Below are 52,128 nucleotides of genomic sequence, written 5' to 3' on the forward strand. Positions count from 1 at the left end.
CCATTCTTTTCTTAGTGATGGGCTTGAGGTCATGCCTTCTCAGTTGAACCGGCTTCCCTCTTGAATTTCTCTTCCATTGGGCATCCTCTTCACAGATATCTATGAGGACTTGGTCCAACCTTTTGATCAAAGTTGACCCTTCTTCATGGCCACAACTTCATAGAAGTGGTCTTGATGCACCCTTGAGATGAATCTCTCCATCTCCCATGACTTGGAGGTGGAAGCTTTTGCCTTCCCTTTCCTCTTTCTAGAGGTTTCTCCGGCCTTGGATGCCATAAATGGTTATGGAAAAACAAAAGCAATGCTTTTACCACACCAACTTAAAAGGTTTGCTCGTCCTCGAGCAAAAGAAGAAAGAGAGTAGAAGAGAAGAATGAGGAAGAAGGGAATGGCTTTGTGTTCGGCCATGTATGGGTGGGCTTGGGAGGGAAAGTGGTTTGAATTTGAATGGTGAGGTAGGTGGGGTTTTATGAAGGATGGATGTGGGTGGTGAAGAGAAAGATGGGTGGTGGGGTTGGTGGGGATCCTGTGGGGTCCACAGATCCTGAGGTGTCAAGGAAAAGTCATCCCTGCACCAAATGGCAATCAAAATCACGTTTTGTGCCAAATCTGGCGTTAAACGCCGGGCTGGTGCCCCTTTCTGGCGTTTAACGCCAGGTTCTTGCCCTTTCCTGGCGTTTAACGCCAGTCTGGTGCCCCTTTCTGGCGTTAAACGCCCAGAATGGTGCCAGACTGGGCGTTAAACGCCCAACTGCTAGCCTCACTGGCGTTTAAACGCCAGTGGGTTCTTCCTCTAGGGTGTGCTATTTTTCTTCCTGTTTTTCATTCTGTTTTTGCTTTTTCAATGGATTTTGTGACTTCTCATGATCATCAACCTACCAAAAACATAAAATAACAAAAGAAAATAGATAAAATATAACATTGGGTTGCCTCCCAACAAGCGCTTCTTTAATGTCAGTAGCTTGACAGACAGAGGGCTCTCATGGAGCCTCACAGATACTCAGAGCAATGTTGGAACCTCCCAACACCAAACTTAGAGTTTGAATGTGGGGGTTCAACACCAAACTTAGAGTTTGGTTGTGGCCTCCCAACACCAAACTTAGAGTTTGACTGTGGGGGCTCTGTTTGACTCTGATTTGAGAGAAGCTCTTCATGCTTCTTCTCCATGGTGACAGAGGGATATCCTTGAGCCTTAAACACAAAGGATTCTTCATTCACTTGAATGATCAGTTCACCTCCATCAACATCAATCACAGCCTTTGCTGTGGCTAGGAAGGGTCTGCCAAGGATGATGGATTCATCCATGCACTTCCCAGTCTCTAGGACTATGAAATCAGTAGGGATGTAATGGTCCTCAATCTTCACCAAAACATCCTCTACAAGTCCATGAGCTTGTTTTCTTGAGTTGTCTGCCATCTCTAGTGAGATTCTTGCAGCTTGTACCTCAAAGATCCCTAGTTTCTTCATTACAGAGAGAGGCATGAGGTTTACACTTGACCCTAAGTCACACAGAGCCTTCTTGAAGGTCATGGTGCCTATGGTACAAGGTATTGAAAACTTCCTAGGATCTTGTCTCTTTTGAGGTAATTTCTGCCTAGACAAGTCATCCAGTTCTTTGGTGAGCAAAGGAGGTTCATCCTCCCAAGTCTCATTTCCAAATAACTTGTCATTTAGCTTCATGATTGCTCCAAGGTATTTAGCAACTTTCTCTTCAGTGACATACTCATCCTCTTCAGAGGAAGAATACTCATCAGAGCTCATGAATGGCAGAAGTAATTCCAATGGAATCTCTATGGTCTCATTTTGAGCCTCAGATTCCCATGGTTCCTCATTGGGGAACTCAGAGGAGGTCAGTGCACGCCCATTGAGGTCTTCCTCAGTGGCGTTCACTTCCTCTCCCTCCTCTCCAAATTCGGCCATGTTGATGGCCTTGCACTCTCCTTTTGGATTTTCTTCTGTATTACTTGGGAGAGTACTAGGAGGGAGTTCAGTAACTTTCTTGCTCAGCTGTCCCACTTGTGCCTCCAAATTCCTAATGGAGGATCTTGTTTCAGTCATGAAACTTTGAGTGGTTTTGATTAGATCAGAGACCATGGTTGCTAAGTCAGAGGGGTTCTGCTTAGAATTCTCTGTTTGTTGCTGAGAAGATGATGGAAAAGGCTTGCCATTGCTAAACCTGTTTCTTCCACCATTGTTGTTATTGAAACCTTGTTGAGGTCTCTCTTGATTCTTCCATGAGAAATTTGGGTGATTTCTCCATGAAGAATTATAGGTGTTTCCATAGGGTTCTCCTAGGTAATTCACCTCTTCCATTAAAGGGTTCTCAGGATCATAAGCTTCTTCTTCAGATGAAGCATCCTTAGTACTGCTTGGTGCATTTTGCATTCCAGACAGACTTTGAGAAATCAAATTGACTTGTTGAGTCAATATCTTGTTCTGAGCCAATATGGCATTCAGAGTATCAATCTCAAGAACTCCTTTCTTCTGATTAGTCCCATTGTTCACAGGATTCCTTTCAGAAGTGTACATGAATTGGTTATTTGCAACCATTTCAATTAGCTCTTGAGCTTCTGTAAGCGTCTTCTTCAGATGAAGAGATCCTCCAGCAGAGCTATCCAAAGACATCTTGGATAGTTCAGAGAGACCATCATAGAAAATACCTATGATGCTCCATTCAGAAAGCATGTCTGAGGGACACTTTCTGATTAATTGTTTGTATCTTTCCCAAGCTTCATAGAGGGATTCTCCATCCTTCTGTCTGAAGGTTTGGACTTCCACTCTAAGCTTACTCCATTTCTGAGGTGGAAAGAATTTTGCCAAGAAGGCATTGACTAGCTTTTCCCAAGAGTCCAGGCTTTCTTTAGGTTGTGAGTCCAACCATATTCTAGCTCTGTCTCTTACAGCAAAAGGGAATAGCATCAGTCTGTAGACCTCAGGGTCAACCCCATTAGTCTTGACTGTGTCACAGATTTGCAAGAACTCAGCTAAAAATTGATGAGGATCTTCCATTGGAAGTCCATGGAACTTGCAATTCTGTTGCATTAGAGAAACTAATTGAGGTTTAAGCTCAAAGTTGTTTGCTCCAATGACAGGGATAGAGATGCTTCTCCCATAGAAGTCGGGAGTAGGTGCAGTAAAGTCACCCAGCACCTTCCTTGCATTGTTTGCATTGTTGTTGTTTTCGGCTGCCATGTCTTCTTCTTCTTTGAAGAATTCGGTTAGGTCCTCTACAGAGAGTTGTGCCTTAGCTTCTCTTAGCTTTCGCTTCAAGGTCCTTTCAGGTTCAGGGTCAGCTTCAACAAGAATGCCTTTGTCTCTGCTCCTGCTCATATGAAAGAGAAGAGAAAATGTGGAGTCCTCTATGTCACAGTATAGAGATTCCTTGAGGTGTCAGAAGAAAAGAAAAATGGAAGACGGAGGTAGAAAATTCGAACTTATCAAAGAAGATGGAGTTCGAATTTTGCATTAAGGGATAGTGTTAGTCCATGAATAGAAGGATGTGAGAAGAAGGGAAGTAATTTTCGAAAATTAAGTAAAAGATTTTAAAAATATTTTGAAAAACACTAATTGATTTTCGAAAAATAAAAGTGGGAAAGAAATCAAGTGATTTTTGAAAAAGATTTTGAAATTAGAAATCAAAAAGATTTGATTGAAAACTATTTTGAAAAAGATGTGGTTAAGAAGATATGATTGGTTTTTTAAAAAGATATGGTTGAGAAGATATGATTTGAAAACAATTTTTAAAAAGATTTTATTTGAAAACAATTTTAAAAAGATTTGATTTTAAAAATTAATGACTTGCCTAACAAGAAAAGATATGATTCAAACATTAAACCTTTCTCAACAGAAAAGGCAACATACTTGAAATGTTCAATCAAATCATTAATTGTTAGCAAGTATCTTTGAAAAAGGAAAGAAATTGATTTTGAAAACATATGATTGAAAAGATAAGATTTGAAAAAGATTTGATTTTGAAAAACTTTGAAAACTTGAAAAAAAAATTGATTTGAAAAACAAAATCTTCCCCCTTGTGCCATCCTGGCGTTAAACGCTCAGAATGGTGCACATTCTGGCGTTTAACGCCCAAACTACTACCCTTTTGGGCGTTAAACGCCCAGCCAGGTACCCTGGCTGGCGTTTAAACGCCAGTCTGTCTTCTTCACTGGGCATTTTTGAATGCCCAGCTTTTTCTGTGTGATTCCTCTGCAGTATGTTCTGAATCTTCAATTCTCTGTATTATTGACTTGAAAAGACACAAATTAAAAATATTTTTGGATTTTTTAATAATCAAAATGCAACTAAAATCAAATAACAATGCATGCAAGACACCAAACTTAGCAGTTTGTATCCTACTGACACTAATGAGAATGCATATGAGATACACAAAACACTCAAGTAAATGGAATTCAAAGATCAAAACAAGAAAATCATCAAGAACAACTTGAAAATTAATGAAGACACATGCATAAATTCGAAAAATGCAAGAAGAACAGAAACATGCAATTGACACCAAACTTAAAATGAGACACTAGACTTAAACAAGAAATATTTTTGGTTTTTATGATTTTGTAATTTTTTTTTTGGATTTTTCGAAAATTAAGAAGAAAATAAAGGTATCAAAATTCTTAATGAGAATTCCAGGAATCATGCAATGTTAGTCTAAAGCTTTAGTCTAAAGGAATTAGACATAGCTAGCCAAGCTTCAGCAGGACATTGCATTCAAGAGCTAAATTGATGATGATCAATCAGCTTTGGTGATGATAAGAACATCACCTTGAAACACTAGAATTCATTCTTAAGAACTCTGAAAAAAAAATACCTAATCTAAGCAACAAGATGAACCGTCAGTTGTCCATACACAAACAATCCCCGGCAACGGCGCCAAAAACTTGGTGCACGAAATTGTGATCACTACAACTTCGCACAACTAACCAGCAAGTGCACTGGGTCGTCCAAGTAATACCTTACGTGAGTAAGGGTCGATCCCACGGAGATTGTTGGTATGAAGCAAGCTATGGTCACCTTGTAAATCTCAGTCAGGCAGACTCAAATGGGTATAGTGATAAACGAATAAAGCATAAAGATAAAGATAGAGATACTTATGTATATCATTGGTGAGAGCTTCAGACAAGCGAATGAAGATGCCTTCCCTTCCGTCTCTCTGCTTTCCTACAGTCTTCATCCAATCCTTCTTACTCCTTTCTATGGCAAGCTTATGCAAGGGTTTCACCGTTGTCAGTGGCTACCTCCCATCCTCTCATTGGAAATGTTCAACGCACCCTGTCACGGCACGGCTATCCATCTGTCGGTTCTCAATCAGGCCGGAATAGAATCCAGTGATTCTTTTGCGTCTGTCACTAACGCCCCGCCCTCAGGAGTTTGAAGCACGTCACAGTCATTCAATCATTGAATCCTACTCAGAATACCACAGACAAGGTTAGACCTTCCGGATTCTCTTGAATGCCGCCATCAGTTCTCGCCTATACCACGAAGATTCCGGTTAAAGAATCCAAGAGATAAACACTAGAGCCTTGTTGCTTTGTAGAACAGAGTGGTTGTCAGTCACTTTGTTCATAGGGGAGAATGATGATGAGTGTCACGGATCATCACATTCATCAAGTTGAAGAACAAGTGATATCTTGGACAAAGAACAAGCGGAATTGAATAGAAGAACAATAGTAATTGCATTAATACTCGAGGTACAGCAGAGCTCCACACCTTAATCTATGGTGTGTAGAAACTCCACCGTTGAAAATACATAAGAACAAGGTCTAGGCATGGCCGTGAGGCCAGCCCCCAATGATCTAAGAACTAGATGTCCGAAGATGAAAAATACAATAGTAAAAGGTCCTACTTATAGAAAACTAGTAGCCTAGGGTGTACAGAGATGAGTAAATGACATAAAAATCCACTTCCGGGCCCACTTGGTGTGTGCTTGGGCTGAGCAATGAAGCATTTTCTTGTAGAGACTCTTCTTGGAGTTAAACGCCAGCTTTTATGCCAGTTTGGGCGTTTAACTCCCATTTAGGTGCCAGTTCCGGCGTTTAACGCTGGAATTTCTGTAGGTGACTTTGAACGCCGGTTTGGGCCATTAAATCTTGGGCAAAGTATGGACTATCATATATTGCTGGAAAGCCCAGGATGTCTACTTTCCAACACCGTTGAGAGCGCGCCAATTGGGCTTCTGTAGCTCCAGAAAATCCACTTCAAGTGCAGGGAGGTCAGAATCCAACAGCATCTGCAGTCCTTTTGAGTCTCTGAATCAGATTTTTGCTCAGGTCCCTCAATTTCAGCCAGAAAATACCTGAAATCACAGAAAAACACACAAACTCATAGTAAAGTCCAGAAAAGTGAATTTTAACTAAAAACTAATAAAAATATACTAAGAACTCAACTAAAACTACTAAAAACATACTAAAAACAATGCCAAAAAGCGTACAAATTATCCGCTCATCACAAACCATGGCAAGTTAAGGATTATTTCAAAGCATTCAAAATCACCCATCCAACAATGGGATTTTATATCAAAAGTTTCTCGGCAGAGTCCCAAGTCTTTAGGGAAGGTCAACCTATATCAATTCCTTAAAATTCATTGAAACTCTTAAAATCATAGATTTCTCGGTTCAAGTAAATAAAACTGAATCTACTATAAAACCGGCCATACAAAATCACAAGTTCCAACCCAGTCCAAAAATCAACTCATTTGAAACGGAACCGGTTCATTTAAATCAAACCACTTTCAGGTTTCTTTTTTGAACCCATTTTTCTAACTCTTCCAAAATGCCTCAACCTTGATTAATCAATCAAAAGTCTACATTCCTTTAAAATCACTAAAAGCTCCTTTTTATATTGAAATCAATATTAGGGCGTCATTCTTTCCTTCAGTGATTCAAACTGTATAAATAGTTCATTTCTAAATAAGCCGAACTCAACGCATAAAGTTCAGTAAATAAATTAAGCTTGAAAACATAAATATTCTCTTAATAAATCAAATAATACAATTTCTAAAATCCAACCCTTTTTAAATAACTTTACAAACAAGTGTAGGAGTTTTGTAGAAATTTCGGCAGCACCTCCCCTAAAACTTGGACTTTTGCCACCCGGTTCGGGTCGCAACTAAACCATTTCTCATTCCTTTTCAACAGCTCAAAATCAGAAATCAATTTAAAGCAAGCTAAATCCAACAATCGCCTCAGTGGCGTACCTCAAGGATACCATTTCAAAATCAACTTAATATCAATCGATATAACTCATTTTCAAAGCTTTAAAGAAATGGTTCAATAACAAATCATTTGTCCAAAACCAAATCAATTAAAATAAACCAGGCTGAATCCAAAAGTGTATTCGACTTTTCGAATCATCAAAACAATTAACTCAAATCAAATCAATCCTCAACGGATTAAACTCAGATTCAAATCTTTAAAGAATCAACTTCAAACATTACATTTCACAAAGCCGCACAACAATTCAGCCCAATCAACATCCATAATCATTCGAGTCAATCAAATAATACATAAGGCAGATACAATCACTAAATACACAATATCTCACATCAGTATCCATATGTAATAATTCCAATACATAAAACATAGTTTTGGAAAGCGCCCCTACCTCAAAACGCAAACTATAACCCCAAACGCGTTAACTGACTCCTTTTTGCTCAGCCCAAAATCACCGGTCAACCAAAATCCTGGCTTTGCTTGCTCTCTCAAAAGCAGAAACAGCTACAAACGGCACAAGGAAACCGGATTCTAACTCCTAAAACCATTAACAGTACAATTACTTTGTTACACGGAAAAGAACACTAATGCAGGGCTTTCGAAACAGAAACACTCACTGTATTAACGAAATAAAGCAGCCGCAACATCAAATCGGCCTGGCAGCAGCTCCATCAATAACTTTTGGGCGACTGCAGCAACATTTAGTAACTACAGCATTCTAAGAATTCAAAAAGGACCAAAGCCAAAAACAAAATCCTTACCACAACCAAGGAGTGACTGACCCCCAGTGACGGCATCTCTAGCGGTGTTTCTGGCGGCAACAAGACTGCTCCCGGCGGCCAGGACAGCGGCAGGGCTTCTCTCTCCTTCGGCAGCAACAACAATTGTGTCTTTCAACAACCACCGACCTCCGTCATTAGCTACAGAATCTCAAGCTAGGCAACGCGGAGCAATAGATCAGCAGCACCGTCGGCCAAGGTGCGGTGGTGGAGACGCCCTCAACCGCGGTTAAACGCGGCGGCTGTGGAAGCTCGACGGTGGCTGGCTCTGTGACGAGGATGACGGCGCAGTGACGGCGCGACAGCGGTGACACGACAAGTGATGCCAAGGCATCTTAGGCTAGTTTCACTAGCATTTTTCTGTTAGTTTTAGTTGTTTTATGCATTTTCTTGAGCTTAAAGTAACCAAGAATGGTTAAATGAATAACAAAGCAATGAACCATCCAAACAGTATGATTTTGATGCAAATTCCATGAGTTTTTAGTTATATTACTTGAATGCTATGAATGGAAGATTTCTCATGAAATTTTGCAAGACTTTGATGCAGTTGTTTGGATGACTTCAGGGAAGAAGAGGCTAGGCAAGGAAGCAACAAAATCAATAAAGGAAGCTTGAATATCACATGTGGAGTTTAAGTTCCAGTTTAAGCTTAAACTGGAACTTAAACTGCCAAGCCATATAATGCTGGGAACTATCAGTGGCGTTTAAGCTCCAGTTTAAGCTTAAACTGGAGCTTAAACGCCAAAATCATGAAAGCTGAGGAAAAGCTGAAAGTGGCGTTTAACCTCCAGTTTAACCTTAAACTGGAAGTTAAACGCCAGAAATGAGAAATGCACCAGGGAGCCATTTCCACGTTTAAGCTCCAGTTTAACCTTAAACTGGAGCTTAAACGTGTTCGACCAAAATTCTCCTCCAGGGTTGCTTTCTTCATTTCCACGTTTAAGCTCCAGTTTAAGCTTAAACTGGAGCTTAAACGTGTTCGACCATTCCACACTCCAGGGTTACTTTCTTCCATTTCCACGTTTAAGCTTCAGTTTAACCTTAAACTGAAGCTTAAACGTGTTCGACTACTTTACCCTCCAGGGTTGCTTTCTTCCATTTCCACGTTTAAGCTTCAGTTTAACCTTAAACTGAAGCTTAAACGTGCTTGAGTTATACCACCTCCAGGAGTGTCCAACGTTTAAGTTCCAGTTTAAGCATAAACTGGAACTTAAACGTGCTTCCACAAAAGGCATCACTGGAAGTGTCTGGCGTTTAAGTTGCAGTTTAAGCTTAAACTGCAACTTAAACACCACTATTTGAAAAGGTTTCTGGGCCAAAGATATTGCAGTTTTAAGTTAGCATTTGAGCACAAACATTAACTTAAACGTACTCTGGTATGAAACCCAATTGAATATCATGGTTTATGGGATTGGGCCTGAAGAATTGATGAGTCTGGAATTTCAATTTGTTGAGTCATGTGTCATTACTTGATTATCACTAAGTTGGCTCAATGAATGTTACAGAATTGGATCAGCAGCCTCATCAGGATTATGGATCATAAACCCAAAGCAAAAGGAAATCAGGGAAAGGCCTCAAAGCCCAAGAAACACAACAGAAGCTCAATTTAGAAAGTGTATAAATAGGATAGAATTTAAGTTAGTTAGAGGACTTTGGATCATTTTTCTAGTTTTCATACTTTTTGTAATTGAATTCAGAGCTATGACTCACTAAACCCCCTTTCATTGGGTTAGGGAGCTCTATTGTAATTCAATGAATCAATAATAGTTTTTATCTTCTTCTTCAATCTTTTCTCTTGAATTTTTGTTAGAAAGCTTCTCGATCTAATTCCATTGGTTAGTTGTCTTGGGAAAGAAACTATCCATAATTGGAATCCTTCGGAACCTTGGGAAAGGAATGGAGGATTCATGCTAGAGAAGCTTTCTCACAGTGAATTGGATTGGGGTTTGGATGGATATTGTGACATGTAATCCTACCAAATTGTGGTTCATGAAACTGTGTGGTATAATCAGTGATCGAGCATCATCTCTTCTTATGAACATTTAAACCAAGGGATTGGGAATTTGTTTGTTTTTAGAGAGAATTGGTGAGCCAAGGGATTGGGATCCAATCATATAAGATTGCCAAGAAAAATTCAATGAACGCATTGGTTGAGGAAGGGATAAAATGTTTTGATTCGGAGATCTCAATATCTCCTGAAACCCAATGAATTCCCCATTTCTGATCTACCACTTTCTCTTTACATTCTGCAATTAAATTCATGCAATCACCCCGATCCCTTTTTAATTTCAGCAATTTAGCTTCTCGCTCTTTAATTCATGCAATTTAAGATTCCGCAATTTCAATTTCTTGCCATTTACGTTTCCCGCCAATTTTACATTCCGCAATTCTCATCTAAATCTTGATTCCGCTCAACTAGAACACACTTCTAATCCGAATTGCTCACTCAACCAATCCTTGTGGGATTCGACCTCACTCTATTGTGAGTTTTTACTTGACGATAACCGGTGCACTTGCCGGAAGGAATTTTTGCCGATCGTGCAATTTCCTAAAATCGTAGCATCAAGTTTATGGCGCCGTTGCCGGGGATTGGTTTTCGATTGACAATTCTCAAATTGGAAGTTAACTAGATTGAGCATTTTTCTTGTTTTGTTAATTCAGTTCAAGTTACTTGTTGAATTTTAATTTCTGCACTCTGTTACTTGCTTTTTTTCTTTATGCCTTTAAATTCAAGCAACTAACTCACTGACTCACTAACTATTTGAATTAATTCCTCAACTGCTCTAACCATACTCTTCCATTAACCAAGAGTAGTTCACTTGTTTGTTGCCTGTGCTGTGTTCTTGTATGACAGGTAGGAGAGGAGAGACATCAACTCCTCCATATCCCGAACCAGAGAGGACCCTTCATAAACTTAGAAGGGAAGCAAGAGGGAAGAGAGTACTGGGAGAAGAAGAATCTGAAGGAGAATCTGAGGACAATTTTGAGGAAGCTCTAGATCTCAACATGGATAGAGAAGTTCACAACCATGAGAGAGCTTATGGAAACAATGCCATTCCCGAGAGGAGGGTTCTTGGTTCATACATAAACCCAACCTCTGGGAATTGTGGTAGCAGCATTCAGAAACCACCCATTCAGGCCAACAATTTTGAACTCAAACCACAGCTAATATCACTGGTGGAGAATCATTGTTCATTTGGTGGGAGTGCTAATGAAGATCCAAACCAACATCTCACAAAATTTCTGAGAATTTGCGACACTGTGAAGTCTAATGGAGTCCAGGAAGATGCCTATAAACTGCTCTTGTTCCCATTTTCACTTAGGGACAAGGCAGCTAAGTGGCTGGAATCATTCCCAAGGGGGAGCCTAACAACCTGGGATGAGGTGGAAAGCAAGTTTCTGGCACGTTTCTACCCCCCACAAAAGGTCAATAGGCTTCGATCTGAGGTTCAGACTTTTAGACAACAAGATGGTGAAACTCTCTACGAGGCATGGGAGAGGTTCAAGGATTTGACAAGGAAATGCCCACCAGACATGTTCCATGACTGGGTGCAATTGCATATTTTCTATGATGGACTTTCTTATGAATCAAGGAAGGCTATAGACCATTCATCAGGAGGTTCATTGAACAGGAAAAAGACTGTGGAAGAAGCCATTGAAGTGATTGAGACAGTGGCTGAGAATGAGTACTACTATGCTTTAGAGAGACACAACACTAAGGGAGTCATGGAGCTGAACCATGTTGATACAATTCTAGCCCAAAACAAGGTGTTTGCCAAGCAACTAGCAGAGCTCACCAGGAAATTAGAAACAAATCAAGTGGCTGCAATACACACACAAGATCAAGAGGAGGTAAGCACTGAAGGAGGTGATTGGGAAGAGGCCAACTATGTGGGAAATCAACAAAGGCAACCATATGATCCACATTCCAACACTTACAACCCAGGTTGGAAAAACCACCCAAACTTTGGGTGGGGAAACCAGCAAACCCAACCACAAAACCACAAACCTTACAACCCCAACCAACATAACAATTCCACATACCAAAACTCCAACCAAAGATCATACCAAGCCACACAAAATACTTACTCCCAACCACCATATCATGGCCAAAATAATCAACCTGCCCAACCTAATCTGAACCAACAATTTCAAGATCAATTAAACAAGATAGAAGGAATGCTTACAAACATGGGTCAGGACATAAGTGAGTTGAAAAGCTTTAGGGATGATGTGAGATCTACCTTAAGGAACCATGGTGAAAAACTCAAGAGGATAGAGTCTCGAGTAGGAGAGCTATCTCAACAGGCCCCCAAGTCAACTGCAGTATTCCCTAGTGACACAGAAAAGAATCCTAAAGGGGAACTAAAGGGAGTGAGATGGGAAGAATGCAAGGCCATCACCATATTGAAGGAAGTCTCAGAAGAAGAAGGAATCAGACCCTCAGAACAGGAGCCAGAAATCTTGAAGGAAGGTGTGGAAGAAGCTAAGCAGGAAAGTGAAACTGAGCAAGCCAAGGAACTGCAAAATAAAGGCATGCTGGAAACATACCAACCAAAAGCACCATTTCCTCAGAGGTTAGGAGGAGGTGAAAAAGGGAAAACATATTCAAGGTTTTTAGAGACATTTAAGTCTCTCCATATCAATATTCCCTTTCTTGAGATTCTCCAGCAGATGCCTACACATATCAAGTATTTGAAGGAATTGCTGAGAAAGAAAAGAGTTTTGAAGGGAGGACAAACTGTAATAATGAACAAAGAATGCAGTGCCCTCATCAAGAAGGACATAGTCTCTAAGAAAACAGACCCAGGAAGTTTTCATATCCCCTGCATCATAGGGGAAACAAAAATTGACAGAGGATTCTGTGATCTAGGAGCTAGCATAAATGTGATGCCTCTGACTCTTATGAAGAGGCTACAACTGAATGAGGTGAGATCCACTGATGTAATCATACAACTGGCTGACAAAACTCAGAAGCAAGCTGAAGGGGTAGTTGAGAATGTGCTGGTGAAAGTGGGAAATTATTTCTTCCCCACAGACTTTGTCATTTTGGACATGGAGGAAAGCTACCTACACCCTATCATTCTGGGAAGGCCATTTCTAGCCACTGCTAGAGCGCTCATAGATGTAGAACAAGGAGAGCTAATTTTGAGAATACATGATGAACAGCTCATTTTCCATGTTTTCAAACCTGCATCTGAGCCTGAACCAGAACCTGAAAAGCCTAAGGATGATAGTAGCCATCTGTGTTTGGAGGAAAGCAACCCAGCAGCTGAAACTCTGAAACAGTCCTTGGAAGGCAAACAAGAATTGCAAGAGTTAAAGCCACAAGAATCAATAGAAACAGCTCAGAAGGATCCTCCTGGCATAAGGGTCAATGAAGAAATCCTCAAGAGAGAGGGAAGAATTGTAAAGAAATTGCCAAGAGGGTGGAGAAACAAGAAAATTCCCACTGAAGGTTTCTCTCCGGGAGATAAAATGATATCAAGTCATTATCTGCCAATCCCACCTGGCCTCAAAACCATTCCTTCCCAGCTCCCTCAAGTGTTCACAATCAGGAAAGTTCGTTCTATGGAACATTTAGAAATCATGAAGGAATCAAATGGGGACGTTTTCATAGTGAGAGGAGAGGACATCAAGCACTACAATCCACCCTAACAAGGGACAACCGTCAAGCTAATGACGTTAAAGAAGCGCTTGTTGGGAGGCAACCCAACCTGAGGTAATACTCCTTTGCTGTTTCTTTTATTTGTTTCAATAAAAAGGTGAAGTAGTTTATGTGCATTGCAAAGAATTAAGTTTGGTGTTTCACACCAAACAATGAATTCGTGGATCAATAATTCAAAGGGGAATGTGTGACTCTATGTTTGGTGTTCTACCATACAGATCAACTGAACACAACAACCTTTGAATTATATGAAAGGAACAACCATTCTAAGCAATCACAGAAATGCTTAAAATCCTTAGCAGCAACTTCACTCCAAGGAGAATTCAAGGATTCAAAGAGCAGAGGAGTAAGTAGGAGACTAAGTTTGGTGTTCACACACCAACTTAAGACTCAGACACTTGCCCATACATAGTTGAGCTAACCACTCAAGTGCTTGAGAAGCAAGCAACTTCATCACTCTTTGCAGGAAAGGAAACAAGGATCTTAGAAAGAACATGAAGCAACAACTAGGAGAAGAAGGAGAAATCAAATTGTTTCCTGGCAACAAAGAGAAAACAAGAAATTTCACAAGGTGGTGTTGTTCCTTGACCATTCTTTAAAAGGAAAACAAAAGCATGCTTGTTCTGGTTTAAACTGTAATTGTTGAATCTTTCTGGAATGTGAAGTTTTTAGTATGAGTGTTGGTTTACTGCTTTGAATAAAGTGAATGCCTAGATGTTTGGATATAACTTCACCTTCTTAAACAAATGCTTGCCATGCTTGTTCTATTTCCAAAAATAAAAGAAAAGTTTGAACAAAAGTAACTTGGCTCAATTAGTGACAAATCAAGTAGAATTAAGTGGTGGTATGCATGCTTGATTGTTTAGTCAGATCACTGGAAATTGAATGTAGAATTATCATTTTTGTGTAGAAGTTTAAATACTGTCTATGGATCTTGATGAATAAATGTCTTTGGCCATGAAAAAGAAAGAAAAAGAAGAAGAAAAAGCCACTGAAAAAGGGCAACCAAAAAGCAAAAAAAAATTGAGAAAATAAGCTAGGCACCAATGGTTTGAACTTCTGAGACAAATGCCTGTGGTGTTTATGTATTAAGGATATGCTTGGATGAATAGGTTCTGAGGAGTGTTTCAACACTTGGTAACTTGGGTTAACTAACCCGGGATTATCAACCAAAAGTCCATTATCAAGAGCAACCTAAATACAAAACATTTAGTCACACAAAGAGGTGCTGGGCACCAATGTCTCAAGAAGAAATGTGAACTAAAATGCCTGTAGTGGATATGTGTAGTGCACTGATAAGAAAAAGAAAATGCCAAAGGCTTGTGCAACACATGACACTGAGCAAACAAGGAGCAAAGGAGCTCTAAGAAAAAAGAAAAACAAAGAAGAGAAAAGTGCCAAGGACATAAGAATAACAAGAGGCCATAGCAGTGTTTAATGGATGCAGTGAAAAAGTGATAATCTTGCCTGATAAGAATGAAAAAGTGATGCTGCAACTTTCTGCATAAAACCCTTCTGATGAACTTCAAATGCTTGCTAATATAGCCAATGTAATTGCTTTCTGTTTCATACTTTCTTCTCAAATAACTCAGAACTTGCTTAGGGACAAGCAAGTTTTAAGTTTGGTGTTGTGTGATGCCAAGGCATCTTAGGCTAGTTTCACTAGCATTTTTCTGTTAGTTTTAGTTGTTTTATGCATTTTCTTGAGCTTAAAGTAACCAAGAATGGTTAAATGAATAACAAAGCAATGAACCATCCAAACAGTATGATTTTGATGCAAATTCCATGAGTTTTTAGTTATATTACTTGAATGCTATGAATGGAAGATTTCTCATGAAATTTTGCAAGACTTTGATGCAGTTGTTTGGATGACTTCAGGGAAGAAGAGGCTAGGCAAGGAAGCAACAAAATCAATAAAAGAAGCTTGAATATCACATGTGGAGTTTAAGTTCCAGTTTAAGCTTAAACTGGAACTTAAACTGCCAAGCCATATAATGCTGGGAACTATCAGTGGCGTTTAAGCTCCAGTTTAAGCTTAAACTGGAGCTTAAACGCCAAAATCATGAAAGCTGAGGAAAAGCTGAAAGTGGCGTTTAACCTCCAGTTTAACCTTAAACTGGAAGTTAAACGCCAGAAATGAGAAATGCGCCAGGGAGCCATTTCCACGTTTAAGCTCCAGTTTAACCTTAAACTGGAGCTTAAACGTGTTCGACCAAAATTCTCCTCCAGGGTTGCTTTCTTCATTTCCACGTTTAAGCTCCAGTTTAAGCTTAAACTGGAGCTTAAATGTGTTCGACCATTCCACACTCCAGGGTTGCTTTCTTCCATTTCCACGTTTAAGCTTCAGTTTAACCTTAAACTGAAGCTTAAACGTGTTCGACTACTTTACCCTCCAGGGTTGCTTTCTTCCATTTCCACGTTTAAGCTTCAGTTTAACCTTAAACTGAAGCTTAAACGTGCTTGAGTTATACCACCTCCAGGAGTGTCCAACGTTTAAGTTCCACTTTAAGCTTAAACTGGAACTTAAACGTGCTTCCACAAAAGGCATCACTAGAAGTGTCTGGCGTTTAAGTTGCAGTTTAAGCTTAAACTGCAACTTAAACACCACTATTTGAAAAGGTTTCTGGGCCAAAGATATTGCAGTTTTAAGTTAGCATTTGAGCACAAACATTAACTTAAACGTACTCTGGTATGAAACCCAATTGAATATCATGGTTTATGGGATTGGGCCTGAAGAATTGATGAGTCTGGAATTTCAATTTGTTGAGTCATGTGTCATTACTTGATTATCACTAAGTTGGCTCAATGAATGTTACAGAATTGGATCAGCAGCCTCATCAGGATTATGGATCATAAACCCAAAGCAAAAGAAAATTAGGGAAAGGCCTCAAAGCCCAAGAAACACAACAGAAGCTCAATTTAGTTGGGAATTTGTTTGTTTTTAGAGAGAATTGGTGAGCCAAGGGATTGGGATCCAATCATATAAGATTGCCAAGCAAAATTCAATGAACGCATTGGTTGAGGAAGGGATAAAAATGTTTTGATTCGGAGATCTCAATATCTCCTGAAACCCAATGAATTCCCCATTTCTGATCTACCACTTTCTCTTTACATTCTGCAATTAAATTCATGCAATCACCCCGATCCCTTTTTAATTTCAGCAATTTAGCTTCTCGCTCTTTAATTCATGCAATTTAAGATTCCGCAATTTCAATTTCTTGCCATTTACGTTTCCCGCCAATTTTACATTCCGCAATTCTCATCTAAATCTTGATTCCGCTCAACTAGAACACACTTCTAATCCGAATTGCTCACTCAACCAATCCTTGTGGGATTCGACCTCACTCTATTGTGAGTTTTTACTTGACGATAACCGGTGCACTTGCTGGAAGGAATTTTTTCCGATCGTGCAATTTCCTAAAATCGTAGCATCAACAAGCTGGTCGGCGACGAGGAGAACGGCGAAGGCCCCACGCTCGGCGACGGTGACAGGCGGTGATGGCTTCCCCGCGGTGGCTCCCTTTCGCGCATCTTCTTTGTCTCTGCGCGCGAGTTCGGCGGTGGCGAGGCAGTAAGGCGCGGCGGTCTTCTCCCTCGGTCAGGTGACGGCGCGATGGCGGCAGAGTGTGACGGTAGTGAGGCCTCATCTCCCTCCTTCGCGTCACTCTCTCTTCTCATTCAGACCTCCCCTCCCCTTTGTTAGCGACGGCGGCGACGGTGGCAGTGGCACCTACCGCGCCGCCTCCCTCTTCTCCCCTCTCCCCTGATTCCGCAAAACCCCTCCCCTGCTTCCCCCTTCTTTTCTTTCCTTCAATTAATTTACAGCTGCTGCTGTTGTGGCATTAGGTACCTTAGTGTGTATCGGGTCAGGGGAACCGGGTTACCGGGTAGGGTTTTTCTGGGTTAGGGTTTCATTTTAAAAAATTAGGGTTAAGGGTATTTTAGTAATTTCACTTAAAATAGGGATAATATAGTAATTGAAATCCAATTTAAATCCAACACTATTTGTATATAGAAAAATACTATTTACTCATCAATTTCACAAATTATTTTCAATAAAATGCCCAAATCTAAAAATTAGAAATGGTATACTTAATTTCTTCATTTTCCAAAATAGCAGTAATAATATTTAAAGTATTATTTATCTAATTCAAATCATATAAAATCCTTATTATTTCATAACTACTAACTTTATAAATTTGAATATAGAAAATAACCCAACAATTGTGAAATTGGATAAAAATCATAACTTATCTCAAATCCAATAAATCAAAACTTGCCTTAATTATCTTTAATAAAATAATCTCTGAAATTAAGGCTATAAATAAATGTAGGATTTGAGACTTGATCATAATAAGACTTTTCAAATATTCTGGGTCTTACAATTTTATTAATTTTTTTGGATTTTTTTTTCGAAAATTTATTTTTTTGAAAAACAAAAACAAAGAAAAAATTTTTGAAAGATTTTTGAAAACTTTTTTTTTGAAAATAAAACAAGAAGAAAATCACCTAATCTGAGCAACAAGATGAACCGTTAGTTGTCCAAACTCAAACAATCCTCGGCAACGGCGCCAAAAACTTGGTGCACGAAATTGTGATCATCAACAATGGCTCCAATGACTTGGTGCTCTCAAACGTGAATCACACTTTGTCACAACTCCGCACAACTAACCAGCAAGTGCACTGGGTCGTCCAAGTAATAAACCTTACGTGAGTAAGGGTCGATCCCACGGAGATTGTTGGTATGAAGCAAGCTATGGTAATCTTGTAAATCTCGGTTAGGCGGATTTAAATGATTATATTGGAGTTCGAAAATAATAATAAATAAAACATAAAATAAAGATAGGAATACTTATGTAAATCATTGGCGGGAATTTCAGATAAGTATATGGAGATGCTTTATCCCTGTTGAATCTCTGTAACATACTGCTTTCTTACTTTCAATCCTTCTTACTCCTTTCCATGGCAAGCTGTATGTAGGGCATCACTGTTGTCAATGGCTACATCCCATCCTCTCAGTGAAAAAGGTCCAAATGCTCTTGTCACAGCACGGCTAATCATCTGTCGGTTCTCGATCATGTCGGAATAGAATCCATTGATTCTTTTGCGTTTGTCATCACGCCCAACAATCGCGAGTTTGAAGCTCGTCACAGTCATTCAATCCCTGAATCCTACTCGGAATACCACAGACAAGGTTTAGACTTTCTGGATTCTCATGAATGCCGCCATCAATTCTAGCTTATACCACAAAGATTCTGATCAAGGAATCCAAGAGATATGCGTTCGGTCTAGGGTAGAACGGAAGCGGTTGTCAAGCACGCGCTCATAGGTGAGAATGATGATGAGTGTCACGGATCATCACATTCGTCATGTTGAAGTGCAACGAATATCTTAGAAGAGGAATAAGCTGAATTGAATAGAAAATAGTAGTAATTGCATTAAAACTCGAGGTACAGCAGAGCTCCACACCCTTAATCTATGGTGTGTAGAAACTCCACTGTTGAAAATACATAAGTGATAGTCCAGGCATGGCCGAGAGGCCAGCCTCCAAAACGTGATCAATAGTCTCCTAAGATGAACAATAGATTAAAACTGAGACCAAAGATGTCTAATACAATGGTAAAGTGTCCTATTTATACTAGACTAAATACTAGGGTTTACAGAAGTAAGTAATTGATGCAAAAATCTACTTCCGGGGCCCACTTGGTGTGTGCTTGGGATGAGCTTGAGCTTTACATGTGCAGAAGCTTCTTTTGGAGTTAAATGCCAGTTGTAACGTGTTTTTGGCATTTAACTCTGGTTTGTGACGTGTTTCTGGCATTTGACACCAGAATACAACATGAAACTAGCGTTGAATGCCAGTTTGCATCATCTAAACTTGAATAAAGTATGGACTACTATATATTGCTGGAAAGATCTGGATGTCTACTTTCCAACGCCATTCAGAGCGTACCCTTTGGAGTTCTGTAGCTCCAGAAAATTTATTTCGAGTACAGGAAGGTCAGAATCCAACAGCATCAGTAGTCCTTTGTCAGCCTTCTATCAGAGTTTTGCTCAGGTCCCTCAATTTTAACCAGAAAATACCTGAAATCATAGAAAAACACACAAACTCATAGTAAAGTCCAAAAATGTGAATTTAGCATAAAACCAATGAAAACATCCCTAAAAGTAGCTAGATCCTACTAAAAACTACCTAAAAATAATGCCAAAAAGCGTATAAATTATCCGCTCATCAGCTTCCACCCACTTCGAGACATATTCTACTGCTACAAGTATGTATTTGAAAGAATATAAGAATGGAAAGGGGCCCATAAAATCTATTCCCCATAGATCAAAGAGTTCTACTTCTAAGATGTAGTTCTGAGGCATCTCATTCCTTCTTGTTAGTCCTCCAGCTCTTTGGCACTCATTGCATTGATGAACAAACTCTCTAGCATCTTTGAAGATGGTTGGCCAATAAAATCCACTTTGAAGTACTTTGGCTACTGTTCTTTCTGGTCCAAAGTGTCCACCATAGGCTGAACCATGACAATGCCATAGTATGTCCCTCATTTCACTCTCAGGAACACATTTTCTAATCATTCCATTTGGACACCTCTTAAATAAGAATGGTTTATCCCATAAGAACTTCTTGGCTTCATTGTGCAGCTTCTTCACTTGTTGCTTGGTGAATTCTTGAGGGATCTTCCTTCCAACCTTGTAGTTTGCAATGTCTACAAACCATGGAGCTTGTTGGATTTGTAGGAGGTGTTCATCTGGAAAGCTTTCATTCACTAAGTGTGGACCTTGATTAGCTTCTTGTGATATTCTGGACAAATGGTCTGCTACTTGGTTTTCAACCCCTTTCCTATCTCTCACTTCAATATCAAACTCTTGTAGCAGCAGCACCCACCTAATAAGCCTTGGTTTGAATCCTGTTTAGACATTAGATACTTGAGAGCAGCATGATCAGTATACACTATAACCTTTGAACCAATCAAGTATTGTCTAAATTTATAAAATGCATATACAATTGCCAAAAGCTCTTTCTTAGTGGTGGTATAATTTTTCTGTGCTTCATTTAACACCTTGCTAGTATAATATATAACATGGTGCAGCTTGTCTTTCTTTTGCCCCAATACAGCACCAATTGCAAAGTCACTTGCATCACACATAAGTTCAAAAGGTAATTCCCAATCAGGGGGTGTGATAATTGGTGCTATAATGAGTTTTCTCTTTAAAGTTTCAAAGGCATGCTTGCAATTGTCATCAAAGATGAAATGACTATCAATCATTAGCAAATTGCTCAATGGTTTTGCTATTTTTGAAAAATCATTGATGAACCTCCTGTAAAAACTAGAATGCCCAAGAAAACTCCTTACTGCTTTCACATTAACAGGTATAGGAAGCCTTTCAATGATTTCTATTTTAGCTTTGTCAACTTCTATACCTTTGCTTGAAACTTTATGCCCAAGAACTATCCCTTCAGGAACCATGAAATGACATTTCTCCCAATTCAATACTAGGTTAGTTTCTTGGCATCTTTTCAAAACAAGAGTTTAATGATGCAAGCAAGGGTTAAATGAATTGCCAAAGATAGAAAAATCATGCATGAAGAATTCTAAAAATTTTTCCACCATGTCAGAGAAAATGGAAAGCATACACCTTTGGAAGGTGGCTAGGGCATTGCATAGCCCAAATGGCATCCTTCTGTAGGCAAAAAATCCAAATGGACATGTGAAGGAGGTCTTTTCTTGGTCCTTGGGATCCACCACTATTTGATTATACCTGGAATACCCATTCAGGAAGCAATAATAAGCATGGCCTACCAATCTTTCCAACATCTGATCAATGAAGGGGAGAGGGAAGTGATCTTTCTTGTAGCATCATTCAGTCTTCTATAATCTATGCACATCCCCATCCAGTCACTATCCTTGTAGGAATTAACTCATTCATCTCATTGGAGATGACTGTCATTCCTCCCTTCTTTGGTACAACTTGAACTGGACTCACCCATGAGCTGTCAGAGATTGGAAAGATTATCCCAGCATTCCATAGCTTCATCACTTTTTTTTGAACCACCTCCTTCATGGTTCGGTTAAGTCTTCTTTGGGGTTGAACCATAGGCTTTAAATCTTCCTCCAATAGAATTTTATGCATACAAATGGCAGGGTTGTTGCCTTTGATATCCTCAATTGTCCAACCCAAGGCTGTCTTGTGAGCTTTTAACACTTCAATCAGTTTTGTTTCTTCTTCCATGTTCAAGGAGGAGTTTATGATCACTGGCAGGGCCTCTGCTTCTCCAAGAAACAGGTATTTGAGATGAGGGGAAAGAGGCTTTAACTCTTATTTTGGCTTCTCCTTTTCCTTGACTTTAATGGCGATCTCCACCACTCCCTCTTCTATGAACTCTTGTTCCACCTCTATTTCCTCTTCTTGTTCCCCCTGGTTGTCATCTTCCAGTAGCTCCTCCTCCACTTCTTCTATCATCTCCACTCTCATATGCCTTTGCTTCTCAAGAGGGTATTGCATGGCTTTGAAGACATTGATGATCATCTTTTCATCATGCACCCTGAGTGTCATCTCCCCTTTCTCCACATCAATGATGGCTCTTGCTGTTGCTAAGAAAGGACGTCCCAATATAATTGAACTGTGTCCCTCTTCTTCCATGTCCAGGATAACAAAGTCAGCAGGGAAAATGAACTCTCCAATCTTCACTAATAAATTTTCCACAACCCCATTTGGTATCTTGTGTGATCTCTCAGCCATTTGGAGTGACATCCTGGTAGGCTTGACTTTCTCTATTGCAAGCTTCTTCATTAGTGAGAGGGACATCAAATTGATGCTAGCTCCTAAGTCACAGAGAGCTTTATCCAATATTATATTACCTATAGTACAGGATAGGATGAAGCTTCCTGGATCTTTGAGCTTTGGAGGAAGGCCTCTTTGGATGACAGCACTGCATTCTTGTGTTAGAATTACCGTCTCCTTCTCATTCCAACTCCTTTTCTTGTTGATGAGCTCTTTGAGGAATTTTACATATAGAGGCATTTGTTCTAGAGATTCAGCAAGTGGAATATTGATCTCTAGCTTCTTGAATACCTCTAAGAACTTAGGGAATTGTTGGTCTTTGATCTCCTTGTTAAACCTTTGAGGGTATGGCAAAGGAGGAGTATAAGTCTTCACTAACTTCCTCTATTCTTGTGATGGCTCCTCCATTATTTGCTTCTCCTTCTTTGAAGTTTGAGGTTCTTCTTTTTCCTTGAGCCTTTCTTGGTTCTTTTCTTCAATTGTCACTTGCTCTTTACTGCTGGTCTTGTTATCCTCTGTTGGATTTTTGGTGGCCTCTTTGTCATTCACCAAAGTTTTTTCACTCCTCAATTGGATTACCTTGCATTCTTCTTTAGGATTAGGAATGGTATCACTTGGGAGTGAACTAGTTGGTCTTTCAATTATTGCTTTCTTGGACAATTGACCAATTTACCTTTCCAAGTTTCTCATTGAGGCTTCATGATTCTTGCTGGTCATCTTCTGATGCTTCATCATCTTTTTCATCAGTATCTCCAAGTTAGAGATCCTTTGAGACTTTGGGGGTGGTTGTGGTTGGTTATAGGATGTGGTTGAGGGTGGATGATAGTTATTTTGGTTAGTGAATGAATTGTTAGGTGGATAGTGGTTGGGTTGAGGTTGGTTATTTTGTGGTTTTCTGTACTGGTTTTGGTTAGTATTTTGATGGTTTTGGTGGTTTTTATTTCTTGGGTTATTTTGATTTGAGTTTTTTTGCCATGATTTCTGGTTTTGATTGTCTCCCCATCTCATGTTTGGGTGGTTTCTCCAGGAATAGTTGTAAGTATCTCTATGGAAGTCATTTGATCCAGAACCTTGGTTGTGCACATATTGAACTTGTTCCTACTGCTGATCTTCTTGGTTTTCTTTATTTTTCCCCTATGTGGCTGATGGTTGACTTGTATTCACTGCTGCAACATGGAGGCCATCAATCCTCTTAGCCATCATCTCCATTTGCTGCTGGATTTGTTGTTGCATCACCTTGTTTTGAGCTAAAATAGTGTCCACACCTTCAAGCTCCAATACACATTTCCTTTGAGTTGGTTGGCATTGCCTCTGATGACTATAGAAGTATTGGTTATTTGTTACAGTGTCAATGAGATTTTTAGCCTCCTCAGTTGTCTTCATGAGTTGTACTGAGCCTCCAGCAGAGTAATCAAGCGCTTCTATCCCATTCACTGAACATTTCTGGTGGGCACTTCCTGATTAGAGCTTTGTATCTCTCCTATGCCTCATACAATGACTCTCCATCCATCTGAGTGAATGTTTGGACCTATGTTTTGAGTCTGATGATCCTTTGGAGAGGATAGAACTTGGCTAAGAACTTGTTCACTAGATCTTCCCAATTGTTGATGCTATCTCTTGGAAATGACTCCAACCATTAAGTAGCTTTGTCTCTCAAGGAAAATGGAAACAGCAACAATTTGTAAATGTCAGGATGCACATCATTGGTTTTTACTGTGTCACATATCCTCAGAAAGGTGGATAAGTGTTGGTTTTCAATTCAAAATTGTTTGCATTGACATTGGGAGTAAGGATGCTACTCCCACAGTGCCTTGGATTAGGAAAAGTATAAGAAGCCAAGACTCTCCTCTGGGGTTGACCATTGTTGTTGGCTACTCCCACTGGTGGATTTGTTAGATTCTCCTCCATTTCTTGGTATTTTTCTTCAGAAGCTTCTTCAGCAATGACCCCCTTTCCTTTGGCTTCCCTTCTCAATCTTCGAAGAGTCCTCTCATCATGATCACCAGAGGTGGAGACCTCTCTCCTTGCTTCTGTCATACAACCTAAACAACAAGAAACACACAGAAAACCAGAAAACAAGAGCAATTCACTTTACTGCTAGAGTGAGGTTATGGTTAGCTTAAACAAAAATTCAAACAGTTAGTGTGCTTGTCAGAAACAAAGAAAAAGAAAAGAAAAAGTGCTTAATCTAGATTATCACCCTACTTAATCATTGTCAATCTAAATCAATCCCCGGCAACGGCGCCAAAAACTTGATGAGGGAAAAACGATTCCACACAAACTCACCGGTAAGTGTACCGGGTCGCATCAAGTAGTAATTACTCACAAGAGTGAAGTCGATCCCATAGAGATTGATGGATTGAGCAATTTTAGTTAGGTGATGAATTTAGTTAAGCAAATATTTGATAATTTGAGTGAATTTTGATTAACAGAAGCTAAATCGCATGTAAATGAAAGGGAGAGGGGAAATTGACAGAATCTAAAGTGCAGAAAGAGTAAATTGCATGAAACTTAGATTGCAAGAAAGTAAATGAGATGAAACTTAAATTGCAAGAAATGTAAATTGCAGAAACATAAAGTGTAAGAAATGTAAATTACTGAATCTAAATTGCTGAGAAATGTAAATTGCTTGAAGAGTAAAAGGATTTGGGTACTGGGATTCAGAATTTAACAAGAAATTGCAAGTTAAGGAAGATCAGAGAGCTCTGAGATGAAGAAATTCTGCTCAGTAGCCAACAGAATTGTAAAATTTCTTGAAGAATAAAAAAAAAAACAGCAAGAAAACTTGAATCACTTATGAAATCCTACGGAGGAATTAAAGATCGAAGAAGAGAAATGAGATTAGACAGCAGATCTAGATCTCAATTACTCTCTTGATCAAATAGAAAAGTATTTGCAGAAGAAGAAAATGAAAACAGAAAACTAAACTCAGATCCAATTCTTAGAATAATTGAGAAGAAGAGCGAAAGATGATTCCCAGATTTAGAATCAATGGAGCTCTTCAATTTCAATTCAAAATCCAAGAACAGACAGTAGAAGTTGCAGAGGAAAAGAAAATGAAAACAGAAAGCTAGATCCAATTCCCAAAATCCCAAATTCAAAGACAAATGGAATTAAAAGTGAAAACTAAAAAAAATGAGCTAAAGAGTCCTTTACAAATCGAATTAACTCCTATTTCTACACTTTTTATTTTTGATTTTCAGAACTTGGAATGGGCTTTTTAAATTGGTGAAGAAGTAGATCCAAGATGGCATTTGATTGAAAATAGACCAAGGGTGCTAGCTCCAGTGGAGTGCTCCGTTTGGTTAGTGAACTGAGCGCTCACTAGCTCCTTGTGTTCCCCCTTCGAGCCTTGGTCATTGCCTCTCTTTGTGCTAATTTCCTCTTTTCCTATAGCGCTCAGTTAAGTGTGTGAATGTTGCGCTCTTGCTTCCCTTGTGCGAGCTTTGCTTTTCTTTATGAGGGCCACAAAAACATTGCCTCAAGTGAACGTAGTGCTCACTTCATTTGAGCGCTGGTGCCTTGTAGCGCCTTGCCCCCTCTTCGATCCTTAGTTGCCCCATTTTGTGAGTGTTGTGCCTAGCTTTCTTTGCATGAAGACCATGAAAACGTTCAAATGTTTGAATGTAGCGCTCACTTCAATTGAACGCTGGCCTTGTTAGAGCGCTATTGTTTAGCGCTGCATTGGGACTGTTCATACCCTGACCGAGCTCTCCAAACTCGGTAAAGCTGATAGAAGGCCCGACCTCGACCCAAGGCCCACGTTCGAGGTCGGACCTCGGACAAACAGGCCAAAGAAAGGCCCATCAGAAGGAACTAAGCCCAAAACCTAAAGGCCGAAAGGGCCTGGGAAAGGCGGTTCCGCAAAGATAGAGATGAATCTCCCAAAAGATAAGATAAGATAAGAATATCTTATCCAGGGATGATCGCAGCCAACTACTATAAATACACTGGAGCACCCAGGTATAAGGCATACTCTAATTCTACTTGATATCTGCTTGGACCCATTCTAACTTAAGCATCGGAGTGTCATTGCAGGTACAACCCCCCGCCGTTCAGCACAACCAGCTCGGGTCACAGACCCCCCACCTCGGGCCTTGCCAGAAGACCGAGCTACACGTTTCAGGTAACCCTCGGAACATTGGCGCCGTTGCCGGGGACCTGGAAGTCATCCCTTTACCATGGCGGACGACCCTCCCAACAATAACCACGCTACATCAGAACAAGAAGAGGAAGTTGACACCGGAGAACGGCCGGACAGCCCTCTATCACCACGCACTCCAGGAGGAAACAAACAGAATCGCCCAAAGACATCACCCCCAGACAAAGATCCACAAAATCCCGAAAGAGAAAAAAGTTCGGAGATTCTGGAAACAGTTCGGGCACAACAAAGCCGGCTGAGACAACTCGAAGAGGACGTAAAGAAGCAGAAGGAAACTGAACAGGATCTGAGAAGGGAAGCTCGCAAACGCAGAGAATTGGAAGAAAAACTGCGGAAGATAGAGGCCAACCTAAAAGATCGGACGGAACACGGCACCACTCCCGAAAGCAACCATGATCCCTTCACACAAGAGATCATGAAAGAGAAGGTACCGCGAAACTTCAAACCACCAGATATGGACCTCTACGACGGCACCACCGATCCAAGTCATCACCTCAGCAATTTCAGAAGCAGAATGTACTTAGTCGACGCCTCCGACGCGATTCGATGCAAAGCCTTCCCCACCACTCTCACTAAGTCAGCCATGAAGTGGTTCGACAACCTGCCACCAGGATCAATCTCCAGCTTTGAAGACCTGACCAAAAAATTCTTAACAAGGTTCTCTATTCAAAAGGACAAGGCAAAACATGCCCCCAGCCTACTCGGGATCAAACAAGGCAACCAAGAAACTCTCAGAGAGTACATGGAGCGATTCAACAAGGCCTGCCTGGACATACAACACTTGCCCACGGAAGCAGCCATCATGGGACTAGCAAACGGCCTAAAAGAAGGACCGTTTAGCCAATCCCTATCCAAAAGATACCCGACCTCCTTATACGAAGTACAAGAACGGGCAGGAAAGTATATCAACATGGAAGAAACCTCCCAGCTGAGAGACTCTTCCAGGAAGGAGTCAACCTACCCGCCCCGAGATCGAGATCGGGAACAGAAAAAGAAAGAAGAATCCAACTCGGACAAGCCGCGAAAATACCACAGCTACACTCCCCTCCGAGTCTCCCTGGTAGACGTCTACAGAGAAGTATGCCACACCGAGAAGATCCCACCACCCAAACCTCTGAAGCACAAGAGAGCAGGAAGAGATCGGTCCGAGTACTGCGAATATCACAGACTCTACGGCCACTCTACTAACGACTGCCACGACTTAAAAAATGTTATAGAAAAGCTAGCCAGAGAGGGAAAACTCGACAGATACATAGCTGAGAAAGGAGAAGAAACCAGAAAGAGAAGACGGGGAGATAACGAAGATCGGACCGAGCAAACACGAACCCCGCGAACTCCTGAAAGGCACATACACATGATAAACGGAGGTTTCGCAGGGGGAGGGACATCCAAATCCTCACGGAAGAGACACCTCAAAGAAGTCTACCATGTCCGAGAAGACAGCCCCTTACCCGAGTTACCTACTATCTCATTTACCCGAGAAGATGCTCTTGGAATAATACCCGGACACGACGACCCTATGGTGATCACCATCATCCTAGCCAACGCCAACTTACATCGAACCCTGATCGACCAAGGAAGCTCAGCAGATATCCTGTTCAAAGCAGCCTTCGACAAGCTCGGACTCGAAGAAAAAGAGCTAAAAGCCTATCCCACTGACCTGTTTGGACTAGGAGATACCCCGATCCGCCCCTTGGGATACATCTCATTACACACTACCTTTGGAAAAGGCGAGCAAACCAAAACACTAAGCATCGACTACATTGTAGTCGACGTCACTTCAGCATACAATGCCCTCATCGGACGACCAACCCTAAACAAACTAGCGGCTATAGTCTCGACCCCACACCTCTGTATGAAGTTCCCTACCGCAAAGGGAATCGCTACCCTAAAAGGCGACCAAAAACTAGCACGACGATGCTACAACGAAAGCCTGAGCCTAAAAGGGAAAGAGGTCAACACAATAGAACTCGGGCGAGTCCAAGCCCGAGAAGATCTTCGGCCACAACCAGAAGGAGAGACCGAAAAGATCCAGATCGGGAACACACCCGAGAAAGTAACAAACATAGGGGCAAACCTCGAAGCAGGCCTAAAGGAGGAACTCACAACCCTCTTAAGGGAGAATTCCGACCTCTTCGCCTGGAAAGCCTCCGATATACCAGGCATAAGCCCCGACCTGATGTGCCATAAGCTATCAGTATACCCGGGATCCCGACCTGTCCAACAAAGACGCAGGAAGCTCGGGCCCGAACGCATGCAAGCAATAGAAGAACAAGTGCAAGCACTACTAGATGCAGGGTTCATTAGGGAAGTAAAGTACCCCCTATGGCTCGCAAACGTGGTCCTAGTGAAGAAGCCCAATGGAAAATGGAGGATGTGCGTCGACTACACGGATCTCAACAAAGCCTGCCCAAAGATCCATATCCACTACCGAACATCGACGCCTTAGTCGATGCCGCTTCGGGCTACAGATACCTCTCCTTCATGGATGCATACTCGGGATACAATCAAATCCCGATGTATGGACCCGACCAAGAAAAGACCTCGTTCATAACCCCAAGGGCAAACTACTGCTACGTAGTAATGCCCTTCGGGCTGAAGAACGCAGGGGCAACCTACCAGAGGCTAATGAACAAAGTGTTCTCAGAACACATCGGGCTACAGCTAGAGGTGTACGTCGACGACATGCTAGTAAAGACACAAGAAGACAGAAACTTGGTCGCCGACCTCAGCAGTATCTTCGACACCCTCCGGAAACACAACATGAGACTTAACCCGACAAAGTGCACCTTCGCCGCAGAAGCCGGGAAGTTCTTAGGCTTCATGCTGACTCAGAGAGGCATCGAAGCAAACCCGGACAGATGCCAAGCAATACTCAATATGAAAAGCCCGACGTGTGTCAAAGAAGTACAACAACTAAATGGGAGACTAGCCGCCCTATCAAGATTCTTAGCAGGATCAGCGATAAGATCACTCCCTCTCTACTCACTCCTAAAGAAAGGGAAACCCTTCTCTTGGACCCCGGAATGCGAAAAGGCCTTCCAAGAATTCAAGGAATTCCTCGGGCAGCCACCAATCTTAACCCGACCTCTAAAAGGGGAAGAGCTCGTACTATACCTGTCGGTCGGACATCGGGCAGTCGCCTCGGCACTAATACGAGAAAATGAGGAGGGGCAACACCCCATATACTTCGTAAGCAAAGCACTACAAGGGGCCGAATTAAACTATCAGAAAATAGAGAAATTCGCCTATGCACTAGTGTTCACAGCTCGGAGACTCCGCCCCTACTTTCAAGCCCACACCATCAAAGTCCGGACAAACCAACCCATGAGACACATCCTACAAAAGACAGACATGGCAGGACGAATCCTACAATGGGCGGTGGAATTGTCCGAGTTCGACCTCCACTATGAAGCCCGGACTGCCATAAAATCTCAATACCTAGCCGACTTCGTCGCAGAATACACTGAGACCCCGGGAACCCCACTCTCATGGAATCTGTATGTCGACGGATCCTCAAACAAAACAGGAAGCGGGGCCGGTGTTATACTCGAAAGCGATCAAGGAACACGGATTGAGCTATCCCTAAAATTCGAGTTCCAGGCCTCAAATAACCAAGCCGAATACGAAGCCCTACTAGCGGGACTAAAACTAGCCGAAGAGGTCAGAGCAAAGAGGATCACGATCTTCAGCGACTCCCAGGTCGTCACATCACAAGTAAATGGAAGCTACCAGGCCAAAGACCCTACTATGAAAAAATACCTAGACCAAACACAGGCGCAATTACGACACTTCCCGGAAATACAAATCCAGCACATACCCCGGGAGCAAAATGCCCGGGCAGACGCCCTCTCAAAACTTGCTAGCACCAAGCCCGGAGGGAACAACAGAAGTCTCCTCCAAGAAACTCTACAATCCCCCTCCGTGTTAAGGGAGGAAGAAATACTAAATATATCCGGGCAACAACAAGGATGGATAACCCCCATACTCAACTATCTGAAATCGGGAACTCTCCCCGCCGAAAGAAAAGAAGCTAAAAGGCTTACAAAAGACGCCCAGAACTACACGTTAATCCACGACGTATTATACAGAAGAGGATTCTCAAACCCCCTCCTGAGGTGCGTCCCGACCACAGAAACAAAGAGCGTCCTCGAAGAAGTCCACAAAGGCATGTGTGGGAACCATCTCGGAGCCCGGGCCCTGTCCAAGAAAATAGTCAGAGCCGGGTTCTACTGGCCGACCTTGCAAAGAGACGCGGCAGAGTTTGTGAAAATATGCCCCCCTGCCAAAAACACGCCAATTTTCACAAAGCACCGCCCGAAGACCTCATAAGCATCACCGCACCATGGCCCTTCGCAAAGTGGGGACTCGACCTACTCGGCCCATTCCCACAAGGACCGGGGCAAGTCAAGTACCTCATAGTAGGGGTCGACTACTTCACAAAGTGGATCGAGGCTGAACCCTTAGCCACTATTACGGCTCAGAAAAGCCGTAAATTCCTATACAAAAACATTGTCACGAGGTTCGGAGTCCCCTACTCCATCACAACAGACAATGGAACACAGTTCACAGACACAAGTTTTCAGAACTTGGTGGCCGAGCTAAAAATCAAACAGCAGTTCACATCGGTCGAACACCCGCAAGCCAATGGACAAGCAGAGGCCGCAAATAAAGTCATCTTGGCCGGGTTAAAACGAAGACTCCAAGAGGCCAAAGGGGCATGGGCCGATGAACTCCCCCAGGTATTATGGGCATATCGGACAACCCCGCACTCTACAACAGGAGAATCCCCATTCCGACTAGCCTACGGAATGGAGGCAATGATTCCCGTCGAAATAGACAAAGGATCACCCAGAACCATCTTCTACAACGAAGGAGGCAACCCTCAGGCACAAAGGGAAGAACTCGACCTCCTACCCGAGGTCCGAGAAAGAGCCCGAATCAGAGAAGAAGTCTTAAAACGACGAACGGCCCTCAGATATAACCGAAAGGTGATAAAACGAAGCTTCTCCACTCACGACCTGATTTTAATCCGAAACGACATCGGAACACAAAAATCGGGAGAAGGAAAGCTAGCCGCAAATTGGAAAGGGCCCTACAAAGTAACAGAAGTTTTAGGGACAGGCTACTACAAGATATCCGACCTAGAAGGCAATGAGCTGCCCAGAACCTGGCACGCCTGTAACCTAAGACGATACTACAGCTAGAAAAAACTTAACCCGAGGTGTACTCTTTTTCCCCACGAGGGTTTTTTAATGAGACACCCGGTTAAGTAGGACACCCGGCCTAGTCAAAAGGGTAAACACTTTGTACATATTCTTCTTTTTAGTACTAATCAAATTTCTTTTCTCTTTCTCGTTATAAAGCATATCCTAAAAAGTACCCCACCAAGGCGCATTAATTTATGCTCGGCAAAACGCAAAAAATCATTTGCCAAAGGCCATACGAGGTCGGCAAAGATGAAGCGACGAGGTTCAAATTAATGTGAGAAGTTATAAAAGTAACTCTGAAATGGCTCAAAAAGCCAAATAGAAAAGAAGTTACAAAAATAACTTAAAAAAGGCCGACCAAACAACGAAGTCGGACCTGACCAAAGGGGTACTCAAGGATCCCGATGTCCGAGAGTAAACTCGGACCCAAGAAAGAAGCTGGCAAAGAACCAGGACTTCGAGAAACGCTAGCTAAAAAGTTGTTACCCAAAAACAACTAAAAAGCAAAAAGCGAGAAAGTCAAGGCGCTAGCTAAAAAGTTGTTACCCAAAAACAACTAAAAAGCAAAAAGCGAGAAAGTCAAGGCGCTAGCTAAAAAGTTGTTACCCAAAAACAACTAAAAAGCAAAAAGCGAGAAAGTCAAGGCGCTAGCTAAAAAGTTGTTACCCAAAAACAACTAAAAGCAAAAAGCGAGAAAGTCAAGGCGCTAGCTAAAAGGTTGTTACCCAAAAACAACTAAAAAGCAAAAAGCGAGAAAGTCAAGGCACTAGCTAAAAAGTTGTTACCCAAAAACAACTAAAAAGCAAAAAGCGAGAAGTCAAAGCGCTAGCTAAAAAGTTGTTACCCAAAAACAACTAAAAAAAGCAAAAAGCGAGAAGTCAAAACGCTAGCTAAAAAGTTGTTACCCGAGAACAACTAAAAAGCATAAAAGCGGAACGAGACAATCGAAACACAAAGCATGGCATAATAAAGCTACAAGAGTAGCTAAAATAGCAGAACAAGTGTCCAAAATGCTTGCAGAAAACATCCAAAAAACAAAAAGCCCACAGGTCGGGCAAAAGCACAAAAAGTACAAAAAATTACAGAGGATCAAGGCCCTTTCCAGACTCCGCATCAACACCTGGCTGAAACATGGATATCGGGACTGCAGGAACAGCACCATCGCTTGGAACCTCCATACCAACTCTATCCTCGGCCAAAGGTGAAGTCGGGTTCACGACCGGAGCCTCGGGGTCGGACACCGGAGCCTTGGGTTCGGACATCGGAACCTCATCCTCAACAGGGGCAGGAACAATCTTCCCCTCCACAACCATGTTATCCGTACTGAACAAACTGAGATCCAATTCGGGAGCAAGAACCCGGACCTGATCCCTCAAATTCACAAACATAGCATCCATACCCTTGGCCACATTATCTTCCAGCTCATAAAAGTCATCCCGAGCAGATTGCAGCTTCTCCTTCGTCTCCACAAGCTCAGCATACAGCTTGGTATAGTTCTCCGTCGCCACCCTCGCCATCTCCTCAGACGTCTTCGCCACCGCCACAGCCGCGGTAGCCCTAGTCTTCTCTTCCTCCAAAGACTCCTCCAGCTCGGCAATCCTAGCATCCTTCAGCTGACTAACCTTATCAAGCTCGGACCGGGCCTTCTCAAGTCGGGAGCTGGTCGCCCCAAGGGGAGCTTTCTTAAACTCCCGAGCAATGGCGGCATGAAGGCTAGCCATCCGAACACAACTCCGCGCCATATACTGAAAGTGATGCTCCATGGACGCATCATCAGTAGAAATAAAAGTCTGAGGAAGAATGTGCTGCTCAACCCAACCGAGAGCATCGAAATCCTTGTCATTGAAACCAGCAGGCTCTCGGGAAGTCTTCTGTTTCTTGGGGGGAGGACCCGAGGTCGAGGTCGGGGAAAGCTGACCGGGTCCGGAGGTCGGAGGATCCTGAGTTATAGCTCGGAACTGAGGGACCGGAATAGTCTTCGACCGAGTCTGAACACCAATTGTAGTCTTCTGCGGAGAAGGTTGGGGAGAAGCTTCAGCCTCGATATTCCGAGATGCCGCAGATTTCTTCGCTCGACGGAGAAACTTCATAGAATCAGCCTGAGAAGACATCTCTGCAGAAACGAAACAAAGAGGTTATCAAACAGAAAGATCAAAACAAAGTCAAAATATGAAAATGAAATCTCAAAAAGAGGTCGGGAGCTACCTAACTCGGAACGGAGAAGGCTTGGATCTCCCAACATTTTCTTCGTATCCAAGTAAGGTGCCCGACCCCATAGACTGCTCAACACACCAACGAAAGCCTGTTCCACCTCATCTAGACTCTCGAAAGTGTACTTAACCGACACCACACTCTCTTGCCAACAAAGAGGAAACGAAGGCTCCCCACTCTCATCTAAGAAAAAAGGTCGGACATCTCCAACAGCCCGGACTTTGAAGTAATAGTTTTTGAAATCGTGAAACGACTCATCATACAAAGTGCAAAATTTCCTACCCTGGTTAGCCCTAAACGAAACCCAGGACACCTTCCCAGCACCCGACCCCGGCTTCGTCAGTACAAACAGATAAGAAAAAAGAGAAACAGAAGGGGAGACGCCTAAAATCTGACACAAAAGTTGGAAAAGCTTTAAAAACGCCCAAGAGTTCGGATGGAGTTGTGTAGGGGCAAGGTTACAAGACCAAAGGACCTCGGATTCCAGGTCGGTGAAAGGAAGACGGACACCTAGCTTGGAGAAGAAACAATCATAAGCATAGAAGAAAAGTTTCTCGGAACTCTCTAACGGTGGAAAACATACCCTCTCCTCGGACTCCGGGGCTGCTAACTCGTAATCCCGCTCAGACTCCCTGTTCTCACAAATACTACACTCCCTACGGAACCTAATCAGATACTCAGAATCTACAACAGACGGGACCCTTAAAGGAGCAGGATCTACCCAACCTAGACCACTCGGAATCTTGGTCGACATTGCTTGAAACACCTTTCGAGACATAAAAAAATCTTGCCTACAAAGAAAGAATACAACAGCAAGACAAAAATCACACAAAGGCAGAAAAACCAAATTCAACAAAAACAAAAGAAAGCAAAGTTCTTTTACAAAAAGAAGGCAGCAACTCGAATAACAAAAATGGATCGGAGAAAAGAGTCCCCCACACACACGTACAAAGCAATAGCGGCGCCTCTTTTCGGGGCAACCCGGGCATAGAAGATATCAGAAAAAAGAAGCGTACGAAGAATAAAAGCGAAAAAAGCAAACCTGGAAAAGAAGAAAGCGACGAGCTCCGACGAAAGGAAAAACGGCGGCGCAGAAAAGAACTCTGAAAAAACGCACAAAAAATGGAAGACGAAGAACAGAGAGAAAGAAGAGAAGATGCTCGAAAAGAAGTGATCAATAAACAAAGAAAAATGAAGAAAGGGGCAAATAAATAAAGCCTCCACAGAGCGCCGCACGGAAATCGAGGAAGAAACGGTAACAAGCAATAAATGCTGAAACGACCGTTTTCAAATTTTGAAAAAACTACTATGCCCGAGCTCGACCTTCCGAAAAAAGACGAACTCGGGCAGGGGCACTGTTCATACCCTGACCGAGCTCTCCAAACTCGGTAAAGCTGATAGAAGGCCCGACCTCGACCCAAGGCCCACGTTCGAGGTCGGACCTCGGACAAACAGGCCAAAGAAAGGCCCATCAGAAGGAACTAAGCCCAAAACCTAAAGGCCGAAAGGGCCTGGGAAAGGCGGTTCCGCAAAGATAGAGATGAATCTCCCAAAAGATAAGATAAGATAAGAATATCTTATCCAGGGATGATCGCAGCCAACTACTATAAATACACTGGAGCACCCAGGTATAAGGCATACTCTAATTCTACTTGATATCTGCTTGGACCCATGCTAACTTAAGCATCGGAGTGTCATTGCAGGTACAACCCCCCGCCGTTCAGCACAACCAGCTCGGGTCACAGACCCCCCACCTCGGGCCTTGCCAGAAGACCGAGCTACACGTTTCAGGTAACCCTCGGAACAGGGACGTTCGAGCGCTATGCTTGGCCTTGCTTCCTCTTCGAACCCTTGTGTGAGCACTTGGCCTCTTCACTAGCGTTCATTCTTTGAACGCTCCGCTCACTCTTTGAGCGCTACCTGCTTTTACATTCCTTAAGCACTGGCCTTGTTCCTTGAGTGCTATGCTTTTATGGCAATGGGCCACGCTTTGGTAAGGCACGCTTTCATGGTTCTTTCTTTTCTTTACCATTTCTTCACCTACAAGCAACCAAACAAGCATATCAAAGTATCACCAAATTCACAAGGTTTCTGAATCATTGGTGCGCGAAATTGTGAACAATACTTTTTCACAACTCAAATAATCCCCGGTAATGGCTCCAAGAACTTGGTGGCTCAATACCATGGCATTACACAACTTCGCACAACTAACCAGCAAGTGCACTGGGTCGTCCAAGTAATAAACCTTACGTGAGTAAGGGTCGATCCCACGGAGATTGTTAGTATTGAAGCAAGCTATGGTCATCTTGTAAATCTTAGTCAGGCAAACTCAGATGTATATGGTGATGAACGAAAATAACATAAAAGATAAGGATAGAGATACTTATGTATATAATTGGTGTAAGAGCTTCAGACAAGTGTATGAAGATGCCTTCCCTTCCGTCTCTCTGCTTTCCTAATGCCTTCATCCAATCCTTTCTTACTCCTTTCCATGGCAAGCTCGTGTAAGGTTTCACTGTTGTCAGCAGCTACCTCCCATCCGCGCAGTGAAAGCTAATGCACACACTCTGTCACAGTGCTGCCAATCACCGGTTTGGTTCCCTCCCCTACCGGAATAGAATAACTCTTTTGCGTCTGTCACTAATGCCCAGTAGGTTACAGGTTTGAAGCACGTCACAGTCATTCAATCATTGAATCCTACTCAGAATACCACAGACAAGGTTAGACCTTCCGGATTCTCTTGAATGCTGCCATCAGTTCTTGCCTATACCACGAAGACTCTGATCTCACGGAATGGTTGGCTCGTTTGTCAGGCGAGCACTCGGTTGTCAGGCGATCAACCATGCATCATGCAATCAGGAATCCAAGAGATATTCACTAAGCCTCAGATGCTTGTAGAACAAGAATGGTTGTCAGTCACCTTGTTCATGGGTGAGAATGGTGATGGGCGTCAATCATCACCTTCATCATGTTGAAGAACAAGTGATATCTTGGATAAAGAACAAGCGGAATTGAATGGAAGAACAATAGTAATTGCATTAATACTCGAGGTACAGCAGAGCTCCACACCTTAATCTATGGTGTGTAGAAACTCCACCGTTGAAAATACATAAGCATAAGGTCTAGGCATGGCCGAATGGCCAGCCTCCAATGATCTAAGATAGCATAAAACTCAAAGATAGCTACCCAGATGTCCCTAATACAATAGTAAAAGGTCCTACTTATAGAAAACTAGTACATAGATGAGGTAAATGACATAAAAATCCACTTCCGGGCCCACTTGGTGTGTGCTTGGGCTGAGCAATGAAGCTTTTTTCGTGTAGAGACTCTCCTTGGAGTTAAACGCCAGCTTTAGTGCCAGTTTGGGCGTTTAACTCCCAATTAGGTGCCAGTTCCGGCGTTTAACGCTGGAATTTCTTGAGGTGACTTTGAACGCCGGTTGGGCCATCAAATCTTGGGCAAAGTATGGACTATCATATATTGCTGGAAAGCCCAGGATGTCTACTTTCCAACGCCGTTGAGAGCACGCCAATTGGGCTTCTGTAGCTCCAGAAAATCCACTTCGAGTGCAGGGAGGTCAGAATCCAACAGCATCTGCAGCCCTTTTGAGTCTCTGGATCAGATTTTTGCTCAGGTCCCTCAATTTCAGCCAGAAAATACTGAAATCACAGAAAAACACACAAACTCATAGTAAAGTCCAGAAAGTGAATTTTAACTAAAAACTAATAAAAATATACTAAAAACTAACTAGATCATATCAAAAACATACTAAAAACAATGCCAAAAAGTATACAAATCATCCGCTCATCACAACACCAAACTTAAATGTTGCTTGTCCCCAAGCAACTGAAAATCAAATAAGATAAAAGGAAGAGAATATGCAATGAATTCCAAAACATCTGTGAAGATCAGTATTAATTAGATGAGCGGGGCTTTTAACTTTTTGCCTCTGAACAGTTTTGGCATCTCAATCTATCCTTTGAAATTCAGAATGGTTGGCTTCTTTAGGAACTTAGAATCCAGATAGTGTTAATGATTCTCCTAGTAAAGTATGATGATTCTTGAACATAGCTATTTATTGAGTCTTGGCTGTGGCCCAAAGCACTCTGTCTTTCCAGTATTACCACCGGATACATACATGCCACAGACACATAATTGGGTGAACCTTTCAGATTGTGACTCAGCTTTGCTAAAGTCCCCAATTAGAGGTGTCCAGGGTTCTTAAGCACACTCTTATTTGCCTTGGATCACAACTCTTATTATTATTTATTTTTTTTTGTTTTCTTTTTTTCTCTTTTTTTTTCGGTTTTTTTTTTTTTTTGAATAGCAATGCTTTTTCTTGCTTCAAGAATCATTTATTGATTTTTTCAGATCCTCAATAACATGTCTCCTTTTTCATCATTCTTTCAAGAGCCAACATTCATGAACCACAAATTCAAGATACATATGCACTGTTTAAGCATACATTCAGAGAACAAAAATATTGCCACCACATCAAAATAATTAAACTATTATAAAATTCAAAATTCATGCAATTCTTCCTTTTTCAATTAAGCACATTTTATTCAAGAAAGGTGATGGATTCATAGGACATTCATAACTTTAAGGCATAGACACTAAGACACTAATGATCATAAGACACAAGCATGGATAACATAAAGCACTAAAATTCGAAAAAACAAAGGAATAAAGAACAAGGAAATCAAGGAATGGGTCCACCTCAGTGATGGCGGCTCTTCCTTGCTTTTGAAGGTCCTATGGAGTGCTTGAGCTCCTCAATGTCTCTTCCTTGCCTTTGTTGCTCCTCTCTCATGATTCTTTGTTCTTCTCTAATTTCATAGAGGAGAATGGAGTGTTCTTGTTGCTCCACCTTAAGTGTCCCATATTGGAACTCAACTCTCCTAGGGAGGTGTTTAGTGCCCCAATAGTCTTGTGGAGGAAAATTCATCCCTTGAGGATCTCAGGGATCTCATGATGAGTGGGATCTCTTGTGTACTCCATCCTTTTCTTAGTGATGGGCTTGTCCTCATCAATGGTGATGTCTCCCTCTATGTCAACTCCCACTGAATAACAGAGGTGACAAATGAGGTGAGGAAAGGCTAACCTTGCCAAGGTAGAGGTCTTGTCCGCCACCCTATAGAGTTCTTGGGCTATAACCTCATGAACCTCTATTTCTTCTCCAATCATGATGCTATGGATCATGATAGCCCGGTCTATGGTAACTTCGGACGGTTGCTAGTGGGAATGATTGAGCGTTGTATGAACTCTAACCATCCTCTAGCCACGGGTTTGAGGTCATGCTTTCTCAATTGGACCGGCTTTCCTCTTGAATCTTGCTTCCATTGTGTGCCTCTTCACATATGACTGTGAGGACTTGGTCCAACCTTTGATCAAAGTTGACCCTTCTAGTGTAAGGATGCTCATCTCCTTGCATCATAGGCAAGTTGAACGCCACCCTCACACTTTCCGGACTAAAATCCAAGTATTTCCCCCGAACCATAGTAAGATAATTCTTTGGATCCGGGTTCACACTTTGGTCATGGTTCTTGGTGATCCATGCATTGGCATAGAACTCTTGAACCATCAAGATTCCGACTTGTTGAATGGGGTTGGTAAGTACTTCCCAACCTCTTCTTCGGATCTCATGGCGGATCTCCGGATATTCACCTTTTTGAGTGAAAAGGGGACTTCGGGGATCACCTTCTTCAAGGCCACAACTTCATAGAAGTGGTCTTGATGCACCCTTGAGAGGAATCTATCCATCTCCCATGACTCGGAGGTGGAAGCCTTTGCCTTCCCTTTCCTCTTTCTAGAGGTTTCTCCGGCCTTGGATGCCATAAATGGTTATGGAAAAACGAAAAAGCAACGCTTTCACCATACCAAACTTAAAATGTTTGCTCGTCCTCGAGCAAAAGAAGAAAGAAGAGAGTAGAAGAAGAAGAAATGAGGAGGAGGGAGATGGTGGTGTATTCGGCCAAGGAGGGGGAGAAGTGGGTTTAGGTAGTGGGAAAATGAAGGGGTAAAGAGGGGTATATATAGGAAAGAGGGGGATGAGGGTTCGGCCATTTGAGGGTGGGTTTGGGAGGGAAAGTGGTTTGAATTTGAAGGGTGAGGTTGGTGGGGTTTTATGAAGGATGGATGTGAGTGGGGAAGAGAAAGATGGGATTTGATAGGTGAGGGGTTTTTGGGGAAGAGGTGTTGAGGTGATTGGTGAATGGGGGAAGAAGAGAGAGAGTGATGGTAGGGTCCTGTGGGGTCCACAGATCATGTAGTGTCAAGGAAAAGGCATCCTTGCACCAAATGGCATCAAAATCCACGTTTTGAGCCTTTTCTGGCGTTAAACGCCGGGCTGGTGCCCATTCCTGGCGTTTAACGCCAGGTTTTTGCCCTTTACTGGCGTTTAATGCCAGTCTGGTGCCCCTTTCTGGCGTTAAACGCCCAGAAGGGTGCCAGACTGGGCGTTAAACGCCCAACTGCTAGGCTGACTGGCGTTTGAACGCCAGCAGCATCTTCCTCCAGGGTGTGCTGTTTTTCTTCCTGTTTTTCATTTTGTTTTTGCTTTTTTCAATGTTTTTGTGACTTCTTATGATCATCAACCTACAAAAAAGATAAATAACAAAGAAAATAATTAATTATAAACATTGGGTTGCCTCCCAACAAGCGCTTCTTTACTGTCATTAGCTTGACAGAGGACTCTCATGGAGCCTCAGAGATACTCAGAACCGTGTTGGAACCTCCCAACACCAAACTTAGAGTTTGAATGTGGGGGTTCAACACCAAACTTAGAGTTTGGTTGTGGCCTCCCAACACCAAACTTAGAGTTTGACTGTGGGGGCTCTGCTTGGCTCTGTTTTGAGAGAAGCTCTTCATGCTTCCTCTCCATGATGATAGAGGGATGTCCTTGGGCCTTAAACACCAAGGATTCTTCATTCACTTGAATGATCAACTCTCCTCTATCAACATCAATCACAGCCTTTGTTGTGGCTAGGAAGGGTCTGCCAAGGATGATTGATTCATCCATGCACTTCCCAGTCTCTAGGACTATGAAATCAGTAGGAATGTAATGGTCTTCAACCTTAACCAGAACATCCTCTACAAGTCCATAGGCTTGTTTTCTTGAGTTGTCTGCCATCTCTAGTGAGATTTTTGCAGCTTGCACCTCAAAGATCCCTAATTTCTCCATTACAGAGAGGGGCATGAGGTTTATACTTGACCCCAAGTCACACAAGGCCTTCTTGAAGGTCATGGTGCCTATGGTACAAGGTATAGAAAACTTCCCAGGGTCTTGTCTCTTTTGAGGTAATTTCTGCCTAGACAAGTCATCCAGTTCTTTGGTGAGCAAGGGAGGTTCATCCTCCCAAGTCTCATTTCCAAATAACTTGTCATTCAGCTTCATGATTGCTCCAAGGTATTTAGCAACTTGCTCCTCAGTGACATACTCCTCCTCTTCAGAGGAAGAATACTCATCAGAGCTCATGAAAGGCAGTAGTAAGTCCAAGGGAATCTCTATGGTCTCAGTTTGAGCCTCAGATTCCCAAGGTTCCTCATTGGGGAACTCATTGGAGGCCAGTGGACGTCCAGTGAGGCCTTCCTCGATGGCGTTCACTGCCTCTTCTTCCTCCCAGAATTCGGCCATATTTATGGCTTTGCACTCTCCTTTTGGATTTTCTTCAGTGTTACTTGGGAGAGTGCTTGGGGGAAGTTCAGTAATTTTCTTGCTCAGCTGACCCACTTGTCCTTCCAAATTCCTAATGGAGGATCTAGTTTCAGTCATGAAACTTTGAGTGGTTTTGATTAGATCAGAGACCATGGTTGCTAAGTCAGAGGTATTCTGCTTAGAGCTCTCTATCTGTTGCTGAGAAGATGATGGAAAAGGTTTACCATTGTTAAACCTGTTTCTTCCACCATTATTGTTATTGAAACCTTGTTGAGGTCTCTCTTGATTCTTCCATGAGAGATTTGGGTGATTTCTCCATGAAGAATTATAGGTGTTTCCATAGGGTTCTCCTAGGTAATTCACCTCTTCCATGGAAGGGTTTCTCAGGATCATAAGCTTCTTCCTCAGATGAAGCATCCTTAGTACTGTTTGGTGCATTTTGCATTCCAGACAGACTTTGAGAAATCAGATTGACTTGTTGAGTCAATATTTTATTCTGAGCCAAAATGGCATTCAGAGTGTCAATTTCAAGAACTCCTTTCTTCTGACTAGTCCCATTGTTCACAGGATTTCTTTCAGAAGTGTACATGAATTGGTTATTTGCAACCATTTCAATCAGTCTTGAGCCTCAGTAGGCGTCTTCTTCAGATGAAGAGATCCTCCAGCAGAGCTATCCAAAGACATCTTGGATAGTTCAGAGAGACATCATAGAAAATACCTATGATGCTCCATTCAGAAAGCATGTCTGAAGGACATCTTCTGATTAATTGTTTGTATCTTTCCCAAGCTTCATAAAGGGATTCTCCATCCTTCTGTCTGAAGGTTTGGACTTCCACTCTAAGCTTACTCCATCTTTGTGGTGGAAAGAACTTTGCCAAGAAGGCATTGACTAGCTTTTCCCAAGAGTCCAGGCTTTCTTTAGGTTGAGAATCCAACCATATTCTAGCTCTGTCTCTTACAGCAAAAGGGAATAGCATCAGTCTATAGACCTCAGGGTTAACCCCATTAGTCTTGACTGTGTCAGATTTGCAAGAATTCAGCTAAAAACTGATGAGGATCTTCCATTGGAAGTCCATGGAACTTGCAATTCTGTTGCATTAGAGAAACTAATTGAGGCTTAAGCTCAAAGTTGTTTGCTCCAATGGCAGGGATAGAGATGCTTCTCCCATAGAAATCAGGAGTAGGTGCAGTGAAGTCACCCAGCACCTTCCTTGCATTGTTGGCATTGTTGTTGTTTTCGGCTGCCATGTGTTCTTCTTCCTTGAAGAATTCGGTCAGGTCCTCTAAAGAGAGTTGTGCCTTGGCTTCTCTTAGCTTTCGCTTCAAGGTTCTCTCAGGTTCAGGGTCAGCTTCAACAAGAATGCCTTTGTCTCTGCTCCTGCTCATATGAAAGAGAAGAGAAAAAGAAAATGTGGAATCTTTTATGTCACAGTATAGAGATTCCTTGAAATGTCAGAGGAAAAGAGAAATAGAAAGAAGAAGGAGAAGAAGAATTCGAACTTTAGTTAGATAAGGTTCGAAGTGTGCATTCAGAAGGAGTGGTACTCCATAAATAGAAGGATGTGGGAAGGAGGGAAGAGAATTTTCAAAAATTCATTTAAAAGATTTTGAAAACATTTTGAAAATTTGATTGATAATTTTCGAAAATTAAAAGTGAAAAAGAAATCAAGTGATTTTTGAAAAAGATTTTGAAATTAGAAATTAAAAAGATTTGATTGAAAACTATTTTGAAAAAGATGTGGTTAAAAAGATTTAATTGAAAAGTTATGGTTTTAAAAAGATGTGATTGAGAAGATATGATTTGAAAACAATTTTAAAAAGATATGATTTGAAAACAATTTTAAAAGATATGATTTTAAAAATTAATGACTTGCCTAACAAGAAAAGATATGATTCAAACATAAAACCTTCCTCAACAGAAAAGGCAACAATTTTGAGATGTTCAATCAAATCATTAATTGTTAGTAAGTATCTTTTAAAAAGGAAAGAAATTGATTTTGAAAACATTTGATTGAAAAGATTTGATTTGAAAAAGATTTGATTTTGAAAAACTAAAAAAAATTGATTTGAAAACAAAATCTTCCCCCTAGCACCATCCTGGCGTTAAACGCCCAGAATGGTATACATTCTGGCGTTTAACGCCCAAAATGCTACCTCTTTGGGCGTTAAACGCCCAACCAGGTGCCCTGGCTGGCGTTTAAACGCCAGTCTGCCTTCTTCACTGGGCATTTTGAATGCTCAGCTTTTCTGTGTAATTCCTCTGCAGTATGTTCTGAATCTTCAATTCTTTGTATTGACTTGAAAAGACACAAATTAAAAATATTTTTGGATTTTTTTAATAATCAAAATGCAAAAGGAATCAATTAACAATGCATGCAAGACACCAAACTTAGCAGTTTGTATACTACTGACACTAACAATATGAGAATGCATATGAGACACACAAAATGCTTCAAGTCAATAGAATTCAAAGATTAGAACACAAAAATCATCAAGAATTACTTGAGGATCCTTAAGACACATGAATGAATGCATGCAATTGACACCAAATTTAAGATGAGACACTAGACTTAAGCATGAAACATCAAATATTTTTGGTCTTTTTATGATTTTGTAATTTTTTTTTTGTGTTTTTCGAAAATTAAATGGGAAAAGGTATCAAAATTCTTAATGAGAATTCCAGGAATCAGTGCAATGCTAGTCTAAGACTCCAGTCCAGGAATTAGACATGGCTTCACAGCCAGCCAAGCTTTCAAAGAAAGCTTCGGTCCAAAACACTAGACATGGCCAGAGGCCAGCCAAGCCTTAGCAAATCACTGCTCCAAAAGCAAGATTGATAAGAAATCAACAAGTTCTTGTGGTGATAAGTTGAAACCTCGGTCCAATGAGATTAGACATGGCTTCTCAGCCAGCCAGATTTCAACAAAATCATCATGAAACTCTAGAATTCATCTTCAAGAATTTCGAAAAAAAAAATAATACCTATCTAAGCAACAAGATGAACCGTCAGTTGTCCAGCCTAAACAATCCCGGGCAATAACACCAAAAACTTGATGTTGTTGCCGGATCTTGGCACTGATGTTACCAAAAGCTTGCTCAAACTTGAACAATCCCGCACGGCGCCAAAACTTGGTGCGCGAAATTGTGAACAATACTTTTTCACAACTCAAATAATCCCCGGTAATGGCTCCAAGAACTTGGTGGCAATACCATGGCATTCACAATTCGCACAACTAACCAGCAAGTGCACTGGGTCGTCCAAGTAATAAACCTTAGTGAGTAAGGTCGATCCCACGGAGATTGTTAGTATTGAAGCAAGCTATGGTCATCTTGTAAATCTTAGTCAGGCAAACTCAGATGTATATGGTGATGAACGAAAATAACATAAAAGATAAGGATAGAGATACTTATGTATATCATTGGTGTAAGAGCTTCAGACAAGTGTATGAAGATGCCTTCCCTTCCTCTATGCTTTCCTAATGCCTTCATCCAATCCTTTCTTACTCCTTTCCATGGCAAGCTCGTGTAAGGTTTCACTGTTGTCAGCAGCTACCTCCCATCCGCGCAGTGAAAGCTAATGCACCACACTCTGTCACAGTGCTGCCAATCACCGGTTTGGTTCCCTCCCCTACCGGAATAGAATACTCTTTTGCGTCTGTCACTAACGCCCAGTAGGTTACAGGTTTGAAGCACATCACAGTCATTCAATCATTGAATCCTACTCAGAATACCACAGACAAGGTTAGACCTTCCGGATTCTCTTGAATGCTGCCATCAGTTCTTGCCTATACCACGAAGACTCTGATCTCACGAATGGTTGCTCTTTGTCAGGCGAGCACTCGGTTGTCAGGCGATCACATGCATCATGCAATCAGGAATCCAGAGAGATATCACTAAGCCCTCAGATGCTTGTAGAACAAGAATGGTTGTCAGTCACCTTGTTCATGGTGAGAATGGTGATGGGCGTCAATCATCACCTTCATCATGTTGAAGAACAAGTGATATCTTGGATAAAGAACAAGCGGAATTGAATGGAAGAACAATAGTATTGCATTAATACTCGAGGTACAGCAGAGCTCCACTTAATCTGTGGTGTGTAGAAACTCCACCGTTGAAAATACATAAGCATAAGGTCTAGGCATGGCCGAATGGCCAGCCTCCCAATGATCTAAGATAGCATAAAACTCAAAGATAGCTACCCAGATGTCCCTAATACAATAGTAAAAGGTCCTACTTATAGAAAACTAGTACATAAATGAGTAAATGACATAAAAATCCACTTCCGGGCCCACTTGGTGTGTGCTTGGGCTGAGCAATGAAGCTTTTTTCGTGTAGAGACTCTCCTTGGAGTTAAACGCCAGCTTTAGTGCCAGTTTGGGCGTTTAACTCCCAATTAGGTGCTAGTTCCGGCGTTTAACGCTGGAATTTCTTGAGGTGACTTTGAACGCCGGTTTGGGCCATCAAATCTTGGGCAAAGTATGGACTATCATAATTGCTGGAAGCCCAGGATGTCTACTTTCCAACGCCGTTGAGAGCGCGCCAATTGGGCTTCTGTAGCTCCAGAAAATCCACTTCGAGTGCAGGGAGGTCAGAATCCAACAGCATCTGCAGCCCTTTGAGTCTCTGGATCAGATTGCTCAGGTCCCTCAATTTCAGCCAGAAAATACCTGAAATCACAGAAAAACACACAAACTCATAGTAAAGTCCAGAAAAGTGAATTTTAACTAAAAACTAATAAAAATATACTAAAAACTAACTAGATCATATCAAAAACATACTAAAAACAATGCCAAAAAGTATACAAATCATCCGCTCATCAATCATTCATAAAATCAACTAATTCTAGCTTAAACCCTATGATTTTGTGTCAATTAAATGATGGTTGATTGGTTTAACATAACCATAAAAATTCACTCCAAATCACTTACTTATAGTGCAAGAAACTGCATAAAACCTAATGAAACAAGTGAAAAATGCTTGAAAAGCTAGCATAAGATGACTTGTCATCACATAGCAAGAGTTTGTATTTCCAAAAAAATATTCGATCTTATAACAGTATGTTTGCCTTCATGTCTCTTGGTGTTAAAGTACTTGATTCAGTGAATGATGGGAGTGGTCCACCGCAGTTTATAATAATTGGTCAAAATTATCATCGGATTGGAAGTTTGCTCCCAGATCCTGGTCAGAAGCCTAAATTTGTGCAATTATATATATATACAACACTCAGCATGAGATAATGCATAGGCAGGGAATCTTTGGGTATGTGTGTTTGAAATTTTGTTGTTCAGTTTTTTTATTGTATTTCCATGATGTTTTCATGTTATTTGTATTGAAAAATAGGTTTATGGCTGTCATTGCATAGTTATACTATGTTTTATTCCCCTTATAATGCGTTATTAATCATTTTTGACTATTAATGATGTATCAACATATATGATACTTGTATTCTATGTGGTTCTTAAATATATTTTTGTGGTTAATGTATATTTGTTTTAGGCAAACATCTAAGATGGATAAAGAATTGATAACTGAGTTGTTGCAAATGATCGAAACTCATAATGTTATAACACAGTAATTTCGAAGAGTTAGAGAATTCTATCAGTGTCATCCATCTGAGATTTTCTCTTTGAAGTTGTATTCGCATAGGAAGGTTGATCGAAGAACTTACAGTTCTCCCTCTTGTGATGAAGTTGCTGCTTTGATTGTTGGAGATTTTGATTCGTCGGATCATGGTCGTGACATTATTGTTCGATCTACTACTGGTCAGTTTCAACGTATCTATGAAACTCATGCTCTGTATTGGCCCTTACAGTATCCGTTGTTGTTTACATATGGTGAGGATGGTTACCAGCTGAATATTCCTTATCGAGGTCAATAGGATGGATATGTTCCCAGAAGGAGAACAAGGGTTTCTGATGAGCGGATAATTTATACGCTTTTTGGCATTGTTTTTATATAGTTTTTAGTATGATTTAGTTAATTTTTAGTATATTTTTATTAGTTTTTAAGACAAATTCACATTTCTAGACTTTACTATGATTTTGTGTGTTTTTCTGTGATTTCAGGTATTTTCTGGCTGAAATTGAGGGACCTGAGCAAAAATCTAATTCAGAGGCTGACAAAGGACTGCTGATGCTGTTGGATTCTGACCTCCCTACACTCGAAATGGAATTTTTGGAGCTACAGAAGTCCAAATGGTGCGCTCTCAACTGCGTTGGAGAGTAGACATCCAGGGCTTTCTATCAATATATAATAGTCCATACTTTGCCCGAGTTTAGATGACGCAAACGGGCGTTTAACGCCAGCTTTCTGCTCTATTCTGGTGTTAAACGCCAAAAACAAATTGCAAAGCAGAGTTAAACGCCAGAAACAAGTTACAAACTGGCGTTTAAACACGTGAAAGCTTCAATGCTCAGCCCAAGCACACACCAATTAGGCCCGGAAGTTGATTTCTGCATCATTTACTTAATTCTGTAACCCTAGTAACTAGTTTAGTATAAATAGAACCTTTTACTATATATTGTATTAGACATCTTTGGATTATCTTTTGATCCTTTGATCACGTTTTGGAGGCTGGCCTCTTGGCCATGCCTAGACCTTGTTCTTATGTATTTTCAACGGTGGAGTTTCTACACACCATAGATTAAGGTGTGGAGCTCTGCTGTTCCTCGAGTATTAATGCAAAGTACTACTCTTTTCTATTCAATTCATGCTTATTCTTATTCTAAGATATTCATTCACACACAAGAACATGATGAATGTGATGATTATGTGACGCTCATCACCATCTCACTTATGAACGTGTGATTGACAACCACTTCCGTTCTACATGAAAATAAGCTAGAATGTGTATCTCTTGGATTCCTGGTCCATGCATTTGATTGCCTCTCCTGACAACAGATCCTTCAATTCCTTGCGATCAGAGTCTTCGTGGTATAAGATAGAATCAATTGGCAGCATTCTTGAGATCCGGAAAGTCTAAACCTTGTCTGTGGTATTTTGAGTAGGATCTGGGATGGGATGACTGTGACGAGCTTCAAACTCGTGACTGTAGGGCATGGTGACAGACGCAAAAGGATAGTAAATCCTATTCATACACGATTGAGAACCGACAGATGATTAGCCCTACGTAACTCATAGCTGGACCATTTTCACTAAGAGGATGGACGGTAGCCATTGACAACGGTGATACCCCTACAAACAGCTTGCCATGAAAAGGAGTGTGAAGGATTGGAAGAAGGCAATAGGAAAGGAGAGATTCAAAAGGAATGAGGCATCTCCATACACTTATCTGAAATTTCCACCAATGATTTACATAAGTATCTCTATGTTTATTTTATATTTATTTATATTTTAATTATCAAAACTCCATAACCATTTTAATCCACATGACTAAGATTTACAAGGTGACCATAGCTTGCTTCAAGCCGACAATCTCCGTGGGATCGACCTTTACTCACGTAAGGTTTATTACTTGGACAACTGGTGCACGAAATTGTGATCAATACTTTTCAAAACATAAACAATCCCTAGTAATGGCTCCAAAGACTTGGTGCTCAATACCATGGCATAAACACAACTTCGCACAACTAACCAGCAAGTGCACTGGGTCGTCCAAGTAATACCTTACGCGAGTAAGGGTCGATCCCACGGAGATTGGTGGTATGAAGCAAGCTATGGTCACCTTGTAAATCTCAGTCAGGCAGACTCAAATGGGTATAGATGATGAATAAAGCATAAAGATAAAGATAGAGATACTTATGTATATCATTGGTGAGAGCTTCAGATAAGCGAATGAAGATGCCTTCCCTTCCGTCTCTCTGCTTTCCTACTGTCTTCTTCCAATCCTTCTTACTCCTTTCCATGGCAAGCTCGTGTAGGGTTTCACCGTTGTCAATGGCTACCTCCCATCCTCTCAGTGAAAGCGAGAGCATATGCCCTGTCACAGCATAGCGGAATTCAGCTGTCGGTTCTCGGTCAGGCCGGAATAATATCCATTGATACTTTTGCGTCTGTCACTAACGCCCCACCTGCTAGGAGTTTGAAGCACGTCACAGTCATTCAGTCATTGAATCCTACTCAGAATACCACAGACAAGGTTTAGACCTTCCGGATTCTCTTGAATGCCGCCATCAGGTCCTGCCTATACCACGAGGACTCTGATTAAAGAATCCAAGAGATATTCACTAAGCCTCATATTCTTGTAGAACAAGAATGGTTGTCAGTCACCTTGTTCATGAGTGAGAATGATGATGAGTGTCACAGATCATCACATTCATCAAGTTGAAGAACAAGTGATATCTTGGATAAAGAACAAGCGGAATTGAATAGAAGAACAATAGTAATTGCATTAATACTCGAGGTACAGCAGAGCTCCACACCTTAATCTATGGTGTGTAGAAACTCCACCGTTGAAAATACATAAGAACAAGGTTTAGGCATGGCCGTGAGGCCAGCCTCCCAAATGATCTAAGAACTAAATGTCCGAAGATTAAAATACAATAGTAAAAGGTCCTATATATAGAAAACTAGTAGCCTAGGGTGTACAGAAATGAGTAAATGACATAAAAATCCACTTCCGGGCCCACTTGGTGTGTGCTTGGGCTGAGCAATGAAGCATTTTCGTGTAGAGACTCTTCTTGGAGTTAAACGCCAGCTTTTATGCCAGTTTGGGCGTTTAACTCCCATTTAGGTGCCAGTTCCGGCGTTTAACGCTGGAATTTCTTGAGGTGACTTTGAACGCCGGTTTGGGCCATCAAATCTTGGGCAAAGTATGAACTATCATATATTGCTGGAAAGCCCAGGATGTCTACTTTCCAACGCCGTTGAGAGCGCGCCAATTGGGCTTCTGTAGCTCCAGAAAATCCACTTCGAGTGCAGGGAGATCAGAATCCAACAGCATCTGCAGTCCTTTTCAGTCTCTGAATCAGATTTTTGCTCATAACCTTCAATTTCAGCCAGAAAATACCTGAAATCACAGAAAAACACACAAACTCATAGTAAAGTCCAGAAAAGTGAATTTTAACTAAAAACTAATAAAAATATAATAAAAACTAAAAGATACTAAAAACATACTAAAACAATGCCAAAAAGCGTACAAATTATCCGCTCATCACAACACCAAACTTAAATTGTTGCTTGTCCCCAAGCAACTGAAAATCAAATAAGATAAAAAGAAGAGAATATACTATAGACTCCAAATTATCAATGAAACTAAGCTCCAAATTAGATGAGCGGGACTAGTAGCTTTTTTGCCTCCGAACGTTTTGGCATCTCACTTTATCCTTTGAAATTCAGAATGATTGGCTTCTTTAGGAACTCAGAATCCAGATAGTGTTATTGATTCTCCTAGTTAAGTATGATGATTCTTGACACAGCTACTTATTGAGTCTTGGCCGTGGCCAAAGCACTCTGTCTTCCAGTATTACCACGGATACATACATGCCACAGGACACATAATTGGGTGAACCTTTTCAGATTGTGACTCAGCTTTGCTAAAGTCCCCAATTAGAGGTGTCCAGGGTTCTTAAGCACACTCTTTTTGCCTTGGATCACAACTTTATTTCTTTCTTTTTCTTTTCTTTTTCTTTCTCCCCTTTTTTTCGTTTTTCTGCTTCTCTTTTTCTTTGTTTTTTTTTTTTTATTCACTGCTTTTTCTTGCTTCAAGAATCATTTTTATGATTTTTCAGATCCTCAGTAACATGTCTCCTTCTTCATCATTCTTTCAAGAGCCAACAATTTTAACATTCATGAACAACAAATTCAAAAGACATATGCAATGTTCAAGCATACATTCAGAAAACAAAAAGTATTGTCACCACATCAAACTAATTAAGCTAGTTTTAAAGATGAATTTGAAATCCTGTACTTCTTGTTCTTTTGTGATAAAAACAGTTTTCATTTAAGAAAGGTGATGGATTCATATTCATAGTTTTAAGGCATAGACACAAAGACACTAATGATCACAAGACACAAACATAGATAACATAAGCACTAAAATTCGAAAAACAGGAAAGTAAAGAACAAGGAGATTAAAGAACGGGTCCACCTTAGTGATGGCGGCTTGTCTTCCTCTTGGAGGATCTATGGGAGTGCTTGAGCTCCTCAATGTCTCTTCCTTGTCTTTGTTGCTCCTCTCTCATGATTCTTTGATCTCTCTAATTTTATGGAGGAGGATGGAATGTTCTTGGTGCTCCACCCTTAGTTGTCCCATGTTGGAACTCAATTCTCCTTGGGAGGGTTTAGTGCTCCCAATAGTCTTGTGGAGGAAAGTGCATCCCTTGAGGTATCTTAGGGATCTCATGATGAGAGGGGTCTCTTGTTTGCTCCATCTTCTTCTTAGTGATGGGCTTGAGGTCATGCCTTCTCAGTTGAACCGGCTTTGGATGCCATAAATGGTTATGGAAAAAACAAAAAGCAATGCTTTTACCA

General features: G+C 41.4%; 1 protein-coding gene and 3 non-coding genes across 4 annotated transcripts; 2 read left to right on the forward strand and 2 right to left on the reverse strand.

The window, feature by feature from the left end:
• Positions 1–2,679: 2,679 nt before the first annotated feature.
• On the forward strand, positions 2,680–2,787 carry LOC130942665 (small nucleolar RNA R71). Its single transcript, XR_009071229.1, has one exon. It is a non-coding gene; the product is annotated as a small nucleolar RNA R71 (small nucleolar RNA).
• An 8,644-nt stretch (positions 2,788–11,431) lies between these two features.
• LOC130942932 (small nucleolar RNA R71) lies at positions 11,432–11,535 on the reverse strand. The gene has a single exon (XR_009071476.1). It is a non-coding gene; the product is annotated as a small nucleolar RNA R71 (small nucleolar RNA).
• A 10,457-nt stretch (positions 11,536–21,992) lies between these two features.
• On the reverse strand, positions 21,993–22,697 carry LOC130939728 (uncharacterized). The gene has a single exon (XM_057867815.1). The coding sequence runs from the start codon at positions 22,695–22,697 to the stop codon at positions 21,993–21,995; it is 705 nt and encodes a 234-aa protein (XP_057723798.1).
• Positions 22,698–42,434: 19,737 nt separating this feature from the next.
• LOC130942622 (small nucleolar RNA R71) lies at positions 42,435–42,542 on the forward strand. The gene has a single exon (XR_009071188.1). It is a non-coding gene; the product is annotated as a small nucleolar RNA R71 (small nucleolar RNA).
• The last annotated feature ends 9,586 nt before the right edge of the window (positions 42,543–52,128 follow it).

The sequence above is a fragment of the Arachis stenosperma genome, chromosome 7, assembly GCF_014773155.1.
Source record: "Arachis stenosperma cultivar V10309 chromosome 7, arast.V10309.gnm1.PFL2, whole genome shotgun sequence".
NCBI lineage: Eukaryota > Viridiplantae > Streptophyta > Magnoliopsida > Fabales > Fabaceae > Arachis > Arachis stenosperma.

Coding starts and splice junctions, on each gene's coding strand:
- LOC130939728 (XM_057867815.1), bottom strand. CDS start 22,697: ATGCCTCTATATGTAAAATTCCTCAAAGAGCTCATCAACAAGAAAAGG.